The following is a 72089-nucleotide window of genomic DNA, read 5'->3' on the forward strand; positions in this document are numbered from 1 at the left end:
TTTTGAGAGAACATGCAATCTGAGGATGGGAAACTGTGGAAAGAAACAGTATTTGCATGTGAGATAGCATATTGTACTATAGAATTTGTTTAGCTCGTATTACCACTAAGTCAGACGCCCATGTACGTCTCCACATGGATAGCACTCTACTGAGAGATATGCAAAATTATGTAGACAAATGGCTACCTCTCAATGGAAACATACTTGCAAACTATCATGAAGCCCTTAGACGTGCGAGGGAAGGAACAAAATCACAAAGTATTAGTGAATAAATAAGATGTGGGATCAGATATTATCTGCCAGATGTCGTGAAGAAAAGGTACAAAAATAAGGTAGTTGTCATGGGTAAACGTTGTTTACAACACGGTGTTTACACCGCACGACCTTTACCACGCTGCCATTACAACGCAAGTCGTTACTACGACTTGCGATGGATGGCGCTGTTGGTTAAGGAATATTGTAATTTTATATTCCAACACCTTCCCTACTGTTACGTGGACTGGTGTTGGAATATAAAATTATAATATTCCTAAATCCGCGCCCTCCAACGCATGTCGTTGTAACAACTTGCGTTGTAAAATCCGATATGTCAGGTACCGCGATCAAAATGATCGCGTTGTACTGACATACATCGGTTGGCATGCATTTGAATAAACATCACCATGTTCAAATAAGGGGAACAGTGTTCTATCACACATCACAAATGAAGGACTCGTAGGATTTATCCATGTGCCCTGTGCCATGTACTGCTCGGTCACTGAAAAAGCACAGCCTTCCAAACAATACAGGCAAATGAAAATGTTTCCATCGTCATTACATAATGTAACAATGTTTCATATAGTGATTATACGGTTCAATATATAAAATATATCAGTTGTGTAGACTTATGGCCTGTAGCAAGCAAACACAAAGTCTCCATTCTGTGAACACTGCTCACAAAACAATGCTATTTGCTGTGTATTTGTCTGATCGTTGATGCGGGTTTCTGACATTCACCTACTTTTGCATTTCGATTGTGTGGGCCATTCCGTTAATTTGCATGCTATGCTAAATTGTGTCTTTTTAATTTATTTAGCTTTTATTTTGATTTTTAGGCCAATCCGTTCATTTGCATGCTATGCTAAATTGCAGTGGCAGGTGGCATGTACGAAGAGTGGTAGGGTGGGTGGGGCAAAACTAAAAGCAAAAAAATAAGTTACAAAAATAACTACACTTACCTTCCTGGGGTGATGTCCTCCACGCTTTGGCCTTCTCCAGGTAGGCAGGCTCCAACTTGGGACCAAGGAACCTGCACTAACCAATCCTGGCACTGCTCTCAAGCAGCATAAAAGAAGTGCCAGGATTGGAGGGAGCAACCTCCTTCGGGACTCCCGAGGACACTGGAGCCCTGTGCTGTTTCTAACCTAGCTGTTCTAGACAGCAGGGTTATAGAGGTTTAAAATGTGCTGTCGCAAGACAGATGGCCAAACAGACATGCACACTTTAAACTTAAAGTGGCCTTCCCATTACAGCTTTCTGCTGCTGCCTGACTGCAAAAGACACAAAAATGATGGACGGAATGTGGTGCAAATCAAACATTCTATCCCAGTCAAGAGATCTGGGTTAAATCCATCATTGTTTTGCTCACCATACCACCCCAGGTTAGACCTAACCATATGCAAATCAGTCTTGACCCTGCTCCTCATGGGAACAATCCAGTCTGAACTGCCAAGCTAGGACCTCACTGGGCCAGAAACAATCATCCTGGTAACGGTTTCGGGTTACACCCCTCATCAGCCTCGCTAGCTTGAATCCAGTGGCACAGTGAGCCTAGGGCCCATGTCTGGGTGTACCCAGCACAATTAGGACGAGAAAGCAAAAAACCCACAAATGTGATTTACATATGGCTGGATCTAAACTGGGGTGGCACGTTGAGCAAAATAACGATGGATTTACCCCTGATCGCTAGGCTGGGGGTAAATGTTTGATTTGTTTTGCATCCCGTCCATCATGTGTGTGTCTTTTGCTTTGAAATCAGAAAGCCCCGCCCCTCGTCCTGATGCTCGGCTTCGGGTTTTGAAAAATAAATTGGTAATAAATGAACTTGATTACCATTTTATTTTTCTATCTCTGGGGTCAATATAATTAGTGCAACAACGCTCCTCCTCCTTAACGGAGGAGCCGCCCCTGCTAAATAGTGTGTTTTTAGTTTAATTACTTTGTATTTCAATCGTCAGGCCAATATGTTAATTTGCATGCTTTGCTAAATTGTGTCTTTTGAATTTATTTACACACTTACTGGGAAGACACCGTACCAGACTAGTATTACTTGCACTTCTAAAGAAGCAAAGGAGCACAAAAGGTACTGGGATGATCCATGTCTCCACCCATCAAGCTCTTAATGTGAAGTCTGCATTCGATGTAAAAGTGGTGCAAAGCTTTCAGAAGTGCAGCACCATCTGGGATGCTCCTGGAAGCGCAGCGACACCGGCACACTACACTATTTGATATGTAGTGCTATGTAGAATCGTCATAAGAGTGCGGCTGTATGTGCAACTTTGCTAGAAGTGCAGTGCACTGCAGAAAGCTCTCACAAATGTAGTACTATGTGACACCCTCAGCCCAGAAAGACTTCAGGAAGCACAGAGTACCTCCTGGAAAACTGTTGACCAGGATACAGTATGGTGGCGGTTTGCTTCTGCCATCTTCTGGTGGCAGGTTATCGCCCAACCATGGTATTCCTAAACCCTGACAATTACCACGCATCAGAGGTTAGAGTAAAGCATTTAACTTAACATACCACATCACTACATGATCATATATTATCAGCTAAGTTCAGCTAATAGCGTATTCTCCTAATCAAAATGAGAAATCGTAGACTTTTCTCCACAATGTGATAATGAAATGTCACACATAAACACACTACAACCATGCAAATGTCACACATACACTAACTGAAAACATGGCAGCTATAACACTCCTGGGTTTGACCTCAGACAATGCATCAGTGTGACTTTCCCTCCACACCTGTGCCGAGGAGGCTATGTCTGGGTCTTCGCTGGTGCAGTAGCGTTGACCTCCACAGCCCAGTGTGGGTGGAGAAGGGTGTGCGGCTGCACCGCGTTGCCTTCACCAAGCCAAAATCCAGCTTGGCCACCAAGTCCTTACAAAAATGTCGCTAAAAAAGCATGACGTAAAAAATTAAATCAACATAAGCGGCAATGCATATTTTAAGTGTAGGCGTGATCTATTTGGCAGCGGGAAGTCGCATACACTAAAATGCACATAGTAAGAGCATATAGAAATGCATGAGGCTGCATGTCATGCACTGCTTGTCCACTTAAAGTCATACTTCCTCTTCAATGCAAAGGCAATAATAAGATTCTAACTCTGCTCTTCCTGTATGATTGAATTATAAAGAGTGTATGCAACATTATGCTCGCTGCAAGACTGTACACTTTTAACATTCTGCTGTGTCTTTGCTCTTGTAGTTCAGTTGCATCGCATATGTCATTCTTCGGGCTTGTGCACTTTAGTCAGTCTCCAGGTCTCTCCTTACTCTTGCAGTGTGGTTGCATTACATATACATGTTCATAATATTGTCCACTCTAGTCGGTCTTCGGCTTGCCCTTGGTTCTCACAATATGATTCTATTACATATATAGCGTGTCTATAAAAGTGTCCACAGTAGTCCGACTCTGCTCGGTTTTCAGTCACACAGTATGATTGAATATGTAATGTAGGGTGAGGTGTCTGTGGGATTTCTTCCGGTATTTGTATACACACATTCACACACACATGCACGGTAAAAAACACACACATGCACTCTTTCTCTCGTCTTTTTTTAAAGTCTTAAAAAATAATGCCTATTTTGCAAAATATTGTTTTAAACTCCTTAAAAATCTGCACTCCTCTCTCCTACCTCTTAAGCCCTCCCATGCCTTGCTTCTCATATACAGTGGCATAACGAAACTTGAGGGGGTCCCCCAGCAAACTACATGGAGGCGGCCCCCCTCCCATTCTCCGTGCCAGTCTAGAGCTCTCAGGCCAGCGACCCGCCCTACTGCAGGGGATGCAGGGCTATTGTTACGCCACTGTCACCAATCCAGCCGTTATAAATAACACTGGATGGTGGAGTTAAAGGTTGGGCTTAGTCTTCCAGCAGCCTATCATAGGTGGTGGTCCATTCATTACAGGGTCCCTGCCATCAGTAGGCCGGGGAAGTTTGTCCAATTTTAGGTGGGTCTCCTGACGCAGACGCCTGCCATGATATACAACATCTGGCCCACTTATCGTTCAGTTTTGACAAAAGTGCATCCACTGCTCCTTCTCGTTTCCGTTTTAAAACATTAGACAATGCGACAATGCTGTATTTCAAAAGCTGATGTAACTACAAAGAGCACATTTTGATAATACATTTTTATTAGTAGACAATAGCAAACTGAAGAGGCATTCCATAGCTTCATACACACTTTGACCCCAATTCCATCACAGTCTCTCTCTCTGTCATTCAGTCTCTCTCAGCTAGTCAGTCTCTCTCTATCTGCCAGTCTCTCTGTCTCTCTCTTTCTGTCAGTCTCTCTCTGTCAGTCAGTCAGTCGCTCTCTCAGTACGTCTCTCTGTTTTTCAGTCTCTCTGTCGGTCAGTCAGTCTCTCTCGGTCAGTCAGTCTCTCTCTCAGTCAGTCTCTCTCTGTCATTCTCTTTCTTTCTGTCAGTCAGTCTATCCCTTTCTGTCAGTCAGTCTCTGAGACAGTCTCTCTCTCTCTCTCTGTCAGTTTCTCTGTCAGTCGTCAGTCTCTCTCTCTGTTAGCCAGTCTCTCTCTCTCTGTCAATCTCTCTGCTATTCAGTCTCTCTTTCTCTCTTTGTCAGTCAGTCTCTCTCTGTCAGTCTCTCTCTCTCTTATTCTCTCACTCTTTCAGTCAGTCTCTCTCTGTCAGTGTCTCAGTCTCTCTCTCTCTGTCAGTCTCTCTCTGTCAGTCTCTCTCTCTCTCTTTCTTAGCCTCTCTCTCTCTCTGTCAGTCTCTCTCTGTGTCGGTTAGTCTCTCTCTCTCTGTCAGTGTCTCAGCCTCTCTCTATCTCTGTCTCTCTCTCTCTCTCTCTCTCTCTCTCTCAGTCTGTCTCTTAGTCAGTCAGTCCCTCTCTCTGTCAGTCCCTCTCTCTGTCAGTCCATCTCCCTGTCAGTCCCTCTCCCTGTCAGTCTCTCTCCCTGTCAGTCTCTCTCCCTGTCAGTCTCTCTCCCTGTCAGTCCTTCTCTCTGTCAGTCTCTCTCTGTCTCTCTCTCTGGCTCTCTCTCTCTCTCTCTGTCAGTCAGTCTTCCAGACAGTCTCTCTCTCTCTCCCTCTGTCAGTCTCTCTGTCAGTCATTCTCTCTTTCTCTGCCAGTCTCTCTCTCTCTGTCAGTCTCTCTCTCTCTGTCAGTCTCTCTCTCTGTCAGTCTCTCTCTCTCTGTCAGTCTCTCTCAGTCTCTCTCTCTGTCAGTCTCTCTCAGTCTCTCTCTCTGTCAGTCTCTCTCAGTCTCTCTCTCTGTCAGTCTCTCTCTCCGTTAGTCTCTCTCTCTCTCAGTCAGTCTCTCTCTGTCAGTCTCTCTCTCAGTGTCAAGACCTCCGTCTCCATTGTAAGCTCATTCAGAAAATCAAGCAAGAAGAATCGACTATTCAGAATCAAGTCCAAATATCCGCAGTGGCGGAGAACCCATCGAGTCACTTCGTTGTTTGTCAAAAGATGGATGACTGAGATGAGTGGTCTGACATTGAATAATGGCTGTCAAAGATGGACGCGGCTAGAAACGAAAAGCCGGTCTAGTCTTTTTGACCGCGTGCACAGTGGCCGTAACAAAGCACACGTTCAATTAACGAACTGCGCACTTCAACTGTCAAGTTCCAGCGAGCGCCACGTTTTTCCTGATGACTTCAGTCAAGCTGAAAATTCCTGTTCTAGACTCTTGCCGGTGAAGAATAAAAGCATGCGCAATGAGGGAGAAGCAAGCGAGGTATTCCGGTGTTCAGTTTAGCGGCTGCTAGACACACCGGTTGTGAATTTTGTGTGACTTTTCGGTGCGTCTCGCACTCCTTGTTCAGAGACTAATTTATTGTTCTTGGAGAATTCCGTAGTGTATGAACTATCCGTGTTCTTCCATGCCTCCTTATTTTACACATAGTTAGGTGTTCCAAAATCTGAAGTACAAGAGAATAAATTTTCCAACAGTTGAAATTCATTCCAGCTATCGCCAGTCAGTCAAAAGGTAACAAGATATACATAGAGTGCATTAGAGTCCATTATAAGCTGTTGGATAGTGTCTTAATGATACTGTGTTACACAGGTTCAGGTGAAATAATTTACAAGCAAAACTACGAGGGAGAAGCTTTAGCCCAGGTTCAGAGGGTAAGAGTTTTCTAAATTAAAGTCAAAGTAACAGAGCATTTAGTGGAACTGTGGTTACATGTTCTGTTTGTCTGCAGGTGTTTACTACTACGCCCGCAAGAACCAAGGTGACGACGACGAAGTCTACTGAAGGTTGTCACCCGCTGTCTAGAGCGGGCTCTCTCTCCCTTATCCACTTCCCCTCCCCTCCCTGCTTCAGGGGTTACCTTGAATATCTTTTGGGTGGCACTTGGGGTGGAGGGGCGTTGGGACCAGCGTCGACTCCTGTGGTCCCTGGCCTTCGTGACAGATTGAAGTGCCCTTAACCACCTGAGTCGATATTGCCGAGGGTATAGATCTCAAATCCTTAGCGGGAATCTTAGATGGGTTACAGAACCAACTCACACAAACAGCGGAGGAGAATAGAGTCCTTAGAGATCAGGTGAAAAAATCCCAGCAACAAACGCATCATTTGCAGCAAAAAATGGAACAAATTCTCGCAGGGACTACTCCTTTGCCAGCTCAGGATCTTACACATAGTTCAGCTACCGAGGTAGCAACTCAGGTAGTGCATTCGGTAGCTCCCATCATTCCCTTAGCCAATCCAGAGCGATTTAACGGGGATCCTCATAAGGCTCAAATTTTTATCGCCCAGTGTGCTTTACATTTTCTGTGTCGACCAGTGGTCTTTAAGAAGGACCAAGCCAAAGTCGCATTCATGCTGTCCTATTTGAGTGGTGATGCTGCCGCCTGGTCCATGCAATTAGTCTCCCGTAATGATGCTGCCTTGTACAATTTTGAACTTTTCAAGAAAGAGTTCTTAAGAATATTTGACCGAAGAACCGCTAATCAAGCCACCGATAACTAATTATTGGACCTCAAACAAGGGAATCGAGAATTAGTAGCCTACATTGCTCAATTCAATAAATTAATCGTAGAGACTGATTGGCCCGATAGTAAACGCTCTGCAATATTCTATCGGGGCCTAAAGGATGAATTAAAGGATACATTAGCGCAGATTCCTAAGCGACCGCAGGATATTTCAGAGTTAATAGATTTGGTTCTGCAGATCGAACATCGGCATTTCGAGAGGCGGTCAGAGAAGAAGAAGGAATACAGAACGTTTGTACCCCGTCTTGATGGAATCAAGCCTGAAGGAAGTAAAATGGAAGTTAGATCCTGAGACGAACCCATGCAAATTGGTTCTATTAGGGGCCCACTCTCTAAAGAAGAGAAAGCGAAGCGGAGGACCAACAATTTGTGTTTGTACTGTGGCGGTTCTGGTCACTTTGTAAGAGAATGTCCGAAAAAAACGAAGATGAATCGAGGGTTAAAAGACAAATCCCATCAGAGAACGGAGTTGCCCTGATGGGATGTTCTGAAGAGTCAACTCAAGGACAACAACAGTTGATCAACACACTACAGTCAGCAGCGCCTCATTTGACTTTTTCTTTCTCTGTAAGGTTCGGAATGCAAGAAATCAAGGAAGTCTCCGTCATGATTAACTCCGGCGCTACTGGTAATTTTTGCAACCTGAAGTACGCTCAAGAATTTGGAATCAAGGCCATTCGGAAGAAGCACATAGAGGTGGTGAAGGCTGTTGATGGCACCAATTTGACTTCTGGTCCTATAGTCGAGGAAACTGAAACCTTGGAACTGGAAGGTCTACAGGGTCATCGAGAATATATTCGATTTAATCTGATCGATGCACCACAATTCCAATTGATTTTGGGATTACCGTGGTTGACAGAACATAATCCTGTCATTGACTGGGAGAGAAGAACAGTTAAAATGACCTCAGAGTACTGTCGAAAGAATTGTTGTTCCCAGTTAAAACCAAAGTCTGAAGGGTCTCCAGCTACAGAATTGGCTCAGTTTCCAGTAAACATTTGCATTGTCGATTCGCAGGTAATTCCTGAGGAGTATTGGGACCTTGCGAGTGTGTTCGACAAGAAGAATGCGGAAAAGCCTCCGCCTCACAGAGAGTATGACTGTAAGATTGAGTTGGAGGCTGGAGCAGTCTTACCTTGTAGCCGCATATATGCGCTAACAGAGGCTGAGAACACATATTTGAAAGAATATTTGGATGAATACTCGAAGATTGGATTTATACGTCTGTCTCCGTCACCTGTGTCGTCGCCTCTATTACTCCGACCCAAGAAAGATGGAACCTTGTGCACATGCATTGATTACAGAGCATTAAACCAGGTCACTGTTAAGAACCGGTACCCATTGCCGCTTATCTCTCAACTGTTGGATCAGGTAAAAGGGGCCAAAATCTATACAAAGTTAGATTTACGCGGGGCGTACCATTTGGTAAGAGTTGCAGAGGGAGACGAGTGGAAAACAGCCTTCCGGACGAAGTACGGCTTATTTGAATATAAAGTAATGCCCTATTGTATTGTATTGTAATTGCATTTATATAGCGCTTACTACCCCTGACGAGGCGTCGAAGCGCTTTTTCGGCGGGTAGCACGCTACTCCGGGACCCACAGAGGATTAGTTTTGAATTAGTATAGTGAAACATGCAAGTACATTTTAAGTGGTGGATATGTTAGTCAGTTATTTGGATTTGGAATGATAGCAGAAGGATAGAGTAGGACAAAGGTTAGTATTTATTTATCGCTCGCTTGTTGACGCATGCTATTCAGGGAGCCTATAAAGGCTTAGTGGTGAATTAATATGGTGAAGTATGAGGTAATTTCAGTGGTGGATATTAGTGTGTTACTTGGTGTGAGAAGGATAGAGGATGGATAAAAAGGAAGAAAGATTTGCATTCATATAGCACTTGTTACCCCTGATGGGTGTTGAAGCGCTTTTTTGGCGAGTAGCACGCCACTCCGGAACCCATAAAGGATTAGTGTTGAAAATTAGTATAGTATGAATATGAAGTAATTTGAGTAGTAGATATGTTATTCAGTTATTTGGGCAGTATATTAGTATAGTTGAATATGGAACATGGAATTTGAGAAGTGAACATGTTAGTCTGTTAATTTTGATAGAAAAAGGATAGTGGAGGGATAAAAGAGTGAAGGATTTTTTTTAAGAGAAAAAGGGCAGCATTTTAGGCCCTAGTCCCGACCAGTCTCGAACAGGCCCAAACAGGCAACTACCCTTGTCCTCTCCACCCTTAACAGGCCCAAACAGGCAACTACCCTTGTCCTCTCCACCCTTAGCCTTGACGCCCGGGCTGAGACGCCCTAAGCCTGGCCCTTTTTATAGCCCTAATAATCAGGTGACCCCTTCAGCCAATGGGAACCCCAGCCCTAACACTATCCAATCACAACACTAGCCCTAACAGCCAATGGTACAAGTAGCCCTAGTCCCTACTTCCAATAGAAAGCCTAACCCTACTCTTAGTCCCACAACTGGTCCAAAAACCAATCACATCAGAAGCACTAAATCGCTACTTCCAATTAAAGGTCTAACCGTAGCCCTAGTCCCACCCTACTCCCAACAACCAATAACATAGGAAGCCCTAGTCCCTACTTCCTATAGAAATCCGAACCCTAGCCCTAGTCCTAACCCTGCAATGATTGAATCACAGACCGAGAAACCAATCAGAACCCTCAAATACCCAGCCAATGAGGACATTAACCCTAACCCAATAGAAACACCAGATACAACCACCAATCAGTGTACACATGTGCAAACTATCAGCACACTATATAAGGTCCCAGCAACCTCAGACAAGGTTTGCTGGTCAGGGAGTTGGAAGCTGCTTGCTCCTGTTCAGAATCTCCTAGGAGACAGACAGGCTCAATCCACAACTTTGGACTTCAGCAGGTAAAGGCTTCACTAACTCGAAATCTAACAATACTGTTTGAATAAAGCTTTACTCCCCCTGCTGGCCAAAGAACGAAGTGCACAGGCCCCAGTAAATACAGTTTCAACAGCTCACAGAAGCACCCTCTGATGTAGAAAATCCCTGTTGCTGGGGGTGGGGGGGGGGGCAGGGGGGCTGGCCTCACTGGCTTGTGAACACAAAATGGTGGCTGGGGCTGCACTGTTTCAGCACACAGGCCTAAGCACAGAGCAAAGGAGAAATTTGGAGGGAAAAACAGATTTGTCACCAAGGAATGAGAGGGACAAACTACAGAAATTGGACTGCAAATCCCACAATTCAACACACTAAATGAAGGCAATCATGGGCAGGGAAAACCACACATTTAAAACACAACACAGGTGATAAAATATGCAATTACAGGCAGGCTAAAACTACAATTTTTAACTGTAACAACCACAGACATAGACAGTAAACACAGAAAGTGAAAATCGATTTTTAAATAACTTTTTGTCTTGGGAAGAGACAGCACTAGTCTGTCTCCTTACCACTTCCTGGACTCTGCTCAAAGCAATCTGGGGCACATGTGGGCTGCAACTCACAAGATGGAGGAGACTGATTTGGGGTTCACCCAGCAAGGCCTTCAGGGGCCTAGGCAGGTGTGAGAGGAGGGCTCAGGCTTGCCTGGTAGCTGAATAGCCAATGGTCTGCTGGCCTGGGGGCGGGGTCTGGGCAGCTGCTTGCTCCTGTTCAGAATCTCCTAGGAGACAGACAGGCTCAATCCACAACTTTGGACTTCAGCAGGTAAAGGCTTCACTAACTCGAAATCTAACAATACTGTTTGAATAAAGCTTTACTCCCCCTGCTGGCCAAAGAACGAAGTGCACAGGCCCCAGTAAATACAGTTTCAACAGCTCACAGAAGCACCCTCTGATGTAGAAAATCCCTGTTGCTGGGGGTGGGGGGGGGGGGCAGGGGGGCTGGCCTCACTGGCTTGTGAACACAAAATGGTGGCTGGGGCTGCACTGTTTCAGCACACAGGCCTACGCACAGAGCAAAGGAGAAATTTGGAGGGAAAAACAGATTTGTCACCAAGGAATGAGAGGGACAAACTACAGAAATTGGACTGCAAATCCCACAATTCAACACACTAAATGAAGGCAATCATGGGCAGGGAAAACCACACATTTAAAACACAACACAGGTGATAAAATATGCAATTACAGGCAGGCTAAAACTACAATTTTTAACTGTAACAACCACAGACATAGACAGTAAACACAGAAAGTGAAAATCGATTTTTAAATAACTTTTTGTCTTGGGAAGAGACAGCACTAGTCTGTCTCCTTACCACTTCCTGGACTCTGCTCAAAGCAATCTGGGGCACATGTGGGCTGCAACTCACAAGATGGAGGAGACTGATTTGGGGTTCACCCAGCAAGGCCTTCAGGGGCCTAGGCAGGTGTGAGAGGAGGGCTCAGGCTTGCCTGGTAGCTGAATAGCCAATGGTCTGCTGGCCTGGGGGCGGGGTCTGGGCAGCTGCTTGCTCCTGTTCAGAATCTCCTAGGAGACAGACAGGCTCAATCCACAACTTTGGACTTCAGCAGGTAAAGGCTTCACTAACTCGAAATCTAACAATACTGTTTGAATAAAGCTTTACTCCCCCTGCTGGCCAAAGAACGAAGTGCACAGGCCCCAGTAAATACAGTTTCAACAGCTCACAGAAGCACCCTCTGATGTAGAAAATCCCTGTTGCTGGGGGTGGGGGGGGGGCAGGGGGGCTGGCCTCACTGGCTTGTGAACACAAAATGGTGGCTGGGGCTGCACTGTTTCAGCACACAGGCCTAAGCACAGAGCAAAGGAGAAATTTGGAGGGAAAAACAGATTTGTCACCAAGGAATGAGAGGGACAAACTACAGAAATTGGACTGCAAATCCCACAATTCAACACACTAAATGAAGGCAATCATGGGCAGGGAAAACCACACATTTAAAACACAACACAGGTGATAAAATATGCAATTACAGGCAGGCTAAAACTACAATTTTTAACTGTAACAACCACAGACATAGACAGTAAACACAGAAAGTGAAAATCGATTTTTAAATAACTTTTTGTCTTGGGAAGAGACAGCACTAGTCTGTCTCCTTACCACTTCCTGGACTCTGCTCAAAGCAATCTGGGGCACATGTGGGCTGCAACTCACAAGATGGAGGAGACTGATTTGGGGTTCACCCAGCAAGGCCTTCAGGGGCCTAGGCAGGTGTGAGAGGAGGGCTCAGGCTTGCCTGGTAGCTGAATAGCCAATGGTCTGCTGGCCTGGGGGCGGGGTCTGGGCAGCTGCTTGCTCCTGTTCAGAATCTCCTAGGAGACAGACAGGCTCAATCCACAACTTTGGACTTCAGCAGGTAAAGGCTTCACTAACTCGAAATCTAACAATACTGTTTGAATAAAGCTTTACTCCCCCTGCTGGCCAAAGAACGAAGTGCACAGGCCCCAGTAAATACAGTTTCAACAGCTCACAGAAGCACCCTCTGATGTAGAAAATCCCTGTTGCTGGGGGTGGGGGGCTGGCCTCACTGGCTTGTGAACACAAAATGGTGGCTGGGGCTGCACTGTTTCAGCACACAGGCCTAAGCACAGAGCAAAGGAGAAATTTGGAGGGAAAAACAGATTTGTCACCAAGGAATGAGAGGGACAAACTACAGAAATTGGACTGCAAATCCCACAATTCAACACACTAAATGAAGGCAATCATGGGCAGGGAAAACCACACATTTAAAACACAACACAGGTGATAAAATATGCAATTACAGGCAGGCTAAAACTACAATTTTTAACTGTAACAACCACAGACATAGACAGTAAACACAGAAAGTGAAAATCGATTTTTAAATAACTTTTTGTCTTGGGAAGAGACAGCACTAGTCTGTCTCCTTACCACTTCCTGGACTCTGCTCAAAGCAATCTGGGGCACATGTGGGCTGCAACTCACAAGATGGAGGAGACTGATTTGGGTTGAGCAACGCTCCAGCGGCGTTCCAGAATTTTGTCAATTATGTCCTTCCGGAGTTTCTGGACCGCATAGCCGTGGTGTATATCGATGACATGTTGATATATTCAGATTGTGTGGAAGATCCTGTCAAGCATGTGAGGGCCATTCTTCAGAGATTGCTGGAAAACCATCTTTTTTGTTAAGCTTGAGAAGTGTTCATTTCACGTGGAGAAGGTGGAGTTTCTGGGTTTCGTTCTGTATGCTGATGGAGTATCGATGGATAATTCAAAGGTTCAAGCCATACAGGATTGGCCGTCCCCTAAAAGTGTGAAGGAAATACAAAGTTTTATTGGCTTTGCCAATTTTTATCGAAGATTCATTCCTGACTTTTCCACCAAGGTTGCGCCTAGCACTCAGTTGTTAAAGAAAGGGAAAAAGTTTGAGTGGTCTCCAGAAGCAGAGTTGTCCTTTCAAACCTTGAAAAAGGCCTTCATCACTGCACCCATTCTAATGCACCCAGACCCAGATCAACCATTCTATGTGGAAACTGACGCATCAGATTTTGCGACTGGTGGAGTGTTATCCCAGCGAGACAAACAAACTGGCTAACTCCACCCAGTCGCATACCGGTCCAGGAAACTGTCGGACCCTGAATACAACTATTCCATTGCAGACAAAGAACTGTTAGCGGTCAAGGAAGCCTTTCAAGACTGGCGACATTATCTTCTTGGGGCGAAACATACAGTAACCATATTCACGGATCATCTCAACTTGCAATTTTTGAAATCTGCAAAAATCCTGACCCCACGACATCTGAGATGGTCGCTGTACTTTTCAGAGTTTGACTTTGTGATAACCTACAAACCTGGTGCGAAAAATGGCAAGGCCGATGCTCTGTCGCGAATGAACTCTTTTGATGAAGTACGTGTACCAGCCCCCGAGCCAATCGTGCCATTGGATAAAATTATAGGAACGATCCATTTGGAAGAATTTGCAAAAGAAATACAAAATACTTGTTCTTCGGATGAGTTAAAGGCGTGGACGGACTCAGGGAATGAAAAGACTCTTGTAAATGGCTTGCCTTACTACGAAGGGAAACTGTACCTGCCAACTAAAGCAATGCAAGAGAAGGCAATGAGAGGTTGTCATGACGACCGTTTGGCTGGTCATAAGGGAGTGAAGAAAACTACTGATTTAATCAAGAGGCATTGTTGTTGGCCTGGCATGGCAGCTCATATAGGGCAGTATGTATCGACATGCGAATTATGCATTAAGGGAAAACCTAGTCGTCAAGCCCCTCAAGGTTTGCTACAACCCATGCCAAACGCCCCTTATCCCTGGCACACAGTATCCTTAGATTTAATTGTCGACTTGCCATCCAGTCAGGGTAACACAGTGATTTTGGTACTGGTGAATTCATTTAAAAAATGGGCCATTTTATTCCTTTCAAATCAGTACCCACAGCCATGCAGCTAGTACAAGCATTCAACACATCATTCGGATTCATGGGATCCCTCAGGTAATCATATCTGACCGTGGTACCCAATTTATGTCAAAGTTTTGGAAAACTTTCATGCACAATTTAGGGGTCGATTCACGATACTCAACCAGTTATCATCCTGAGACCGATGGTCAGACAGAGAGGCTGAATCAAGAGTTGGAGCAATATTTGCGCCTCTATTTGTTGGAACAGGATGGTAACTGGTCTGACTTATTGTGGACCGCAGAATTTGCTTATAATAATGCGGTGCACAATTCCACTGGCTACACCCCTTTTTATCTGAATTCAGGCTGTCATCCAAAGATGATTATGGGTAGCCAGAATAACGATGTACCTGCTGTTACAAGCGAATTAAAAGAATTGAGAAAGTCTTATGAGAAGGCTTTAAAAAATCTAAGTAAAGCTAAGGCATCATACAAGGTCCAGGCAGACAAGAGAAGAAGAAAAGGGGTTGAGTATAAAGCAAGTGAGCAGGTGTGGTTGTCCACAAAACATTTACGGTTAAAAGGAAATGGGAAATTCCAACCTAGATTCATTGGCCCGTTTAAAATCTTGAAGATCATAAACCCTGTGGTAGTTAAAATCCACTTGCCAAACTCATTAAAAATCCATCCCACATTTCATGTGTCCCTACTAAAAAAGAATCCAGAGAATGTTAGATTCAAGCCAACCCCTCAACCAGTAATGGTAGAGTCAGGAGAGGAATTTGAGGTCAGTGGAATCTTAGATTCTAGAGTGACAAAAAGCAAACTGTTTTATTTGGTCGAGTGGAAGGGGTTTGGCCCAGAGGAAAGGTCTTGGGAGCCTTCCTCTCATGTTCATGCCCCAAGATTGGTTCAGAATTTTCATAAAGCACATCCGAAGAAGCCCAAGTTGGGAGGAACCCCTTTGGAGGGAGGTACTGTCAAGACCTCCGTCTCCATTGTAAGCTCATTCAGAAAATCAAGGAAGAAGAATCGACTATTCAGAATCAAGTCCAAATATCCGCAGTGGCTGAGAACCCATTGAGTCACTTCGTTGTTTGTCAAAAGATGTATGACTGAGATGAGTGGTGTGACATTGAATAATGGCTGTCAAAGATGGACGCGGCTAGAAATGAAAAGCCGGTCTAGTCTTTTTGACCACACGCACAGTGGCCGTACCAAAGCACACGTTCAATTAAAGAACTGCGCACTTCAACTGTCAAGTTCCAGCGAGCGCCACGTTTTTCCTGACGACTTCAGTGAAGCTGAAAATTGCTGTTCTAGACTCTTGCCGGTGAAGAATAAACGCATGCGCAACGAGGGACAAGCAAGCGAGGTATTCCGGTGTTCAGTTTAGCGGCTGCTAGACACACCGGTTGTGAATTTTGTGTGACTTTTCGGTGCGTCTCGCACTCCTTGTTCAGAGACTAATTTATTGTTCTTGGAGAATTCAGTAGTGTATGAACTATCCGTGTTCTTCCAAGCCTCCTTAGTTTACACATAGTTAGGTGTTCCGAAATCTGAAGTACAAGAGAATTAATTTTCCAACAGTTGAAATTCATTCCAGCTATCGCCAGTCAGTGAAAAGGTAACAAGAGATACATAGAGTGCATTAGAGTCCATTATAAGCTGTTCTGTTGGATAGTGTCTTAATGATACTGTGTTACACAGGTTCAGGCGAAATAATTTACAAGCAAAACTACGAGGGAGAAGCTTTAGCCCAGGTTCAGAGGGTAAGAGTTTTCTAAATTAAAGTCAAAGTAACAGAGCATTTAGTGGAACTGTGGTTACATGTTCTGTTTGTCTGCAGGTGTTTACTACTACGCCCGCAAGAATCAAGGTGACGACGACGAAGTCTACTGAAGGTTGTCACCCGCTGTCTAGAGCGGGCTCTCTCTCTCTTATCCACTTCCCCTCCCTGCTTCAGGGGTTACCTTGAATATCTTTTGGGTGGCACTTGGGGTGGAGGGGCGTTGGGACCAGCGTCGACTCCTGTGGTCCCTGGCCTTCGTGACAGATTGAAGTGCCCTTAACCACCTGAGTCGATATTGCCGAGGGTATAGATCTCAAATCCTTAGCGGGAATCTTAGATGGGTTACAGAACCAACTCACACAAACAGCGGAGGAGAATAGAGTCCTTAGAGATCAGGTGAAAAAATCCCAGCAACAAACGCATCATTTGCAGCAAAAAATGGAACAAATTCTCGCAGGGACTACTCCTTTGCCAGCTCAGGATCTTACACATAGTTCAGCTACCGAGGTAGCAACTCAGGTAGTGCATTCGGTAGCTCCCATCATTCCCTTAGCCAATCCAGAGCGATTTAACGGGGATCCTCATAAGGCTCAAATTTTTATCGCCCAGTGTGCTTTACATTTTCTGTGTCGACCAGTGGTCTTTAAGAAGGACCAAGCCAAAGTCGCATTCATGCTGTCCTATTTGAGTGGTGATGCTGCCGCCTGGTCCATGCAATTAGTCTCCCGTAATGATGCTCCCTTGTACAATTTTGAACTTTTCAAGAAAGAGTTCTTAAGAATATTTGACCGAAGAACCGCTAATCAAGCCACCGATAACTAATTATTGGACCTCAAACAAGGGAATCGAGAATTAGTAGCCTACATTGCTCAATTCAATAAATTAATCGTAGAGACTGATTGGCCCGATAGTAAACGCTCTGCAATATTCTATCGGGGCCTAAAGGATGAATTAAAGGATACATTAGCGCAGATTCCTAAGCGACCGCAGGATATTTCAGAGTTAATAGATTTGGTTCTGCAGATCGAACATCGGCATTTCGAGAGGCGGTCAGAGAAGAAGAAGGAATACAGAACGTTTGTACCCCGTCTTGATGGAATCAAGCCTGAAGGAAGTAAAATGGAAGTTAGATCCTGAGACGAACCCATGCAAATTGGTTCTATTAGGGGCCCACTCTCTAAAGAAGAGAAAGCGAAGCGGAGGACCAACAATTTGTGTTTGTACTGTGGCGGTCCTGGTCACTTTGTAAGAGAATGTCCGAAAAAAACGAAGATGAATCGAGGGTTAAAAGACAAATCCCATCAGTGAAAGGAGTTGCCCTGATGGGATGTTCTGAAGAGTCAACTCAAGGACAACAACAGTTGATCAACACACTACAGTCAGCAGCGCCTCATTTGACTTTTTCTTTCTCTGTAAGGTTTGGAATGCAAGAAATCAAGGAAGTCTCCGTCATGATTAACTCCGGCGCTACTGGTAATTTTTGCAACATGAAGTACGCTCAAGAATTTGGAATCAAGGCCATTCGGAAGAAGCACATAGAGGTGGTGAAGGCTGTTGATGGCACCAATTTGACTTCTGGTCCTATAGTCGAGGAAATTGAAACCTTGGAACTGGAAGGTCTACAGGGTCATCGAGAATATATTCGATTTAATCTGATCGATGCACCACAATTCCAATTGATTTTGGGATTACCGTGGTTGACAGAACATAATCCTGTCATTGACTGGGAGAGAAGAACAGTTAAAATGACCTCAGAGTTCTGTCGAAAGAATTGTTTTTCCCAGTTAAAACCAAAGTCTGAAGGGTCTCCAGCTACAGAATTGGCTCAGTTTCCAGTAAACATTTGCATTGTCGATTCGCAGGTAATTCCTGAGGAGTATCGGGACCTTGCGAGTGTGTTCGACGAGAAGAATGCGGAAAAGCCTCCGCCTCACAGAGAGTATGACTGTAAGATTGAGTTGGAGGCTGGAGCAGTCTTACCTTGTAGCCGCATATATGCGCTAACAGAGGCTGAGAACACATATTTGAAAGAATATTTGGATGAATACTCGAAGATTGGATTTATACGTCCGTCTCCGTCACCTGTGTCGTCGCCTCTATTACTCCGACCCAAGAAAGATGGAACCTTGTGCACATGCATTGATTACAGAGCATTAAACCAGGTCACTGTCAAGAACCGGTACCCATTGCCGCTTATCTCTCAACTGTTGGATCAGGTAAAAGGGGCCAAAATCCATACAAAGTTAGATTTACGCGGGGCGTACCATTTGGTAAGAGTTGCAGAGGGAGACGAGTGGAAAACAGCCTTCCGGACGAAGTACGGCTTATTTGAATATCAAGTAATGCCCTATGGGTTGAGCAACGCTCCAGCGGCGTTCCAGAATTTTGTCAATGATGTCCTTCCGGAGTTTCTGGACCGCATAGCCGTGGTGTATATCGATGACATGTTGATATATTCAGATTGTGTGGAAGATCCTGTCAAGCATGTGAGGGCCATTCTACAGAGATTGCTGGAAAACCATATTTTTTGTTAAGCTTGAGAAGTGTTCATTTCACGTGGAGAAGGTGGAGTTTCTGGGTTTCGTTCTGTATGCTGATGGAGTATCGATGGATAATTCAAAGGTTCAAGCCATACAGGATTGGCCGTCCCCTAAAAGTGTGAAGGAAATACAAAGTTTTATTGGCTTCGCCAATTTTTATCGAAGATTCATTCCTGACTTTTCCACCAAGGTTGCGCCCAGCACTCAGTTGTTAAAGAAAGGGAAAACGTTTGAGTGGTCTCCAGAAGCAGAGTTGTCCTTTCAAACCTTGAAAAAGGCCTTCATCACTGCACCCATTCTAATGCACCCAGACCCAGATCAACCATTCTATGTGGAAACTGACGCATCAGATTTTGCGACTGGTGGAGTGTTATCCCAGCGAGACAAACAAACTGGCTAACTCCACCCAGTCGCATACCGGTCCAGGAAACTGTCGGACCCTGAATACAACTATTCCATTGCAGACAAAGAACTGTTAGCGGTCAAGGAAGCCTTTCAAGACTGGCGACATTATCTTCTTGGGGCGAAACATACAGTAACCATATTCACTGATCATCTCAACTTGCAATTTTTGAAATCTGCAAAAATCCTGATCCCACGACATCTGAGATGGTCGCTGTACTTTTCAGAGTTTGACTTTGTGATAACCTACAAACCTGGTGCGAAAAATGGCAAGGCCGATGCTCTGTCGCGAATGAACTCTTTTGATGAAGTCCGTGTACCAGCCCCCGAGCCAATCGTGCCATTGGATAAAATTATAGGAACGATCCATTTGGAAGAATTTGCAAAAGAAATACAAAATACTTGTTCTTCGGATGACTTAAAGGCGTGGACGGACTCAGGGAATGAAAAGACTCTTGTTAATGGCTTGCCTTACTACGAAGGGAAACTGTACCTGCCAACTAAAGCAATGCAAGAGAAGGCAATGAGAGGTTGTCATGATGACCGTTTGGCTGGTCATAAGGGAGTGAAGAAAACTACTGATTTAATCAAGAGGCATTGTTGTTGGCCTGGCATGGCAGCTCATATAGGGCAGTATGTATCGACGTGCGAATTATGCATTAAGGGAAAACCTAGTCGTCAAGCCCCTCAAGGTTTGCTACAACCCATGCCAAACGCCCCTTATCCCTGGCACACAGTATCCTTAGATTTAATTGCCGACTTGCCATCCAGTCAGGGTAACACAGTGATTTTGGTACTGGTGGATTCATTTTAAAAAATGGGCCATTTTATTCCTTTCAAATCAGTACCCACAGCCATGCAGCTAGTACAAGCATTCAACACATCATTCGGATTCATGGGATCCCTCAGGTAATCATATCTGACCGTGGTACCCAATTTATGTCAAAGTTTTGGAAAACTTTCATGCACAATTTAGGGGTCGATTCACGATACTCAACCAGTTATCATCCTGAGACCGATGGTCAGACAGAGAGGCTGAATCAAGAGTTGGAGCAATATTTGCGCCTCTATTTGTTGGAACAGGATGGTAACTGGTCTGACTTATTGTGGACCACAGAATTTGCTTATAATAATGCGGTGCACAATTCCACTGGCTACACCCCTTTTTATCTGAATTCAGGCCGTCATCCAAAGATGATTATGGGTAGCCAGAATAACGATGTACCTGCTGTTACAAGCGAATTAAAAGAATTGAGAAAGTCTTATGAGAAGGCTTTAAAAAATCTAAGTAAAGCTAAGGCATCATACAAGGTCCAGGCAGACAAGAGAAGAAGAAAAGGGGTTGAGTATAAAGTAAGTGAGCAGGTGTGGTTGTCCACAAAACATTTACGGTTAAAAGGAAATAGGAAATTCCAACCTAGATTCATTGGCCCGTTTAAAATCTTGAAGATCATAAACCCTGTGGTAGTTAAAATCCACTTTTTCATGTGTCCCTACTAAAAAAGAATCCAGAGAATGTTAGATTCAAGCCAACCCCTCAACCAGTAATGGTAGAGTCAGGAGAGGAATTTGAGGTCAGTGGAATCTTAGATTCTAGAGTGACAAAAAACAAACTGTTTTATTTGGTCGAGTGGAAGGGGTTTGGCCCAGAGGAAAGGTCTTGGGAGCCTTCCTCTCATGTTCATGCCCCAAGATTGGTTCAGAATTTTCATAAAGCACATCCGAAGAAGCCCAAGTTGGGAGGAACCCCTTTGGAGGGAGGTACTGTCAAGACCTCCGTCTCCATTGTAAGCTCATTCAGAAAATCAAGCAAGAAGAATCGACTATTCAGAATCAAGTCCAAATATCCGCAGTGGCTGAGAACCCATCGAGTCACTTCGTTGTTTGTCAAAAGATGTATGACTGAGATGAGTGGTGTGACATTGAATAATGGCTGTCAAAGATGGACGCGGCTAGAAACGAAAAGCCGGTCTAGTCTTTTTGACCGCATGCAGAGTGGCCGTACCAAAGCACACGTTCAATTAAAGAACTGCGCACTTCAACTGTCAAGTTCCAGCGAGCGCCACGTTTTTCCTGACGACTTCAGTCAAGCTGAAAATTGCTGTTCTAGACTCTTGCCGGTGAAGAATAAACGCATGCGCAACGAGGGACAAGCAAGCGAGGTATTCCGGTGTTCAGTTTAGCGGCTGCTAGACACACCGGTTGTGAATTTTGTGTGACTTTTCGGTGCGTCTCGCACTCCTTGTTCAGAGACTAATTTATTGTTCTTGGAGAATTCAGTAGTGTATGAACTATCCGTGTTCTTCCAAGCCTCCTTAGTTTACACATAGTTAGGTGTTCTGAAATCTGAAGTACAAGAGAATTAATTTTCCAACAGTTGAAATTCATTCCAGCTGTCGCCTGTTAGTCAAAAGGTAACAAGAGATGCATAGAGTGCATTAGAGTCCATTATAAGCTGTTGGATAGTGTCTTAATGATACTGTGTTATACAGGTTCAGGCGAATTAATTTACAAGCAAAACTACGAGAGAGAAGCTTTAGCCCAGGTTCAGAGGGTAAGAGTTTTCTAAATTAAAGTCAAAGTAACAGAGCATTTAGTGGAACTGTGGTTACATGTTCTGTTTGTCTGCAGGTGTTTACTACTACGCCCGCAAGAACCAAGGTGACGACGACGACGAAGTCTACTGAAGGTTGTCACCCGCAGTCTAGAGCGGGCTCTCTCTCTCTTATCCACTTCCCCTTTCCCCCCTGCTTCAGGGGTTACCTTGAATATCTTTCGGGTGGCCCTTGGGGTGGAGGGGCGTTGGGACCAGCGTCGACTCCTGTGGTTCTTGGCCTTCGTGACACTCAGTCACTCTCTCTCTCTGCCAGTCAGTCTCGCAGTCTCTCTCTCTCTTAGTCAGTCAGTCTCTCTCTCCCAGTCAGTCAGTCTCTCTCAGTCAGTCATTCTCTCTCTACCTCAGTCAGTCAGTCTCTCTCTGTCTGTCAGTCTCTGTCAGTCACTCAGCCTCTCTCAGTCTGTCAGTCTCTCTCTTTCTCTGTCAGTCTCTCTCTGTCAGTCACTCTCTCTTGCAGTCATTCAGTCTCTCTCTCTGTCAGTCAGTCTCTCTCTCTCAGTCAGTCAGTATCTCTACCTCAATGAGTCAGTCAGTCTCTGCAAGTCAGTCAGTCTCTCTCTGTCAGTCAGTCTCACCCTCTCTCAGTCAGCCAGTCTCTCTCTCTCTCTCAGTCAGTCTCTCAGCCAGTCAGTCTCTCGGTCAGTCAGTATTCAGTCTCGGAGTCAGTCAGTCAGTCTCTACTCTCTCTCCACTCTCTCTCCACTCTCTCTCCACTCTCTCTCTCTCTCTACTCTCTCTCTACTCTCTCCACTCTCTCACTTTCTTTCCATTCCCTCTCCACCCTCTCTCCATTCTCTGCTCTCTGCTCTCTCTTCTCTCTCTCTCTACTCTCTTGCCACTCTCTCTCTCCACTGTCTTACCACTCTCTCTCAACTCTCTCTCTCTCCACTCTCTCTCTCTCCACTCTCTCTCTCCACTGTCTCTCTCCACTCTCTCTCCACTGTCTCTCTCTCCACTCTCTCTCTCTACTCTCTCTCCCTCTCTACTCTCTCTCCACTCTCTCTCTCTCTCTCTCTCTCTCTCTTTATCCCAGTCTCTCTCTCTCTGTCAGTATCTCTCTCTGTTAGTGTCTTTCTGTCAGTCTCTCTCTGAGTCAGTCCCTCTGTCAGTCTCTCTCTCTCGGTCTGTCTCTCTCTCTCTGTCAGGCAGTCTTCCAGACAGTCTCTCTCTCTCCCTCTGTCAGTTTCTCTTAGTCAGTCAGTCACTCTCTCTGCCAGTCACTCTCTCTGTCAGTCACTCTCTCTGTCAGTCACTCTCTCGATCAGTCACTCTCTCGATCAGTCACTCTCTCTGTCAGTCGCTCTCTCTGTCAGTCGCTCTCTCTGTCAGTCGCTCTCTTTGTCAGTCGCTCTCTTTGTCAGTCGCTTGTTCTGTCAGTCGCTCTCTCTGTCAGTCGCTCTCTCTGTCAGTCAGTCGCTCTCTCTGTCAGTTGCTCTCTCTGTCAGTCAGTCGCTCTCTCTGTCAGTCAGTCTCTCTCTCTCTCTGTCAGTCAGTCTCTCACAGTCAGTCTCTCTCTCTCTCAGTCTCTGTCAGTCAGTCTCTCTCTCTGTTGGTCAGTCTCTCTTTCTCTGCCAGTCTCTCAGTCTCTCTCTCTCTCTGTCAGTCTCTCTGTCAGTCAGTATCTCTCCCTCTGTCAGTCTCTCTCTCTTAGTCTCTGTCTCTCTGTCAGTCTCCTTCAGTCAGTCATTCTCTCTCTACCTCAGTCAGTCAGTCTCTCTCTCTCTCAGTCTCTGTCAGTCAGTCTCTCTCTGTCAGTCTCTCTCTCAGTCAGTCTCTCTCTCTCTCGCTGTCAATCAGTCTCTCTTTCTCAGTCAGTCTCTGCCTCTCTCTATCAGTCTCTCTCAGCCAGTCTCTCTCAATCTCAGTCTCTCTCTCTGTCAGTCAGTCTCACTCTCTCTCCGTCAGCCAATCTCTCTCTCAGTCAGTCTCTCAGCCAGTCAGTCTCCTAGTCAGTTAGTATTCAGTCTCTGAGTCAGTCAGGCAGTCTCTCTACTCTCTCTCCCCTCTCTCTCCACTCTCTCTCTACTCTGTCCACTCTATCTCGACTGTCTCCCTCTCTCCACTGCCTCTCTCTCTCCACTCTCTCGCCACTGTCTCTCTCTCTCCACTCTCTCTCTCCAAACTCTCCACTCTTTCTAAACTGTCTCTCTCTCTCCACTCTTTCTCCACTCTCTCTCTCCACTCTCTCTATCTCCACTCTCTCTCTCTACTCTCTCTCCACTCTCTCTCCACTCGCTCTCTCTCCACTGTGTCTCTCTCTCCACTGTGTTTCTCTCTCTCCACTGTCACTCTCCACTCTCTACTCTCTCTCCACTCTCTCTCCACTCTCTCTACTCTCTCTCCACTCTCTATGCTCACTCTCCATGCTCTCTCTCTACTCTCTCCCTCCACTCTCTCTCCACTCTCTCTCCACTCTCTCTCTCCACTCTCTCTCTCCACTCTCTCTCTCCACTCTCTCTCTCCACTCTCTCTCTCTCCACTCTCTCTCTCCACTCTCTCTCTCCACTCTCACTCTAATGTCTCCACTCTCTCTCTCCAATCTCTCTCCACTCTCTCTCTACACTGTCTCTACACTCTCTCTCTACACTCTCTCTCTACACTCTCTCTCTCCACTCTCTCTCTCCACTGTCTCTCTCCAATCTCTGTCCCGCTCTCTCACACAAAGTAGTGTGCGTTCTAAGAGTGCTTACCTGATAGCACCATCTTGCTGCCTTGTCCCTTCTCATATTAGCATTGCCCTGGAGAATGCTGTCTCCGGGGCCCCCATCCCATCTAGAGCCCTGTGTGGAATGCTCTCTCTGGGGCCCCCACCCCATCCTTGTCCTCATGTCTCAGAGGCTGTGCCCTGTGGGGAATGCTGTCTCTGGGGCCCCCATCCCCATCCTTGTCCTCTCCCGTCTCAGAGGCTGTGCCCTGTGGGGAATTCACTCTCTGGGGGCTCCCACTCCCATCCCGTGCCCTGTCAGCTCTCCTCTGTGCTGCCTCCTGCTCTCTCCCACCCCATCCTTTCCCCTGGCATCTCACCTCTGTGCTGCCTCCTGCTCTCTCGGGGGCCTCCACCCCCATCCTGTGCCCTGTTATCTCTCCTCTGTGCTGCCTTCAGCTCTCTCTGGGGGCCCCCACGCCCATCCTGTGCCCTGTCAGCTCTCCTATGTGCTGCATCCTGCTCTCCCTGGGGCCCCCACCCCCATCCTCTTTCCGGGCTTGTGACTCTGAATGAAGAGAAACAATGTAATTTGTTACATTGTTTCTCTTCAGTCCTGGGTCAGTGAGGAGCTCAGAGCAGGCTGCCTGCGCTCTGTCACAGCTCTCTGCAGATGAGATGAGGGGGCTTCATGTACTGGAAACTGGGGGCCCGCCCGCATCGCGGGGCTGCAGGGGTGTGTTACGCCTCTGCACGATTGTTGGAAAATCTGACACTTACAACCCCCCCCCCCCAATCCTTCTGACTAAGCTACGCCCGTCACTGTATCCTGTACCGAGTCATGAGTTCTCTTCTCTGCAATTTAGGCTCCATCATTTCAAGCATAAGCAACAATACACCTTTCCTAATAGTCAGTGCTTTAAAAGGGCAGGCAATATCCGGTACAGAGTACCTGCACTTTTTTAATTTGAAAGGGAGAGTATCTGCACTTCTCAGCACTGTTGAAATATATTTTACGGCAGAGTATGGGACATCTCAGGAGAAAATCGGTACTCTGAACACAGAGCACCAGCACTACTGTGTTTCCATTTAAAGCACTGCAGTTAGAAATGGTGGTCTCGGGTTGGCAGTGGTTTGCACACTGTCAAAGCAGGGAACCTCACTCTAGTCAAGGTAAATCAGTTACTTCCTCAGAATAACCCAAGTTCACCCCTTTGGTAGCTTGGCTAGAGCGGTCAGGCTTATCTCAGAGGCAGTGTGTAAAGTATTTGTACACACACACACACAGTAACACTGTAAAAACACCACAAAAGTACTTCACACCAGTTTAGAAAAATAGCCAATATTTGTCTGAGTAAAACAAGACCAAAACAACAAAAATCCAACATAAAAACCTAGATGCAAATTTCCCAATATTAAATGCAAGTAAAATGTTTAGAAACACATTAGCTTTGGCTGGGGCTGTATGGAGTGCTTGACGAAGTCGAATCCAACAGTTAGGTGCCGATCACGGAGTAGCGCAGGCTGGCTGTGGAGTCGTACGGACTCTAGTTACAGTACCTTGAAAAGCGCTGGGGAAAAAAGATGTTGCATGGCACCTTGAAAGTGAGGAGTTGCTGAAGCCGGTGCGACGTTGGTTCCTTACTGCTACATGAGAGGTGAGGCGTTGGTTCCTTACTGCTAGGCTGAGGTGGTGACGTGTCGGTTCCTTACTGTTGCAGGGGAGGTGATGCAGCGTTGGTGGCAAGGTTTTGATTCCTTAAGATGGTGTGGAGTCGATGAAGTTCTGACAGTCAAGCCATGTTGCATTGACTTGGCGGTTTCAGTGTCACACCACAGGCCACAGGTGCTGCAGTGGAGTTGGATGTCACAGATGTCCATGACACGGCACTTGGGACTGACGCTGTGGCGGGACTTCAGAGGCATCATCTGGGTCCTGATTGTTGCACTCCGCAGGGCATATGGTTCCCGTGCAGGCAGTGGCACTGTGTCGAAGAACGATGCCAGCTCTGAAGTCACACTCGAAGTTGATGTATTTTCTTCTTGATGAACACAGCAAACTCACTTCCACGGGCCAAGGACCTCGATTTGGCACCACTTGGCAAGTTAGGACTCCGAGCAGAGGAGCCCAAGTGCTGCAGGTGGAGTCTTAGCTGGTCCTGAGACTTCCAACAGAAGGCAAGCTAAGTTCAAGCCCTTGGGGAACCTTGAAAAGCAGGATGTAGAAAGCAAAGTCCAGTCCATACACTCCCGGGACAGAAGCAGCAAGAAGCAGGCCATCACAGCAAAGCAAACAGCGAAGTGACAGTCCCTCCTGACAGCTAGCCAGTTCTTCTTCCTGGCAGAATGTCCTTAACCCAGAAGTATTCTGAGTATATGGTGTCAATGGTCCAGTACATATACCCATTTCAGGTAAAATTCTAAGGAAAGTCTTTGTAGTGCACAACACCCTGCAGTTTGTTAGTACTGCCGGTGTCTGGGAGGCCACGGAATAAATGTGCAGTTATCAGCAGTGCGAATGTCTGGGTCTTAGGCAACCCTCTGGCCATTTTCAGAGTCTGCGATGAGCCAAATTGGGGTAAATTTAAAAAGCTTGCAGATATCTCGTATTGACTTCAATAGTTCGTGTTTGGTGGATCTTTTCAGGTCAAAGGAAATGTGATTTCAGTGGATCCTTCTGGCGACGGTAGAGGGCGCTGTGCTCTCATAAATGAATTGCTGATCGAAATAAATATATGAATTATGGAGATAGAGTGGGGGGTGGTTTGGTAAAACCCATTGCTCAAGGCAAAGGTGTTTCTTTGCCTGAATGCTTACCATTTCCAGGAGGTTTTTTAAGGAATGATTTTGAGCGGCTTTTCTATAAACAAAACGAAGTTTGGACATGTAAACATTTCCTCTCCCCCAGAGCAATCTCTGTTAGCGGTTCTTTTCCACTTTACTTCGCCTCTTTTCTTTTCAATTGCTTCCCATTGGTAAGGGACACATAAAATGGACGAAAAGGCAATTATCTCTATCGTATGCACTTTAGAACACTCATCACCGTTCTCATTAGCTGATCAAGTAATGTCGCATCACCTGTTACGAAGTCCTGTGTCCCTGTGTGACGTAACTGGTGCTCATGTACAGCGCTCCAATACCTGTGGTCGAGTTCGCGCTATATAAATCTGGACAAAAAAAAAAAACAAAAAAAAAGCACGCAGGTCTTTCCTGGCAGTTAGTGCCCTCTTTCTGAGAAGCCGATTCTTCAACACAGCCTTGTTCACCAAAACATGTTTTCACAGATTTAAGTATGACATGTTTATTGTATTAAAATTGTTTGCATGACTCCTGTACCTTTGTGTTGCAGCTCAGATTATTATAATGAAATAATTTACTCTGGATATTTTTATGTTTATGCCTGGTGTTGGCTAAAAATCAGCGAGAGATCAGTAACTATCAGTCTCTGCAAAATTTGATTTGAAAAAAAAAATTATCTGTCCGAAATAATCTCTTAAATTCAAGGAAACCCAGGCTGCTTGTTAAAATAAACGTACGCAAATATCACCAGCTTGTTAAAAAAGAACTCACAGGTGCTCTAAACTCCACCTACACGATTGGGTATGCAATCTGATAACACAAAAGGTAATATATGCATTTATATACATATTGCTCTGAGTTCCAGAGTACACAAGTTCTAATAAAACAAGCATTTGCAATGCAATAGGTCTCGCTTTTGCTAAATTTTGACCTATTGGCATTGTAAATGACAATGCCAGTTATTTATGTGTTTAAAAAACACAGGCATAAATAAAATGCATTGTCATTTACAATACAAATAGGTCAAAGTTTCTAAAATACGAGACCTATTGCATTGCAAATGCTTGTTTCTTTTCATTCTAAAACGTTTTGACCGACAGTGCAGATTGAAACGATGCTACAGACATCTTTAAAAAAAATCTATTTTTGAACACTTTGGCTTTCTGTTTTTGAATACCATTAGAACAGTTATAGGTGTTTTTTCTGGAACCAGGCATTCTATATATTGTGGGGAAAAGTATGACCAGCAAATCAAAAGAAAAAACAATGTTATTTGTCTTTTCCCATGTACACAAGTTATGCATGCACCACATGCTGATTGTAGTAAGGTAGACCTTTAGAGCCTTCAGCTGTATGGAAGCAAATAAAGAAAAAATGACATTTTATATATTATTGTTAACCTAGTAGGTCGAATTTATCTCTGGATGCAGTTTATAATAAACACGAACGTGTGGACATGTCTTAAGCGTCTGTCGAGTGTAGAGATGCCACAATAATTAAAGGGTCATTTTTTTGTTGGAAGAAAGTGTAATAGTAATTTATTTAACTCGGTGCAGTTAGACCTGCCAAGCAGGGTGCAAAGATACACCAGCTAATAGCATTCAGGAACTGTTACATCAACTGATGGTGCCGTTTCAGTTATTAGACGAGGATTAGCAGCTCCGGCACCTTCAAAATCTACATTAAAAAAAAAACTGAAGTTTGCTGTCCCACCTGGTTCTTCCATCAGACCCCATATTTTTAATGTTTACATTAAGGTGCTCACAAAATGTATTTTCTTTTTTGACACACCTTAACAGCAGAGAGGCGAGCCTCGCTCGCGAAAGTGACTCCCCGGACCCAGTGAGGAGGCGAGGAGCGCGTGCTGCATCTCAGCGGCTCTGTAGAAGAGGCCATAGGAGCAGGCTGTGCTGAGCGCTGGCAGGGGTGACACGCCTTAATAGCAGAGAGGCGAGCCTCGCTCGCAAAAGTGAAAGCGTGGGGTAGCGCGCAAAAGTGCTGAGCTCGCCAGAGAAGAGAAGAAACGCTGCGGGTGCACATCGCTGTCTGAAAGAGACGCAGTGAGCATGCACGTGGGCTGTCCGGGGGCCATGTGCACACGCAGTGCACATGTCCTGTCCTGCCACTTCAGCTAACGCCGCCGTACGAGTTCACAGCTGATGTCTTTCAAGCGCGTGCACCTATCCTGTCCCGCATCGCAAAGCAAGTCGGCGACAATAGATCTCGCTAGCGAGCAGCTTCTCTGCGTCGCTAGGCGAGACGTAAAAAAAAGACTGTCTGAAAGGAACGAATCTCCGATACAGTTTAAGAACTAACATTCCAGGCCAAAGTCCTTGAAATCTGCATGTAAAACCAGCTCAGACTCTTTTAAGGCAAATATATTGTCTGGACCCCAGAATGTGCGCTTCAAAGCAGCGTTTTTTGCATGTTTCTTGGCATGTTCCACAAACAAGCTTCCCTGTTGGAAAAGTTGCCTTGAAGAGGACTCTTCAGGGACATGCCAAATGCGAGTCGGTGAATGCAACCATTCAGCTGGTGTAATTGATAGATTTACTTGGATGTGGAATTATGTGGTGAGGATTGTCGGCAGTGTCGATTTTTAGAGTGTGCATTTTCCACGGGTGCTGGCTAACTTGTTTCATTGTCAAAAAGAAAGAACCGGCTTTCCGAGGCACCACAACTAATTTGTGACAGTGTATGGAGAAACACAGTTGAATTAGAGACAAAGCATGGTTTCTACAAGGGTAAATCCAGGCGAATGAACCTGATTTACATGCACCTTTTTAACTATTTTTGAAGATACTTTTTTTTAAAGAATTATTTTATTGAAACAACACGCCATCTGTTTTACAGGATACATGTCATAATAGCCTGACACTTCTCAAACAGACTGGCAACTTAATAACAGTCAGCTAATGATGATTGACAACTTTCCGGTTCTCTCCCCCCACCCCGGTCACTTTTCCCTCCCAGTTAAATATTGTAAGATACTTAACCATCCAAGACTAAAAGCACTCTGTCCTCCTCCCTACCACACAATCTTTCAGAAGAAGTGATATTTTAGAACTGTGACAGGTTTATGCCTTAAGTATATGTCTACGTTCCTGGGAAAAATCCAAATACCAATGCCCAGTGTCGTGTTTTCAATATAATATTTCTGTATTTATTCGTTGTCATAAATACAGGTGAGCGAAAGAACAGCCGACACATGTTTCGCCCATGTGGCCCGTAAACCACAGGCTTTCTCAAGGCAATTTTCTTAGTACGGTACTATCAGTGAGTCTTGTAATATTGAATGAGCATCGAGAGAGGTACGGGTGATGAAAAATAGTGGCTGTGGTCAGGCGCCTGACCGCAGAGACTATTTCTCATCACCTGTACCTCAGTATGGACGCAACTCTTATTGATTAATATTCAATATAACAAGACAGTGTGGGGGTGAGTGCAAGAGTGCAGCAGGTCCCAGACACACCCGTAACCCCCATGGAAATGAACCCAAAGACAGACCCTATGTTTGCTGGGTCTAGAAAAAGAGGACTTCTCTAGGACTTTACTTGAGTTTGCAAGCACCCCAAAGACAGGAAGCGTTGGCTAAACAGCTGAGAGTGCAGGGCCCTATAGGGGCTGATTATATGTCTGCAGGTTAAGTGGCCTGCAAGTTGTTAAGGGTAGACACCTGTATATTTGATTAATGTCTTTTTAAAATTGTTTTCCCAATGGTTTGAGCTATGCTTTATTTAAAAGTATTATTTACAATATTCTAAGCAAGGCTTCACAAAGGGGTGATTTATAGTGCTTGTTTTAAAGGTGTTATTAATTATTATTAAAAATAATTTAAAAAATTTATAGAGCGCGTAGTCACCCGGAGGTATCCCAGCGCTAAGAACCCTACCTCTACAGGTCATTGGGCCAGGAAAGGAAGGGGGGGGAAAGGGAGGGAAGGGGGGAACTGGAGTTCGGGGTTCCGGACAAGCAAGTTCTTTTAGGGAAAAAGGTGGGTTTTCAGCCGCTTCCTGAAGCGTAGATAATGTGGTTCGATTCTCAGGTCGCGGGGGAGTGCATTCCAGAGGCGTGCGGTGTGAATTGAGAAACGTCTTCCGCCTGAACGTGCCTTCTTAAATCTGGGAGTGATGATGAGATTCTCCTTGTCCGAACGGAGGGATCTAGAGGATTTATAGGGTTTGATAAATTTTCTGAGAATGGGGGGGCCTTGATTTTGTAGCAGTTTGTGGGCTAGGCACAGGGCCTTAAATTTGACCCGCTCCCTTATTGGGAGCCAGTGAAGGAGTTTTAGTGCGGGTTTGGCCGAGGCTCTGGCAGGAGTATTAGTGAGAATCCGGGCGGCAACGTTCTGAATTCTCTGAAGCTTGTTCATCGTTGCTTCGGGGGCACCCAGGTAGATCACATTGCTATAATCAAGCCTAGAGAGTATCAGGCCTTGAATTAGCAGTTTTTGCGAGTTGGGGGGCAAGAGGGGCAGGATCTTCCTCAATAATTTCAAGAGCCCGAAGCACGTCCCGGCCACTTTTTTAGCTTGCGTGGTGAACGAAAGGTCTGTATCGAGCCACACGCCCAAGCTTTTTACTTCTTGTTTTGGGTCAGGGAGGGGACCTAGACATCCTGGCCAGATGTTCGGGGAGAGAGTGAGTCCTTTCTGGCCAAGGAGGAGAACGTCGGTCTTAGCTCCGTTCAGTTTTAAGGCTGAACTGTTCATCCAGCTTTGGACCTGCGTAAGGCAGTTAAATAAATCTGCTGGTTGTTGGCTGGGATGGGAGGTTGACACAACTAATTGTGTGTCGTCAGCATAGCTGACGACGCTCACTCCGAACGGGGTGATAACATCCTCCAATAAGGACATGTAGATATTAAATAATGTGGGGCTCAGGGAGGAGCCCTGAGGCACGACACATTGGAGGGGAGTTTCGGAGGAGCAGGTGTTGTTTTCCCAGATCTGAAAGGTACGCTGGGCCAGAAAGGATGAGAGCCAGGATAGGGCGGAGCCTTCCACGCCGACTCTCTTGAGCCGTTTAATGAGAAGTTGGTGGTTGACGGTATCGAAGGCCGCACTCAGGTCGAGGAGGATCACTGCCACTGATCCTCCTTCGTCTAAGAGTGCTCTGGCCTCCTCTACCGCTGCCAGGAGGGCGATGTCCGTGCCCTGCCCTGGACGAAAACCTGTCTGTGAGCTTTTTAGTCTGTTGTTGTCCTCCAGGAACTGTGAAAGTTTCTTGTTAGCCAGTTTTTCAGCAATCTTGCTGATCCCTGGGAGAAGAGAAATTGGCCTAAAATTGGCCAGGTTTTCGGGATCAAGGGAAGGTTTCTTCAGTAGTGCCTTAACAACTGCCGCCTTCCAGCTTGGGGGCACGACTCCCTGTTGGAATGAGGCGTTGACCAGGTGGGTAAGGGGGGGAACAATGATGGAAGCTACTTCCTTAAGGGTCCGAAGCGGGGCGGGGTCCCTGGGAGATCCGCTTTTAATGGAGTTTAGAGTATTTCCCACTTCTTCGATAGTTACCTGGCCCCAAGAGGGGAGGCAAATGGATGTCCGAGTGTTCGGGGGGTCGTTTTCCTCGCACGGACTAGCAGGGGGGATTGAGTCAAGGATTTTTAGTATCTTTTCTTGAAAGAAGTTGAAAGAAGTTAGCCAACTGATGGCATTTTTCCTGATCAGCCTTGGGGTCTGGGGGGTTTCTCGGTCCAGGATCTGGGGTCTTCAGAAGTTCTTTTAAAATGACGAAGGATTCTTTACTCGAGCATACTGCTTTTTCTATTCTCTTTTCTATTTTCTAATGCTGATAGTAAAGCATATTCCTGAAAGGCTGCAATGCTATAATAATGATGATGTGAGCACATGATTACTATGCTTGATTATTCATAATAATTGCAGAGGAATGATGGTTACTGAAGTCAGTGATAGAATGAAGAAATATTATGATGGAATACATGTCTTTAGGTGGTAACTTGGACCTGATCGAAAGTGACACAGCCCTATATATTTTAAGTGCTATTTAGAGGGGAGTACTGTGATTTTCGAGGTCACGACTCTTAAGGGGTCAAATGTATTAAGATAACATAAGACAAATATATTGCAAAGTTCTCTCTCCCATGTTATTATTACGAGCCAGCGAATTACTATTCTACATAACCTCCCTTCAGTAGGCCTTGGACTGCTCTGCTTCGCTACCCTGAGAGAGTCCAGCGCTACAATGGTGTTTATGGATCCCAGTTAAGGGGTGAATGTGGACTCATTACATGTTCAGGTCCCACTTCCAATGGCCTGTTTCCTCACAATAAATAAGTACATATACAATTTTAAGCAAGCAGAGTGCTTGTGGAGGGCGTACTTTGAACCTCTCTTAACAGTCGCAAAGGGCAGTAAAAATGGGGAAATGGCCATCAAGTAGTTAAGAAGTAATTACTATTACTAGTATTACCTAGTTTGCCTGTCCCACTTATCGCAGTTAGCAACAGTGCTTATCCCACATGCAACATGTTTTCTCAGGAATTCTGTGATCGACTCCCTAACTTTTTTTAATAGAAATTGAGTAAGTAAGATTGTCTTTTAATCTGGCTTCGGTATCTGCTAACATTCATTTTCCTAGTTCATCTTTCTCCTGCTTCTGCCAGCACTTTTATTTTGTCTATCTTATCATGTACACTATGGTGGTTATTCTAAAAGGGTGCATCAAATTGTGATTTTCTTTCAATCAAGTAAAATTAAGAACCTTTATTTGACATCGGATAGTATTAGCTGAACTTATCAACTATTCCTTCCGGAGCAGTCCAGTCCCAGTCCCAGTCCTTTCAAATGTAAAATGCTCTACTGGATCTTTCATTAAACAAGCATTACGGGCATTGTATTAAATAAAATAGCCAGGTATTGCGGAACTCAGCCGAGCTCGAACAGGAAGCCAGGCAACCTGTGTTGGGACGGGGGCGGGGCCGCAAAAAAGGCAAGAAACAGACGGGAGCCTACCCCGTGCTCCTGTGAAGCCAGCCGGAAGTGGGCGTGTGAGCTAGCGGGGCCCCCGTGCTCGTGGAGAGGCCCACCTCCTGCTGAGCCTGACCCGCTGCCGAGGGAGAAAGGAACACAAGGAAAGAGCCCGGTGAGTGGGGGAGGGTGGGTGGTGGGAGAGGGGATGTGTGCGGGGACCTGGGCATTTCTATAATCACACACATTCTCTTTGGCGACCCTGGTAATACTATAGTCACACACCATCTCTGTGGGGACTTGGACATTCCTGTATTTACACACAAGCTCTGTTTTGGCTAGAGCATCATCAGCTTTGCATTTTCTGTATGGGGCTGTGTGAATACTGAAAAGTAGTAAAGTTAGACTTATGGTCTAAGTTTACATTGTTGAAACTGAAAAGTAGAAACGTTTGATATTTAGTCTAAGTTTACCATTGTGAATGGGGCCCTATTTTAATGAGGACCGAAACACAATCTTATTCATGCACTATCTCTGTGGAGACTTAAACATCATTATAATAACACACTATCTTTGTGGGGGCTTAAAAACAACTATAATAAAACACTGTCTTTGTGGGGACTTGAACATCATGATAAAACATGCAATCTCTGTGGTGACTTGAGCATTCCTGTAATTAAACGCAAGCTCTGTTTCGACAGGAAGCACCAGTGAGTGCCATGAGGCACAGGGTCCATACATATTTGCATATAGCTGGGTCTTATCTGGGGTGGCAAAGTGAGCTAAAGAACGATGATGGATTCAACCCAGATCTTTGACTGGGGGTGAGTGACTGAAAAGTTTCAGCACTCGGTCCATCATCTCCTTGTGTTTGCTTTGTTCACCTTAAGTAGGCAGGGTTTGCCCAGACGTGGGTCCCTTGCTCACTTTACCACTGGATTCTAGCTAGCCTGGCTGATGAGGGCTGTTAGTAAAGTTAGACTTTTGGTCTCCATTTACCTTTGTGAATACTGAAAAGTAGTAAAGTTAGACCTTTTGTCTAAGTTTGTCTAAGTTTACCTTTGTGAATAGGGACCTATTTTAATGAGGACTTAAACACAATCACCTTCATACACTATCTCTGTGGGGACTTAAACATCGCTATAATAGCACACTATCTTTGTGGGGACTTGAAAAATTCAGTAATAACACACCATATCTGTGGGGACTTGAACATCACTATGATAACACACTATCTCTGTGGGGACTTGAACATCTCTATGATAACACACTATCTCTGTGGGGACTTATACATCACTATAATAACACATTATCTCTGTGGGGACTTAAACATCACTATAATAACACACTATCTCTGTGGGGTCTTAAGCATCACTATAAAAACACACTATCTTTGTGGGGACTTAAACATCGCTATAATAACATGCCATCTCTGTGTGGACTTGTCCATCAATAGCTTCACAGTCTTTATAATGGGCTTTAAGCTTTGAACGTACACACTATTTCTATGGAGACTTCAACACAATGATCTTCACTCACTATCTCTGTGGGGACTTAAACATCTATTGTGGCAAAAATGTAAGCAGCTAATCAAGCTCTAGGTTCCACTTGCCCATATTCCTTGATTCCATATGTTAATTTCTTTATGTGTTAGTTCCCTAATCTCCTAAGATTTTAAGCACTAATACATTGGTTAAATTCAGCTTTAAGTGTCTTTCTTTAAGCATGATATTATATTTTCTGGCACATTAACATAATCTGTCCTTAATGCATACCCCTAGTATATAAGCATCAGTTCATATACGAATAGATTATAATGTTGTATTTGTATATTGTTGATAAAAAATAAAAACATTTAGCCATGTGCCTTTGACTGTATTCAATTACAAATAGTGTTACGGACTAGGTCCCCACAAGGATGGTAGCACGTGTTCAAGTCCCCACAAGGATGGTGCTGTGCGCAAACCCACGACAATAGATCTTTCGCTGGAGCAGCGCTATGCCCTGCTAACACCAGCGAGACCTAAAAATGACAGCTCTGATATTGAATGTAGGCTGCCATGGGCATGGCAAGAAAATAAATATGATCCAATAACCCGTTATTTAGAGAAATCATGCTAACAAACACACATTCACACATCTATTATGTCAGTACAGAGGTCGTATTGCAGTATATTACTGTGGTTAAGTTAAGTAAAGTTACCCTGAGAAACCGTTGTTTGCTGCATCACACCTTGTATATTAGATTCACTTTACAAATGGAAACAGTTCTCCTAATTGTCACTAGAACAACAAACATGAACAAACGTCATGGCATAAACCATATACGTAGATGTGCACAATGTAAGATGATATTTATTGCAATTGTTGAGGGAAGGAAGGGTCTAGATATATATATATATATATATATATATATATATATATATATATATATATATATATATATATATATATATATATATATATATTTATATATAGTCATATTACCTACTGGCGATAGCCAGTAGGTATATATAGTTAGGATTATTTCTCTATGGAACTTTTGAAAATTCTATGTCTAATAACTTTGGCGTTTGTGGACGGAATCGGCTGAAATTTTCAGGAAAATGGCACATTTTGTTTCTGAGCAGCCCCTGAAAATTTTGGGGGGGGGGTTCGTCAAGGGGGGGCCGAGAAAAAAGGGGGGTCCCAAAACGCGTTTTTCCCATGTTAATTTCCATAGGGCGTTTGGCCTCACTTTTAGCTCGAACGGCTGAATGGATTTGTACGAAACTTGGCAAAATTGTAGGGACTGTTAGCCCGATGTGCCTTTGCTGGGTCTCAATATATGTGCTCCAGTGGATTTTGAGAAATTAACGTTTAAAAAAATGTATATATCTGTGACAGCGTCCCAGATAGCACTCCAGATCGCGTACTTTTCATGTCACGGAGCTTTGCGAAGCGATGCTGATTGGCTCTCCGGTGTCTGTCAACATTCTAAACAGTCCGGTGCGGCCGCCATCTTGTCTCTCGGTAGGATCGAGAGACAAGAAGAGGTGAAAAACGAAGGGGGAATTTAATGAAAGGGGGCAAGGTAGACCCCTTTTGACCCCCTAGGAATGATGTTGGGGTTATTAAAGGGTCCCGTGGGGAAAATAAAAAAAATTTGATTTTTCACGGTAGAAGCGGTTCTCGAACCGGGTCGCAAACTAATGGCTGAATGGATTTGCACGAAACTTGGCAAAATTATAGGGACTGTTAGTCCGATGTGCCTTTGCTGGGTCTCAATATATGTGCTCCAGTGGATTTTGAGAAATTAACGTTTAAAAAACAGATATATCTGTGACAGCGTCCCAGATAGCGCTCCAGATCGCGTACTTTTCGCGTAACGGAGCTTTGCGTAGCGAAGCTGATTGGCTGTCCGGTGTCTGTCAACATTCTAAACAGTCCGGTGCGGCCGCCATCTTGTCTGTCGGTAGGATCGAGAGACAAGAGGAGGAGAAAAACGAAGGGGGAATTTAATGAAAGGGGGCTAGGTAGACCCCTCTTGACCCCCTAGGAATGATGTTGGGGTTATTAAAGGGTCCCTTGGGGCAAATAAAAAAAAATTGATTTTTCGCGGTAGAAGCGCTTCTCGGTTCGCAAACTGGTAGCGAAACGTGAATTCGCCATTTTGTGTTTCGATTTCATTAAATTACTAGGTATAAGGGGGTACGGGAGACGTATCCTGACCCCTTTTGTTTTCTGAGGGTGGCTGAGGAGGCTCATATATGTTGATACATGTCTTCCAGCGGCTGTGCGTGAGCGTTTTTTTTTTTTTTGCTGCGTGACGTCTGTTAACGTTCGATTAGATGGAAATCAGGAAGTGTTGACCGCCATTTTGTCACTGCGAGTAAATATTTTATTTGTTATAAATAAATCATTATTGATAAACATTGTCTGCGCCATCTTGCCTTTTTTGCAATGCCACACTTTTGTCGAGCACAGCAGCCATTTTAGATGCCTTGACCAGACCCACTGTCTGCACCCTCGCAAACATCTCCCCCACGCACTGGTCACTCCCGCTCTCTTTCTCATGTATGGGCTAGAAACCTCCTCCCATCTGCGCTGTTCTTCTCTGAGAATCACACCCTGTGCCCGCCCGACACCTGCCTTTCACCCTATTCACTACCGCACCCTCTGACACTCCTCTTCCTCTGTGTCCGATTGTCCAGGCCCGTCCCAGGCTATCCCCTAGCCCTGCAGATGTAGTTTATGGCCTCAACTGTAAAGAATCACCCCTCTTCAAAGAAGTTATAGTAGATCAAGGCCCCCACCCGATGAGATCCGTCACACTACACGCGTTCCTGCAATCTGATAACCATCCTGTATTGTCATTGGAGAGGGGATTCTCACTGTGAGGGTGTGTGGGACCGAGCCTGAAGCGGAAGATTCCAGGGATGCCTTTTTGTACATCAAAGTCTTCACAATTATGTGTCACATTAAAAATAAATAGCACTCACAAAAAAGTAGAAGGAAAATAACACTTTAACAACTTATAAATATATACATCGCAACAAAAACAGTAAACACCTTAAAACATTTTTTAATAAAACAGAAGCAACAATGGTCAGTAGCGGTCTGTTGTGCGAATAGTCCCAAGGCAGCATATTTACCTAGAGTGGTGCTGTGTAGGACATTCTGAATGGAAATTAACCAGAACTATAACCATCTACTTCCAATAATATAACTTTTATGCCCAAATTACGCAAAGATTTAGCTAATCTGCTAAAGGGGGGAGTCGCCATTTCTTTACAATAATCAATAATGAAAAATCAACATCAATAGGGTTGTCTGTATTCCCGATGCAGCACTATAGTGCAACATACACAGCACCTGGGGTGTCAAGAGTGAACAGGTCCTAGCTGCTTAACCAATGACTGACAAATGCTATATTAAACACTTACTATGTATAATACTTGCGTTCACAATAGTTTTACTTTACAAAACAGAACAAAAGATGTCCCCTGTAAGTAAACCCATATTAGCTGTTTCAGTTATTGAACATCCTAAGGTTTTATGACATGGGGAACAGTAGTGATATCCTGGGCGGGTGATGGAACTGGGTTTGTTAATGGAAAAACATCTATAGAGAAAACTATTGGTAAATTATACTTCTCGGGAAATTTAAAACTCACAAATGTTTCATTTGTGTAATCGTTTTATGAACATGTACATTAAAAAACTAAAAGAAATGCCAAGAACGTCCCATGTGAAAGTGAATTTTATCTGGCAATTTTTTTCTTTTCCTTCTCATGAAAAGAAAGTTAAAGCCAGGTTCGTTACCTGCCTCATCTGCAAAAAATAAACTCTTGAGAGGGACCGAAAAAAAATATTGCTATGGTAATCATACCATGCATCGGCACATGGAGAGGTGGCACCCTTTTAATTATTCTAAAGCACAACTTCGAGATTTGGGGGATAACCCCCGACCGGCAAAAACATCCACCAATGACTTAGCAATAAGTGAGTCAGAGGCAAGGGAAACGGTCCCAAATCTGCAAAAGAACTTTGGGCAGATGAGATTGACTTGTGTAGCATGTGGAAAATTAATTTCATGCGGAGAGATCAGTATTACTTCAATAAATACAGTAATCAATGATGCATTAGAACTTAATATCAATTCATTTTCCGAACGTGTAATCAGTACCTGTCCCATGTCAATTCATTGTTCGAACGTATAATCAATACCCATCCCGGATCAATTCATTGTCCGAACATATAATCAGTAAAAAGTGCGACAAGTGCGACAAAATCATATCGATAATTCATTGTGAGCAAGTACCAAAAGTGTCGACAATTCTAACCTTCAATAAATACAGTAATCAATGATGCATTAGAACTTAATATCAATTCATTGTCCGAATGAGTAATCAGTACAAGTCCCATGTCAATTTATTGTTCGAACGTATAATCAATACCCATCACGGATCAATTCATTGTCCGAACATATAATCAGTCTTATCCCATATCAATTCATGTGCTAAAAACTGCATACATATCTCATGATATCAAGGCTGAGCAATCGGGGCACAATAGTTTCATTTGTACCGGCGCCATTTTGGGTGAGGTCAGGAAGGTCCAAGTATAGTCAAAATGTCTTCACCAACTCGTGGTTGGACCGGGACCTCTTTCGGCAGTCTAAAAGTTTTCGTTGAAGGGTAGTAGAGGGGACTGGCGACATGAACCATCAGTCAAAGAGGGGTGGGAGGCAAAAATCTCACCTACCGGGTCATACTGGTGTCCCACCGGAACTGATCAAGTTGGTAGTCTTGCAGGATTTTGGTGATTTCAAGACTGAGGCCGGCGCCGGCATGAGCGCGCCGACGTCCCGCGGCTACGTCGTGGTCGTTCCGTGGGTGATCATGGCAGTCATTCCCCATCGGGGGTCGGGGGCCCCCGTGGCTCTTATAGAATCTTCAAAGTTGAGGAGAACGTTTCTGGATGCAGGACTCATTTTCTAGTTGTGTGGTAAATATTTGATTTACCGTCCTAATTTCTATGCAGGTAAGTACTTAAACAAAAATAACTCAATCGGAAAGAAAGACGCAGAGTCCGTGGTGTTAGAGTTCTTAGGGGTTTTATTCCTTAAAAAGGAATGGTTCTGGTACCGGATATCGGGTTCCTGACACCACTGGGGTGCAGGAAGGGATAGAGCATACTTTATTGACATTACATTACTTTTATACTTAATATACACCATAGAAGTCAATGCAGAAGGCGTAACAGCTGAGAGAAACAAGATAAGAATACACACGTGTTAGCAATACGTAATCAGAAGGCGTGAACTAGGACGTGCACAGAGGTGTGTTCTAGAAACGTCACATGTAAGTGTCAGAAGTGGGTGGCTCTATGACAGAATAGTGCAGAGTCAGCAGGAATCGGTAGCTAGGATGCGCGCGCAGCTGCATGACGTGTGATTGACGTGAAACTGGAGGGTGCAGGGGACTTGACATTTACACTAGAGGAAAGAGACAGAAGTCTGGCATGTCAGATCAACTCGTTCCTGTATCATATCTGATATCTGATGTTTGGGAACCATATTATCTAGAAGGAAAAGGTCTCTCGGACAGAGGCTATTCTATACTGACTGTGAGTGCGTGTATAAGCGTCTAGGTGTCTGCATGAGATGCAAGGGGGCATGGGCCTACCATGGTAACAGAAACTATGAATTACTTGGACGGAGACAGTGAGGCCGGGCCCTTTGCTCTGCAGCTGGAAGGATGTTTACTTAAACTAGTAGGCAGGAATGTATTTTTGAGGAGCAGAACAGATAATTCGAAGGTTGAATACAGTCTTGGCAGGCAACAGGCTGGGCTAAGCGCCGTGAGCCGTGCAGGGAGTAAGGCAGAGGTCACGGGTACAGAGGCCGGCCCAGGCTGAGGCATTTCAGAGTCTGAAGGCAGGAAAAGGCTCGATGGCAGAATTCAGGGCCTACTTCGCCGGGGCTGGAAAACGTGTAAAGTACACCACAAAAAGACGTTGGCAAGACATACTTAGAAACGGAATATTCAACCCATTCAGGGTGGGTCTGAAAGAGGACATGTTAACGTTGGACGCAAATGTAATTGCGTCTTCATAGCTGGCACAGGAGGGAAGTTACATGCACTTTAAGCTGGTACATGGAGACGGTGGGGTACACGTTAGGGAACATTTCTTGACCATAAAATTTATATTTCCTCATTCCCTCCTTGTTCCCTACGGACCCTTCATGATATATCGATCCTCATGAATCGATCAGTCTGTTCACGTAACATCATTTGCTCTTCTTTCTGCTTTTCGTGTTTTGAATGAAAACTGGAATGCGGAATACATGACGTGGCGCACAGACCACAAATCGCTGGCCCACACTGTAGGCACAGGCAGCAACTGAATACTATGACAAGGGCAATGCCTAGGAAGGATAGGATCTTCCATCCCCAAGCAGTCAACGTTGTCCAGAACCAACCGGACCAAGTCCAGGTGCCTGGATTCTGATGTATCAAACTTGCAATTTTATGAAGACGTGTGATAGCTTTATATACAGTTGGCGCGTTTTCTGGAATGAAAACACAGCAACTTGACCCGATGACCTTACAAGCTCCGCCTCAATCTGCCAAGATGACGTCAATAACAAGACGATTCTGAAGAACAACAACCCGCATGGCGGACTGCTCCTCTGTTAAGTTGCCTAGAGCGGAAGTAGTTTCATTCACTACTGCTTCGAGGGTTCTAGTTAATTTACGTATCAGTTTACTATTAAAAACAGCACCTAAGTAGGGGAAGAAACCTTTATTAAAGTCTGTATATTGCTCCCATGCCGTTTCAGTATAGTCGACAATCGGGAGATCTCTTCTGAGTCTACTGTTTACTAGATTTGTATTTCTGTGATAATCAGGAGGGGCTAGAAAAACAGGGGGCAGAAGGAAGGCAATGTAACAGGTCCCATCCCAATCAGGAGGTAAGCGTATGTATGCGGTATGGCCACAAACAAAGTAGGAATGACGAGTAGCTCTAAATGTAGACCTGCCCTGATCACTGAATTCGACCACAGTAGTACATTTACTATGACCTAAGTGTACTGAACCCTTCTTTCTGAGACATAAATCAACAGTAACTGGTAAAACTGACATAGCAGGGAGAACTGGTGTAGCTTCGGATTCAACAGTAAGAATCATGAGGTTAATTGTGTAATTGCCTAATCCATATACTTCATTTTCTAGATCAGTTCCTGTTCTAGTGGGAAGTCCCTTCTTGTCAGGGTAGCAGGTGTTAAGCAGAACTAAGTTCAGGTTTCCCCAAACCCAATTTCCTTCGAAAATAGCAATATCAGAATCTAAAGAATTAATTAATCTAAACCACGCACCACATGAGCCATTGTGAGTGAACGGGTACGGAAAAAGAGGCAGAACTCCCTTGTATTTCTGGTAGGGGGGGAGTCGGCCACATATCCAACAGTTGGTAGCATTGTTAGTCTGATGGGAGTGATGTAACATACTAATGAATGTATTGTTGCACAGCGCAAGTCTGTAAGATAGCTCGTGTAGGGGTAATTCACTAAAAGAATGTTTGGCAGAGACATTGTAAGCAGATTGTGTATGCTTGAAGATAGGGTAATATACATGCAGCAATATACTAGCAGCAATAATCAGAAGGCTTAGAAAAAACAAAACCAATAATGTCACTATACAGTGACTACCGAGTGATTTACAATATGCACGTTTCTTGAGTTGTCTCTCTCTCTCTCTATCTCGATCTAGGGGATACATGTCAGAAACTAATTTAACCGATTCACCTAGGGGAGGACTTAAACAATTAAACTGTCTGACTTTCTAGATCGTAATTTCGTTCTATACTCCTCTTGCGGAGTTTTCTCTCTCTTGGGAACTTTAAAGTCACTAGATTCGGGGCAGTCCTTTGAGGGGGTGGAGGAGTCAGTTTCTGGCAACAGTTCATTACATTTCTTTATATGACTCGTATGGATCCACCCCTTTCGGCCCTCAACCTTGATGGCGGTCCTCGTGGTCAGAAGGACGAGCTTCGGCTCCTGCCAACGGGGCTCCAGCGGACTCCTCCTATCGAAGTTGCGGATCAGCACAGTGTCACCTGGACGGACATCGTGTGGTTTTACATCAGTGTTGTCGGGAAAGGCTGCGGCTACCTGTGAACGACATGATTGGAGTGCAGACATCAAGGAGGCAAGGTAATCTGTCAGCATATTACAATCAACATCAGTTATTTTCTTAGGCATGGGCGTCCCCCACATATTTGGTGGTCTGCCAAAGACCACCTCATACGGGGATAGTCCTGATCTCGAATGGGGGACCATTCTCATATAGAACAGTGCCACTGGCAGGGCGACTATCCAGTCGACCCCTTTCTCTTTACATATTTTCGCAAGGCGTGTTTTCAGTGTCTGGTTATGTCTTTCTACAAGGCCAGCTGCCTCGGGATGTCGGACGCAATGGAATTTCCACTGGTATCCTAACAGGAGTGAGACCTGCTTCATGAGCTCGGACGAGAATGGCTGTCCGTTATCTGAGTACACGATACGAGGCAAGCCGTACCGTGGGAAGAATTCTCGAACCAGCTGCCTGGCAGTGGTCGGAGCAGTGTAATCTGGGACTGGATATGCTTCTGTCCAACGGGAAAGTGCACAAACAACTACGAGGACGTACTTGAATCCTCGACAACGTTCCATCTGGATATAATCCATCTGGAGGACTTCAAAAGGGTGATCGGGAGGATGAAATCCACCTTGCTCTACAGGGACGCTTTTACCTGGATTGAACTGACAACAGATCATGCAAGTACGCACTTTCTGTTTTGCTGCTGCTCGTAAATGTTTGTTGTACCAGAGATTCTGTAAACTGTCTAACATGGCTTTTTCTCCCAGATGTGCTGGACTGTGTGCTGTATTTATTATGACTTGAACCATAGAGTCGGGGAGAAACCATGTAGATTTTCCCTTCGTCATCCATCCCTGATCTGTCTGGACCCCTCCTAGTTCGGACCATTTCTTGATTTCGTCTGGAGTAGCATGTGTCTGAATATCGATTACATCTAGTGTGGGATCCTTAACAGTCATACAATGTGTCGGCACTATAATCTTTGTTACATCAGTTGTCTGGGTGTGAGTCAATGCTGTATGTTTTGCTGTTTGGTCTGCCAGGTCGTTACCCTGGGAAACAGAGTCTGTAACTTTAGTATGTGCTTTACACTTCATGATGGATATGCCCGAAGGCAGATGTATTGCTTCTAACAGTGCTTGAATGAGCGGACCGTGTTGAATCTTGGCACCATGAGAGGTCAAGAAACCTCGTTCTTGCCATAACACCCCGAAGTCGTGTACGACTCCGAAAGCATAACGGGAATCAGTGTATATGTTAACATTTCTGTTCTTGGCTAGTATACAGGCTCGGGTCAGAGCGATGAGCTCTGCTGCTTGAGCGGACAGTGTGTCAATACGATGTGTTTCTTTGACTTCGGTTTCAGTGGTTACTGCGTACGCGGCCACTAACTCTCCTGTACTTGTTCTCATACATGAACCGTCCACGTAAAGTGTCAGGTCTGAGTTGGTCAGTGGAACATCTGCTAAGTCTCGTCGGGGCTTTGTTACTGCATTAATGATCTCTATACAATCATGCGGAGCTGGATCTGTTATAATTGAGGGTAACAATGTTGCGGGATTTAGGATGCTACAGCGTCTGATTTCTATGTGGGGCTGGAATAGCGTCAATTCATAACCTGTCAGTCGTGCTATAGTCAAGTGTTGAGTCTGGGTTCGGTTTAGAAGGACCTCTACAGAATGTGGAACTTGTACTGTCAATGGATGTCCTAATACAATTGAGTCGCTCTGTCTGATTGCTAGGGCTGTCGCTGCAACTGACTTTAAGCACGCCGGGAGTGCCTGGGCTACTGAATCCAATGTACTCGAAAAATAAGCGCAAGGCTTATGTGAACCTGCTTGGTCTTGAGTGAGGACAGACAACGCTGTACCATCACGTTCTGTAACAAAAAGTGTAAAAGGTTTGCTGTAACATGGTGTCGCTAGAACTGGTGCTTGACATAAAGCTTTCTTTAATTCCTCAAAAGCCTGTGTATGTTCCTGAGTCCAAGGAAGGGCAGTCGAAGTCGCTGCCTCCTGTGTTGTCAACTGAATGAGTGGTTTAGCTAGAAATGCATCCTGGGGAATCCATTGTCTGCAGTACGAGGTGAGGCCTATAAAGGCCCGCACTTCCTTTTGTGTCTGGGGTTGTGGCATATTTATAATTAACTGGATGCGGTCAGGAGTGAGCTGTCTCCCCACTTTGGACAGCAAGTGACCCAGGTACACAACTTGCTGAACACAGAATTGTAGCTTCGAGGGAGACACCTTGTGTCCCTTGTCAGCCAGAAAGTGTAGAACTATCAGTGATGCTTGTTCACATTCGGGTTCACTTCGTGCGGTGATCAGCAGATCATCGACGTACTGGAGTAAGGCAGTGTTAACTGGCATTTGGATACAGTCAAGTTGTCTTTTCAGTGCTTGGCTATAGATGCTGGGGCTTTCTGTGAATCCTTGAGGTGCGCGTGAAAATTTGAAACTTCGTCCATTTAAACTGAATCCGAAGAGATATTGGCTCTCTGGATCAATGGGCACACTGAAGAAGGCGTTCTTGAGGTCAATTACAGTAAAGAACGTCGCTTCTGAATCAATAGCAGTCAATAAGGATGAGATGTCGGGAACCACAGGGTACTGTGGAACAATGCATTTATTCAGTTCTCGTAAATCAATCACCAGCCGATATACTGGCGGTGCCTTGGGATCAGTACGTTTAAGAATCGGAATGATAGGGGAATTACAGACATTGGAGTCGGTTTCTACGACCACTCCTTGGGCAATGAGCTCTTCAATGATTTCCAGTAAAGCCACGACAGCATCGGGTGGTAACTTGTATTGTCTGATTCGGGGTAAAACAACTCCTGGTTTGAGTGTAACACGGTATGGTGTAATGTGCATGCAACCTACATCGGTTGGGCCTTGTGCCCACAGGTGTTCCGGTACATTTTTCAATCTGACATCAAATTCTCGTAATACATAGTGACCCTTGAAGTCACGCAGAAAAAGTCTAACTCCTTCCGGAGAACAACATATCACAGCTCCTAGAGCCTTCAGCGTCTTTATTCCTAACAAGTTTTCTGGACATGATTTCGTGAGTAACAAGTCTGTAACACGTGATAGTGGACCTACTGCTAGGGGGACGGGTTCTGACACTTCATTTACAATAGGCTGTCCTGAAAAACCAAGGGAAACATTCTGTGAGCCTGAGAGGGGTGCCCCTGGGACTTCATTATGGCTGATTGTTGTGCGGCTTGCCCCTGTGTCAATTAAAAACTTTCTGTCTTTTCCCAATACTCGACTATGTACATAAGGACCCTCTTGATCTACAGGAATCTCAATAAGAGGCAAGCCAACCTCCCTCTCTAGGCTGTTTCATGTGTATCGCTGATAATCGGGATAATCAGATTGGGCATACTGGTACATTTGCTGTGAAACTTGCTGAGTCGCGGCAATGGGCTGTGGCTGTGATACCGCTACGGTCTGTGCTGTATGTGGGGAAGCATGCATAGGCTGTATATTCTGTGAAGTCTGTTGCTGGACCTGGTCTTGTCTAGGCTGACGTGGTCTTTCTTTAGTTTTACCTGTCGCTATATTGTGTTTCAGGACTGGACATTCGTTTACGTAGTGGCCTGGCTGCTTGCAATAGTTGCATGTCCCTTTAACAGGAGCTGCTGAATTATTTGTCTGCGTCCCACCCTTTTTCTGACCGTCAGCTGGGACTGACTGGGCAACTAGTATTTTCATTTTCGTGTCTTTCATACGTCTATGTTCATGTTCTTGCTCTTCTCTAATTCTGTTCTGGTGATATTGTAACATTTGCAACATCTGTGATGGCGTATTTGCCTGCCATGTACTTTCGACTTTATATACACGATTCTTAACCTGTGTTAGGGAATTCTCTACTAATTTACTTACAAAAAGGTGTGGGTATGACTCGCTGCTTGGTTTCAGGCCACTATTAATAATGAAACATTTCTCGAATCTTGAATAGAAGTCACTAGTATCTTCATCGTGTTTCTGTTTACAGGCTGAGATTGCGTCCCAGTCTTCCTTTTTAGTTGTCAATAATCTTGGCAAAACCTGTACTATCAAACCTGGTAATGCTTTAGCTTTCTCCCCAAGGCCTAGCCCTGGAGTACGAATTTTTTCCTCGTCTTCTATTTCAGTCCATATAATCTTTTTATCTCCCACCTCCCATTCTTTTTCTTTGAGTTTCTCATAGATGCCAGTAGGCAACATTACTTTTAACAATTTCATAATATCCGTATATGTGTAATCTCCCATGAGTAACATATCCTTAAGTTCTCGGTGAAAACCTGCAGGGTCTTTATCGTGACAGGGTACTAGTTTCTTCATCTCTAACAATTCTAACTTTGTCAAAGGTGTGTACACGTACACACGTTTCAGGGTATTATCGGCACCCATAACTGGGTGTACTTCTCGTAAAGGATTCTGCCTGTCAAAACGCTCCAAATGAAACATTTTTCTTTCTGGGGGCGGAGCTGAAACATGTTGAGGGCCTAAGAAAGCGTTATATCTGTGCCGTTGCTCTAGAATTATTTGAATCAACTTGGTACTTAAGCCTCTCCATCTATTCATAAGTAGTGCTTCTAATGTATCAGGTAAGGGACCTGGGTCCGAATGTAGCTTTCTGTATAACGTGAGAAGATGCTGAATCATGTATACACCAGCTAATTTCTGCTCGTCTGGGGAAAGGTTCAGAAATGTCTGTGCTACTGTATCATCATTGTATATGCTAGGATTGTCAGCCCATAGTACTGCTGACCGGGCTAGTTCTTGTTCGTCCATAGAATTTAGTACGTGGTACCCCATTCGTTCTTGAAGCATTTTATCGGTATCTTGAAACAGATATTCAGAAGAATTCGGTTTTGCTATGCCGGAAAGAAAAACTCTCTTGCTTTCTCGGCGAATACCTTTCCTAAGGTAATTTCCCTTACCCACATACGCTATCATTTCTTTAGTCGTTTCTGGTTCTTCAGGTGCGTCCTCCTCAGAGGAGTCATTCCTGTCATTTTCTTTTTCTTTTTCGTGTATTTCTATTACTGCTCTTCTGATTTTCTTGTACATGCTCGCTATACAATTTTGTTTATCATGGTTTCCTTCGGCTATATTTTGACCCCACCTGTTTAGTGCTTCCATCTCTTCTTTGTCTGCTCCAGGCCTGTCTCGGTCTCTTATTAAGCAATTTATGAAGAAACGTAATACATAACCTTGAGTGTCAACTTTCTGGTGAGCCAGGGCCTCTTTAATACTCTCAGGATCTTCCCCAGTCTGGACAAAATGATATATTCTATCTAGATGATCAGCCATCCCTGGGAATAGCACTAAGTAATCTGTAGCTTGTCGTATGCGTAGTGATGCTAACAACATTCTATCGTCTTTACCGGGTACTGGATCGTATCTGCAAACTGGAAGGGGTTCTTTAAGTACGTTAAAGCCTGGTGATTGGGGTGCACGTTGCTTCATTAAGTCCCTAACGTTTAATCGGCGTGTTGATGGCGGGGTTTGGTGACCTCCTGTCGCACCTCCAGAGGCGGAGGCTTGAGCATGACTTGTCTGTGGGGTCTGTGTAAGTAACTGAACTTGTCTCCTATTGGGATCAGGTGCAAACGGATTTAGTACATTAATCTTAGATGTGGGAAGTGGTGGAGGAACAGGTGGAACTGGATTTCGGGCAGGTGAACTTTGTTGTGGTAAGGGCTGGGCATTGTCTCGGGGTGGGTTGCCACCACCGTCACTGTCAGTAGGTGGTACATTAGTACGTGAATTTGCGTAAGCGGGAGCTACATCGTCTAGATAGGAGGCAAGGAATATGTCTTTTGTGGTTCTGTGGCTTACTTTAGTCGGAATCAATGGTGGCGGCAGATCCTTCGGTATTTCTGAAGTGTCCTTAGGTGAACCCTCGGTCACTAAGTACATGCCATTTACAAGATTGTTTCGCATGCGGTCTACTTGTTCTGCTTTTACTCGGATCCCTTCATTAACTAATTCGTTTTCTCGGACTTTATCCGACTCTTCTCTATGTCTGTCTTCTTTTCGGAGGGCTTTTTCGGCACGTTTATGTGATTCTTTACGCCAAAATTCTATGGCGTCCTTCTGAGATTGTCTGGCTTTCTTTTTCCATAGCGCTTCTTCTACTTTCATGATGCACTCGGCATCCCATGTTCCTGTAGCAGGCCACCTGTGTCTCTCTTCTAGGTGCTTGGTATAATCGGCCCATAAATCTAGATACAGTATGGCATCTATGCCATGCTTATGGTACATAAAATTTCCAGGAGTATCCCTAGGGGGAATAGGAATTTCTTCCTCTAGTATCCCTTTCCTAGTTCCTATCTGTCTTAATTTATTGAAAAACTGCATTTTGTTACGTAGTGCTGGTCACTTGATACTTGTTACTTACTCTGAACACAGCTAGTTACACAAAAACACAGTAATGTACACAAAACAGTCCACTCATACCACGACATTAATCACATGAAACATTTTGAACACGTATGACTACCCTTGATACTAGATGTACTGCTAAACAGCACAGATACACTGTCGAGAACAGTGCAAGAACTTGAATACTTGATGTACTGCTAAACAGCACAGATACACTGTCTAAAACAGTGCAGACCGTGTTTGTGTACCCAAACCCATCTTTACCGGATACATAATAATGCACCCGTCTAGATGCGTCCCCAGCAATGGTACTCACCGGGAAGCACGGAACAGAAGGCCTCGGAAAACTCGACTGGACTGGACCGGACTGGACTCGACTCAACTCGATACGTGAATACTTCGGAACTGGTGGGCCTCTTGACACCTCGGACCTTGCTTCTTTCGGCTAGGCTCTGGTCGGGATCCTCCGCACTCCTCACCGCCTCGTCTGGGTGCTGATCGCAGTCTCCGTCACCTCCGTAGGCCTGAGGGAGATACAGGAAATCCTGCGGGTACGCGTAGTGTCCGTCTCGACTGTGGCAGGGGGCCAAGGCTGCAACGCACCAACCGGCGCGTGGGGTGGGGGAGGGGTCCCTATTCGGGCGCCAAAATAATGTGGTAAATATTTGATTTACCGTCCTAATTTCTATGCAGGTAAGTACTTAAACAAAAATAACTCAATCGGAAAGAAAGACGCAGAGTCCGTGGTGTTAGAGTTCTTAGGGGTTTTATTCCTTAAAAAGGAATGGTTCTGGTACCGGATATCGGGTTCCTGACACCACTGGGGTGCAGGAAGGGATAGAGCATACTTTATTGACATTACATTACTTTTATACTTAATATACACCATAGAAGTCAATGCAGAAGGCGTAACAGCTGAGAGAAACAAGATAAGAATACACACGTGTTAGCAATACGTAATCAGAAGGCGTGAACTAGGACGTGCACAGAGGTGTGTTCTAGAAACGTCACATGTAAGTGTCAGAAGTGGGTGGCTCTATGACAGAATAGTGCAGAGTCAGCAGGAATCGGTAGCTAGGATGCGCGCGCAGCTGCATGACGTGTGATTGACGTGAAACTGGAGGGTGCAGGGGACTTGACATTTACACTAGAGGAAAGATACAGAAGTCTGGCATGTCAGATCAACTCGTTCCTATATCATATCTGATATCTGATGTTTGGGAACCATATTATCTAGAAGGAAAAGGTCTCTCGGACAGAGGCTATTCTATACTGACTGTGAGTGCGTGTATAAGCGTCCAGGTGTCTGCATGAGATGCAAGGGGGCATGGGCCTACCATGGTAACAGAAACTATGAATTACTTGGACGGAGACAGTGAGGCCGGGCCCTTTGCTCTGCAGCTGGAAGGATGTTTACTTAAACTAGTAGGCAGGAATGTATTTTTGAGGAGCAGAACAGATAATTCGAAGGTTGAATACAGTCTTGGCAGGCAACAGGCTGGGCTAAGCGCCATGAGCCGTGCAGGGAGTAAGGCAGAGGTCACGGGTACAGAGGCCGGCCCAGGCTGAGGCATTTCAGAGTCTGAAGGCAGGAAAAGGCTCGATGGCAGAATTCAGGGCCTACTTCGCCTGGGCTGGAAAACGTGTAAAGTACACCACAAAAAGACGTTGGCAAGGCATACTTAGAAACGGAATATTCAACCCATTCAGGGTGGGTCTGAAAGAGGACATGTTAACGTTGGACGCAAATGTAATTGCGTCTTCATAGCTGGGACAGGAGGGAAGTTACATGCACTTTAAGCTGGTACATGGAGACGGTGGGGTACACGTTAGGGAACATTTCTTGACCATAAAATTTATATTTCCTCAGTTGAACTCAGAAGCGCCGTTGCACCGCAACAGTGGACGAGACCCCCGCTGGGTGAGCGGAGCATCATTGCCTCGCAATAGTGGACGAGACCTTTTGTCGGGTGAGTGCAGCGTCGCTGCATCGCAAGAGTGGAGGAACCCTTTTGTTGGGTGAGTGGAGCGTCGCTGCATCGCAAGAGTGGACGAACCCTTTTGTTGGGCGAGTGGAGCGTCGCTGTATCGCAAGAGTGGACGAACCCTTTTGTTGGGTGAGTGGAGCGTTGGGGGTGCAGCTGAGGGGCCCCCACCTGGGGGGGGGTGGGAGAGGCTCGTTCGCGCCGCCTCTCCCTCCCAGCGCACCCCACGCCGACACCTGGCGTTGATATCCGTGATGTCTGGACCAGGCGATAAGAGGGGGGGGGGTCGGAGGCAGAGGCAAGACATCCCCCCCGTGGCCTGCAGGGCGCCGCTTCAGGCCCGAACGGGGAGCTCATATCAAGCCGGGGCCAGACCAGGAGATACAAGGGGGGGGGTCGGTGGCATATGCAAGACATCCCCCCCGTTGTCGCAGTCATTATCTAAGAAAGAAGAAGAATCCCGTCGGCCTCGGCTCCTCTCCTGGCCCACCTTATGGGATGACCTCCTCGGCCGACGGCTGCCAGCAGGACTCGCCCTACACGTGCCGAAGGCCTCGTCTTCCGGATGGGCGTAGCCGCGAACCTGTTGTACTTCGGGAGTTTCCGGAATGGGGGTAGGTATCTGCTGATTTGTATTTATTTCATGTTACCGTTATTGGGCGTGGCGGGCGGTGGGACAGACATGCTTGGAGCAGTGGGGGGGTGGCGGAGCCTAGCTACCTTGTGGCTGCCGTAACGTCAAGCTTGGCTTCTTTCACCATTTTCATGTTTCTTATTTCTAGCGAAGTCAAAAACTCATCAGAGGCCTACTGATTTTGTTCGATTTCTTTCCTTTCCTTTTCAAGTGTGTTTCATGCTAAAGTTTCTGTTTAACAGGCTACAGGGATTACTTCGTATTTTACATATGTCTTCTTTATTAGGGGTTCTCTCCGGTTGAGTCAGATGATGTACCTCTAATAAATGGTCCGGGTGGAAGTAGTTTCTCAATCAGTGGGGAGTGACAGATTACAACGGGGGACAAAGGTCCGCATTACCCACCCTTCACTACTTGCAAAGACTAGACAGAATATTTCTATTCCACGTTATTTGCAAACAGAGAGTACCTCGAAAGAACTATTCCTTGAACAATAAATTTCCAGCCAATCAATCAATCAGGCATGACGGATTACAATGGGGGACAAAAGTCCGCATTACCTATCCTTCACTATCTGCAAAGGGAGACAGAATATTTCTATTCTTCTCTGTTTGTAGACAGGGAATATCTCAAACAGCAATAATCGATAAAAAAAATAGTAGGATTATAACACTTTAATAACTTATAAATATATACATCGCAACAAAAACAGTAAACACCTTAAAACATTTTTTATTAAAACAGAAGCAACAATGACAACTAACAGTAGTGATATCCTGGGCGGGTGATGGAACTGGGATTGTTAATGGAAAAAGATCTACAGAGAAAACTATTGGTGAATTATACTTCTCCGGAAATTTAAAACTCACAAATGTTTTATTTGTGTAATCGTTTCAGGTCAAACGGATTGTGGGACAATGTTCACAATGGAAGAGTCACCAAAAGGCATTTGGATCGATGTTGCAGCAGGCTGCCAAGTATATAGTTATTTAATAAAACGTTTTACCCTGTTACTTTGCTGGTGTGTTGTATATATTTATAATATTTGCCTAGGGTTTGTCGTTATTTTGGGTGGGGTGGGGTGGGCGGCGGAGTCGAGCTGTCTTGCAGCCATCATGATGTGGAGCTAAGTTCATCTTACTAGTTTCGTATTTCTCATGAGGGGTTGTTCTTAATGTTTCTATTTTAGCGAGGTCAAAAACAGATCCCATTACTGGCCTACTGATTTTGCTCGATTCCTTTTGTTTTTTTAAACTATTTTTCACTATCTGCAAAGACTAAACAGAGTATTGCGACTCTGTGCTTGTTTGTAAATACAGAATGAACCAAAGAGAACCAATTCTAAAACAGTAAATGCTTGGATAGCAATCAATCAAATAGAGAGAGAAGCAGGCACGACGGATTACAACGGGGGCAAAGGCCTGCGTTAACTACCCTTCACTATCTGCAAAGAGAGAGTACTGCTAAGAGAAAAGAGGGGGGGGGGGACAGCGTTCAAAGCACATCAGCGTGCATAAACACGAAAATGTTTTTACCTATCATGTACTTGACATTTGACAGCATTTGATATTTGGTATTAAAAAACCATTGAAATTCACAGAAAAAAACATAGGTTTTAGGCCATATATAGTTAGGGATTTGAATTTACAAAACCTTATTTTACTCGCATAAAACCATTGAAATTCGCATATATAGTTAGATGCGCTAACTATATATTGCGCACCCACAATCCACTGCTGATGATGTCACATATTACATCCTTCATGGCATGGTCAGTGACATCACTGATGACATCACTGATGACAACTCAAATGACATCACTGATGACAACTCAAATGACATCACTGACAACATCACTGATGACATCAATCATGTGATAATACGATCAACCTCTTCAGACTCTAATATAACCTTAGATACACTCAGAGTAAACAGACACTCACAGACTGTCACTCATCCATGGAGTTACTCACACACCAAGTCAGTCATGCACTGAATCAATCACGCCTCCATATCCTCAACTATACAGTTATACACACCTTACTTATTCAAACATATACTAACACATATTTACTCTTTTATACAATCCCTGATACAAGTTCACAATGATCCATACAGCCACTCACACATTCACTGGCTCTTATACACAGTAATTTATATATGTGAACTTTCACATGTACTGTGTTTTACATATGTACTTACTTTGACATGTAGCACTGAGATATCCATTCATTCACCAATACACTCGTACACAGTCAACCACCCATACAGCTGTTTCCACATGCAGTTTTGAACCCATAGATCTAGTGAATAAACTGTTCACACATGTATGCACAGAGTCACACACCTCCCAGCCACCCCCACACACACACTCACTCTCCCATACAAATACTTGGGCAACCAATCAATAACCCATACAGTTACTCATATAGCTACTGATCAACACATGCAGCAGTTCATAGAACAACAGATATAATGATGCACAAATTAAGATAGTTTAGTCACTAACCCATGCACTCAGTGAGACACATTTAATCACTCTCTCATACAGTCAGTCATGCACCTACTAAATCCTTCATCCAGATACTTATACATCCACTCATTCTTCAATATGTAAGACATATTTTAACTTTACAGAAACAGACAGCCACTGGATGATGTCATCAGTGATGTCACTGACCATGTCATGAATGATGTAATATGTGACATCATCAGCAGTGGATTGCGGGTGCGCGATATATAGTTAGCGCATCTAACTATATATGCGAATTTCAATGGTTTTATGCGAGTAAAATAAGGTTTTGTAAATGCAAATCCCTAACTATATATGGCCTAAAACCTATGTTTTTTTCTGTGAATATATATATATATAGTCGTCCAAACTCAGCCGAGCAGAAAGACCCAATTCTTAGGTGAAGTTATTTTATTGCCCAACACCATGGCTTGTTCGGCTACCAAAAGCCTTGATCACATGACACAGTCATGGGGGCTGGCCACCCATTTTTAAAGTGCAAGAGTAACTGTTGCGTGATAAACATAGTAGAAATACTACGAAAATCATTGCATAAATGCATGTAGCGTAATGTGCAAATGGCAATACAAGTTTGTTTTAAAGTATTTGTAACTGTATAATACATTAATAACACCTCATTACGCTAAAATCAGAGTAAAAATATCGCACAATGGAGAATTAAAGACGATATTAGTAATACAGAATAAACACGATAAACCATAAATAGTAAAACTGTTTTAAAACTTATAAATATTACTAATGTCTTAATAGATACTTGGATATCACAGTATAACTTAATGCTAAAAAGCTCACTGTCTGCTGTGATTTAGCTACAGGGGCTTTAGTTCAAAACATGCCATATGAATAATGCATTCCATGGTTATGAACCGTGCAAGAAATCTTACCCATGTGGGTTACTCCTATTACTTGTGCAAACTCTGCTATATGTGCAAAATACGCAACAGTAAAATCAATGTGCTACCTATGTAAACAAAAATGTGTGAATCAACGTAAAAGAAATAGATAACATATCTCATGTTTCAAAAAGGATTTTGTACAGAATGTGAAGGACAAGGGTAGTTCTGTAGTTATTTCGAATACAGCTTCTGATCTATGGGCTAATATAAATATTAATTCGATAATGATGACAAATTGTGCTGATTACACGTAAGTGTAACAGTCCTTGCTGTTGTTCAGCCCATTAGGCATCTTTGTATCTAACATGATAATGTATCTGGTTTCAAGTTTACGTAGTAGAGTTTCTCTGTCGCCACCCCTTCTCTGAGGGGACACACATCTATTACGAAATAAACTAGCCCAGTTGGATTTTTCCCATGTACTTTTTCAAAGTGCCTGGCTACAGGATAAGTAGGGTCTGCATTGCTAATTGCTCTTAAATGCTGCAGAATTCTTTTATGCACTTGTGCTCCCTACGTACCTTAGACCGCAAGGGCATTCTAAAACGTACACTGCATATTCTGACCTGCAATTTAATTTCTCTCTGATTTTCATAGGTTTGGGGGAAAGTGGTGTTTTGTATTCTGTTCTACTAACACCATTTTTACAAGCTTTGCAGGAAGCACACCTCAAAAAGCCTTTACTCCCTCCTAGCCACGAGCCCATGACTATTTCGGGGCTGCTTGAGACCAAACTGTCCTGCATTGACCTAGCTTTCCTGTATGTTATGCTGGGTACTTTGGTAACCATGTTACCTACTATCGGGTCGCTGGTAATTAATGACCAATTTTCTTTAACTATCATGCGGATTGATTTGTGTTGATTACTATAACCAATGATTAGGCATATTTCATTGGCAGCTGTAGCTTTGGAAATTCTAACACAATCATCCGCTGGGCACAGGAGCTTCATTCTTTCCTGCCTATTGGCTCTATTGATGGCCTCGTCAATAGTAGCCCTGTTGTAACCTCTGGCTAGGAATCTGATCTTGCTCTCATTCTGGGCCTGAAGACACCCGTTTCATTGCTGCAGATTCTCCTGATGCAGAGCATTTCCCCGTAGGGAATCCACTGTATTAGATGGGCTGGATGGTGGCTGGTGGCGTGCAACACCGTGTTACCAGCCGTAGGCTTTCTATAGAGCCTTGTCTGTAGTTTGTTATTTTCAACTACTATTTCCACATCTAAAAACACCACTGACTGCGCACTGATAGTACTGGTGAATTGGAGATTTAAGTCATTAATATTCAGTTGTTCAATAAACATGGTCACTTCACTTGTAGAACCATCCCATATGAAAAACAGGTCATCAATATACCTGAGCCAACATTTAACCTGTGAGTTCATGACAGCATTGTGGTTAGGCTTAAGGACCTGCTCCTCCCAATAGCCCATGTGTAAACAGGCATAACTGGGAGAGAAGCAGGCCCCCATAGCCACACCTCTAGTCTGCATGAACATCTGGTTTGAGAATAAAAACACATTGTTTTCCAAACACATAGAGATCATGGCAATAATCATCTCGGAATGTTCATATATATATATATATCCACCATAAGTCGGCGAAGAAGCTAGGATGGCCGCTGACAGCGGCGGGCCGGGACGGGACCGCCACTCCCCCGTATTCCACAACAGTCGTTCCCCTCGGTTTCACAAGAACGATGTCCAGGCCAACTGTTCAGTTCAAAAATTTTGTTTATTCACAAAGCACTCGACGCGTTTCGGAAACTGAATTCCCTTGTTCACGAGTGTTGGTGCTTGTTTACAATACAGTTTATATGCATAACATGTGACTTCTGTTTAGTGGACACAGAAAGCAGACTACCAGTATCACATATTGTCTGGAGCTATGAGAACAGACTCACAGACTATCACAGCAAGCTGGAGCATAGCAAAGCCGCTTCTTTAAATCATAATAATTCACATTTCATTTATATAATAAATAAACAAATTGTCGCTTCCTGCAAGACCAAATGGAACAATTAAATGTAAAATGCAAAAATGAAATGCAAAACTTAGTTGGAGTAATGGGGGCAAAAGCCGTGATTCGAACTTGCAACCTCAAAAGTACAGGCATCATTTTGCCTAGTGCATTAGCTTCACGTTCCACTCGTGCACTTGTTACTATTCAGCCCCAGTGGGCTGTCTCAAACTGAAACACCAGTGTACACATCGCCAGGGCTACTGCATATATGCCATCGCTTTGTTTCCAGCCACAGTGGGCTTAACTATCATAATTGTGCACAGTAAAGTACTTTATCTCCGTTTATCCAGGCAGTGCAATGCGCTTAAGCGGTATACTTAGTCCATATGCTGGTCCAACTGCCTTACTTCAAGCAGTGCCTTGCATTTTATCAATTCAATGACTCCAACCATCTACTTGATTTTAAATAAAGTTCGCTCCAGCATCTCTGTGTTTCATGTGCTGTGTCTCACATTTCCCAAAATTAATAAAACCGGTACCTGCAGTGAAAATAAAATACAGATGTGAAGACATCTAACATTCAACCATGATTTGTGCATATTCATACATCTAAAACGTTCAGGTTACTAAGGCAGGTATCATTTGACGGGCAAAACAAATTACATTTGCATTTTATCCAAGGTGCACCCCTAGTGCCTCATCACAGTTATGACCTAGGGGTTGCATGGTATGATACTTAATAATAAACCTTGATTCCAGGCGTCTCAGTTCTTGTAGTCTATTACCTCCTCTCTCTCTTACTGGAACCTGGTCCAGTACTATGAAGGATAACAGAATGCTGTTGCTCTGGTGGTGGGTTGCAAAGTGCCTTGCCACTGGGTATTGTGTGTCCAGGTTTTTTATCGCCCTGAGGTGTTGCAGGACCCTCTCTTTCGCCGGTTTGATGGTACTACCCACATAGAATTTGTTGCATGGCACTTCAGTGCATAGACGGCAAAATCGGTATGACAGGAGACATGTTTCATGATTTTAAAGGGGGGCACAGTGTTCAGACAGCTTAACTTCTTTTGTGTTATGGCTGTACTTGCATGCTTTACAGCGACCACAGACATAGAATCCCTGGACAGGATTGATTCTCTTTTTGTTAGCGACCAATGTCTGACATACTTTGTCTTTAAGTGACATGGGTCTTCTGTAAGTTATCTGTGGATACTCTTGGTATATTGTGGACTTTGAATGTTTAACTCCTATGGGTCTTAATACTACTGAAGAATTATCAATTCATTTATATGAATGAAAAAAAGACTGATTTCAATTCCCGCGGTTTGCTTGATTTTAATGTAATTCATTTTATTTTTAGATTTCACTCATCACTTGGTGGCGGAAGGAAGGGGATTTGTAAATAATGTCAAGGAGGCCGCAAGTCGTTTGCCACAATGGACAATCTCTTGTTGATCTAAGAAATCTATCTGAATAACTATGACTGTATGCCCACTGGGGCTGTACTGAGTTATATATGTATAAGATATGAGACAATGCTATACTTTGCTGCATCATTATCCAATTACTAACCCACTGGGGTATGATACTTTGGCTCAGATATAATTGATTTGATGGAATGAGCGATATTTGCCCACTAGGGCTTAACTTTGCAAATTATTGAGATCGTCTCATAAATCGTTTATGGGAATCCTTTCAAAACATGAATTGTTGTCATGGTTACAGCGTATGATTGAAAGACATTCAGGCGACAACCAATCATATACGATCTGAATGGAAACCAACCAATGAGAATCACTCGTATACTGATAACTTGCGTGCTATTCAGCCCTTGGTATCGCATGGTGTAATGAAACTGTAGGCAGCGAAAATACCATTGTGAATTATTGGAAATGCTTGCAGTATTTTACTGTCATTTTTATACGAGGTATAATGATTTCCATTATTATGAAAAAACGTACGCAAATACGGGTGAATGATTTGTTTTATGTTTAATTAACAAAGAACGCAATTCCCTGCATAATAGCTGCTGCAATGAAATTGTTACTACATTATGCCGTTTAACAAACCATGAATTAATATGTTACAAGATGGCCGCCACCGACTATGTGATGAACAGTCAATGTGCACTGTGGTGTTGTGTTTAAAAAATGGCAACTAACAACACGAGATGAGCGTGACCAAGCCGTAATGGCGAAACACGTTGTGAAGTTTGTCATCTGCCAAATAAATCTTCAGAATCGCAGCTCTGGGAGTCCTGTTTTCATCAACATTTTGGTGTCTTTTGGAGTGAATATTGACAGCCGGCTGGTGGCTGCAACAAGAGCGCCCGCGACAGCTCGCACTCCGTAACCAGCGATGGTGGAAGCGTTACGATTGTAAGGAGTGCGCTGACCCACTGGAAAGTGAACGCCGTTCAGGGGTAACGAAATCTAGATCCCGACCATCTTTACCAGATACTTCAATGTGCATTTGCACAAACCTGGATTAACGGCGATTTCACGAACAAACAAAAGAAACTGAATTGCTGATAAATTCCCAAGAAGTAAGCACCTCCTGGAAAAGGATCTCGACACTCCATCGGGAGCGATGTTGTGAACATTTCCGGACTACGGGAGAGAATCTGCCCTGGGTAAAGAGAGCAACACGGAACACATTAGGAATTTCCAGTGGATGGGAGCAGATTACCGACTTTATTGGAACAAACAAATAGTCGGAAAGTGTGCACAGAGCTGCAACAAGGAGATTTGAACTATCAACATGGCAGGTGAGCTAGATGCTCGTCGCAAGCAAACCGCGGACAAACTTTTCCTCACAGATCCAAACATCACTGTCAAAATGACACCAACATCAGCAAGCACTGGGACAGAATCGAACCTACAGGCAAAATTGATGGCCTTAGAGAGACTATATAAAAAGGAACTTGGATAATGGTGGGAAGCCGAATCGCTTCAGAGGTACATAGAAGTCAAACGAGTACCTAGGGGACTCCGCATCTTTACAGTTCCCACTTATGAGGACCCAGACGTAGACATGCTGCAGGAATGGATGGATAATTCAGCAGCATGCTCCATCACGATGATACGTATCTTAGTTAAATACGCCTTGAAGGATAGATCAAGACTCCTGGTGGAAATCGAACAATTAACCCAAGAAATAAGCCAACTAATGACTAAAGAAGCGTTGGAAGAATTTCTTAAGAAAATGACAACTAAAATGGAAAAATTAGAAGAAGAAATCAAAGCTAAGAAACAACGCAAATTCATCCAGGACTACAAAGACTATCAATCTGGACGTACCCTTACATTTCAAAGAAAATATGATCACTTATTTGACAAAAAAACTGGAGCAGCTATAGTTCAGAGAACCTCAGCGAGTACCACACATGAGGTTACGGAAAGCGATATATCGATGATAATATCTCGGATGCTTCTACCATAGATGTCAATCAAGATGCAACTACAGATTCATCAAAAAACCCCAATTTTTTACTCCAATTCCAAATGATAAGCAAAAGCCGAACAGAAATGTACCAATCAGGGGGCACACCAAGAGGCAGAGGACGAGGCAACAGAGGCGGAATCACCGCAACAAACAAGCCAAAAAGAGGCGGCGCAAACGACAACAAAGCTCCGATGGGAATGGCAACAAGGAGCAGGAACCAGAAATAAATATGACAGTTGTCAATTTATCAACAAGAATACTGTCCAAGGAAGAAGAAAGCACATTAGCCCTTGTATTATCATTTTGCCCATCCAACAATATGAATTTTGCTGATACTCGAATTGACTTGTTCCTATTTGCAAGGAAGTTGAAGTTAAAAAAATGGTTCGTTACGAAACAGAAAACTGGGGAAAGCGTGAGTACCTCCTCTAATATTTGCAATCTTGACACCAATGATATTGAACTAATGCATATAATTGACTCTGATCCGGCTAATATTAGTATAGCGGATGTGGACATGATTGATACCAATGTGGCAATGAACCCAAGAACCTCTTTTAAGCCTAAATCCGTTTTTTTACCTGCCATTCAATGTGATGCAATAGATGTATTTGAAAGGGGTGTTGTCAAAGACCTCACCAAAATACGCTATCAGAAAGTACCACGGACCAAGAAGAATTTGACTAATGATCAAATTATAGCCATGGACAATTTAAAAATGGATCATAACATTGTCATCAGAGAAAGTGACAAGGGTGGCAATGTGGTGATATTAGACAAGGTCAACTACTTAAAAGAGGGTCTACGACAACTTAATGATAAAGACTGTTACTGTAGAACTAATTGTGATGAGATACTAGGGTCCAATAGGGATCTTCTACTAGAATGGAAAGACAAAGGTTTACTAGAGCATGAGGAATATCTATACCTCTACTGCGCACATCCCAGAATACCAGTGCTATACCTACTCCCTAAGCTGCACAAAGACCCTTTGAATCCTCCGGGACGTCCCATAGTCTCGTCGATTGGCTCATTGCTAGAACATACATCGAAATACATAGATCACTATTTAAGGCCCTATGTAATTTCCCTTCCTTCTTACATCAAGGATACAACACATGTCTTAACAGTCATCAATGGTATCCATTGGGAGGACGAGTACATACTAGCTACATTAGATGTTAGTAGCTTGTATACCAGCATACAACACCATCAGGGCATTCAGGCAGTAAAACACTTTCTGAAAACAAGATCTGTCTCCTACTTACAACACTCTCAAATGCTTACAGACATGATTGATTTTTGTCTGAAAAACAATTTTTTTTATTTTGACAACATCTTGTATCGACAGTCACAGGGCACAGCCATGGGGACCTGCTTCACCCCCAGCTACGCAAATTTATTCATGGGCTGGTGGGAGGAGCAGGTCGTCAGGGAAATGGCGGAATTTGATCAAGTTGCCCTGTGGCTTAGATACATAGATGATACTTTTTTTCATTTGGTGTGGAGACGAATCATCACTGCAAGGGTTCATTGGCAAATTAAATTTGAACCATCTGAATCTCACACTGTCAGGACACAATAGTAAGTGCAGGGTGGAATTCCTCGATGTAATGGTGGAAGTTGTTAACAATCAATTAAATACCAAATTGTTTCGCAAAAAAACAGCGGGCAATAGCATTTTGAATGCCACCAGCTGTCACCCCCGGAGTTTGGTTGGCAGCATACCATATGGAGAATTACTGCGTGCCAAACGTAACTGCAGTACTAATGATGCATATCTGGAAGAAGAAAAAATCATGTGTGACAGGTTCCACAAAAGAGGGTACAGCCAAAAAATGATACAAACTGCTAAGGAACGAGTGACTCTTAAAAATCGAGAAGAACTACTCAATCCTCGAATTATGATAGAGGAGGATGACAAGATAAGGTTTATAACTACCTTTTCCGAACAAGCTCATGAGGTTCGTAAGATTTTTAAGAAACACTGGCACGTCCTGCAAACTGACAGCCATTTGAAACGATATTTAAGTGACAATCCCCAACTCACATTCAGAAAAGGAAGATCACTTAAGGATGATCTCAGCCACAACCATGTAACCACTAAGACCAACTCCATTAGTGATAATGATAGGGGGTTCAAATGTTGCCGCAAATGCAAGGCTTGTAGATCGAGTAAAGATTGTAAATCTTTGCAGGTTCCCAACACTAAAAGAACTTTTACCATCAGAAAGTGGCTGACATGTAACACTACCTATAGCATTTATATACTGATATGTCCTTGTAACAAGTGGTACGTGGGTAGCACCAAACACACAGCAAAGAAAAGGGTGCTGGAACACCTAAGGGCTATTCACAATAACAACAGACAATACCCTGTTGCGAGACATTTCTCTGCTATGCATATGCAAAATGAAAATCTGGTACAGTTGGTGGTAATTGACAGTGTGGACCTTGCAATAAGAGGGGGAAATAGGGAACTGTCCCTCAGAAAACTAGAATCTAAGTATATTGTGGACTTTGAATGTTTAACTCCTATGGGTCTTAATACTACTGAAGAATTATCAATTCATTTATATGAATGAAAAAAAGACTGATTTCAATTCCTGCGGTTTGCTTGATTTTAATGTAATTCATTTTATTTTTAGATTTCACTCATCACTTGGTGGCGGAAGGAAGGGGATTTGTAAATAATGTCAAGGAGGCCGCAAGTCGTTTGCCACAATGGACAATCTCTTGAAGATCTAAGAAATCTATCTGAATAACTATGACTGTATGCCCACTGGGGCTGTACTAAGTTATATATGTATAAGATATGAGACAATGCTGTACTTTGCTCCATCATTATCCAATTACTAACCCACAGGGGTATGATACTTTGGCTCAGATATAATTGATTTGATGGAATGAGCGATATTTGCCCACTAGGGCTTAACTTTGCAAATTATTGAGATCGTCTCAAAAATTGTTTATGGGAATCCTTTCAAAACATGAATTGTTGTCATGGTTACAGCGTATGATTGAAAGACATTCAGGCGACAACCAATCATATACGATCTGAATGGAAACCAACCAATGAGAATCACTCGTATACTGATAACTTGCGTGCTATTCAGCCCTTGGTATCGCATGGTGTAATGAAACTGTAGGCAGCGAAAATACCATTGTGAATTATTGGAAATGCTTGAAAGTATTTTACTGTCATTTTTATACGAGGTATAATGATTTCCATTATTATGAAAAAACGTACGCAAATATGGGTGAATGATTTGTTTTTATGTTTAATTAACAAAGAATGATGCCGTTTACCAAACCATGAATTAATATGTTACAAGATGGCCGTCACCGACTATGTGATGAACACTCAATGTGCACTGTGGTGTTGTGTTTTAAAAAATGGCAACTAACAACACGAGACGAGCGTGACCAAGCCGTAATGGCGAAACGCGTCGTGAAGTTTATGTCATCTGCCAAATAAATCTTCAGAATCGCAGCTCTGGGAGTCCTGTTTTCATCAACATTTTGGTGTCTTTTGGAGTGAATATTGACAGCCGGCTGGTGGCTGCAACAAGACCGCCCGCGACAGCTCGCACTCCGTAACCAGCGATGGTGAAAGCATATATATACATATATATATATATATGTCGCTGAAAAAGAACAAAGTTTAAAGTGACATTCTAATTTGGTGTTGTAATAAGACTAGATCTATCAAGATTCAAGATTCAAAGATAACTTTATTCGGTATTTGGCAAACACCATAAAAGCAAACAATACAAGGTACATTCAAAAACACAACATTAAAAACTTGATAATTAAAACGAAATCACTGCAACAAATACACTTTGGTACATTTATCAATCAATTAATCTAATCTTACAAGCCATAAAATCTTTTCATAAAAATACGTTTGGTAGGAAGATAAGTTCATTGGGTTGGTAGAACGGTTGAGGTAAATATAGCATATTTATGTATTATATGGTGTTATTAGGCACAGAATAATACTCATACAAACCCTCAGCCTTCTAATCACTTCTCATGGTTCCTCTACATTTTATAATGAACGACAGAAATTTTATCACCACTACAATAGTAAGCTCATCTTGGAGCAAATACAATCTATGGAGGGCAGTTTTACAACTTCTCAGGCCCCACAGCTTTAATAGTGGTAGCAGGTGTTTTTTCCTCCCCCACTGGTAATACTGGCAGAAAAGAATGCAATGTATATTGGACTGGGTGGCTACTCCATCACACGGGCATTTTATCAAATTCCCAGACCAGTCATTTGGAGCAGGGAACGTTATTAGCCTGAAAAAAGAATCCGTCCTCAATCGTGCTAAAAGCATTCTATGATAACATGAAAAATTTGGCGCCAGATAGGGATGAAGGCCATGATCATGGAGGATCTGGCGATGGGCTACAATGGTAGACTTATTCCCATCTAGATAATATCTCCTCTCCTCCAGTAGACCAAGGCATGTCTCTTTTAATACTTTTTTTGACATTTGGGCACATGAGGTTGGGTTTGAAAAAAATTCTGGTTGGCCGATGGAATTCAAGAATTTTTTAACATAGGCCAGCCATGGCTGCTTAGAGCCCTTGGCTTGCTGCAGGCAATCATGAATTACTTCCCTATTGAAGGTCGTGTCCTCGCATGTCCAAATCTTGTACCACAGCATGACTGGCGCTATCTTTATCAGATCACTAATATGGGATCTGTCAAGTTCATTCTGGCATATGGTAGTAGATGTGGAACGCGGGACTCCTAAAAGATACCTCAGGAAAGCATTTTCCACCCTTTGGATTTGAGAACTATCTGCAAGTCCCCAGATCCCCGCCCCATACACAGCTGTAGACACGCATTTTGCTGCATAAATCCTAAGTAGTGTGTCTACCGGTTTCCCGCCGAGTCTTTTAGCAAATTGCTTGACCGCCCCTATTGAGCGGGCAAAGGCCAGGTTCCGGGAGGTGATCGCTGCGGACCATGTCCCCCTATTGTAAAAAATAATGCCCAGGTAAGAAAACGTTTTAGACATAGCTATCTTTGAATCATTAACAAAGGTTTTGCAATCAGGAACTTTTTTACTGGTGGTGCATGACATCGTGAAAGTTTTCCCCACGTTTATTTTTAGGCCTCTAGAGCTCATGAAGGTTGCAAAGCCCATTAGTGCCTTTTGGAGTCCCCGCTGTGTGCGGGCCATGATCACCGCATCATCGGCGTATAACAATAGTGGGACTGCGAGACCATTTATCTTGGGGTAGTCCACCTCCAGATCATTCAAAGAAGCTGCTACCTCGTTGATGTATAGGTTGAATAGAAATGGCGCAAGTATGCAGCCCTGGCGAACACCCTTTGCTATGGGAAATTTTCTAGTTTGCTCGCCATTTTTGCCAAATCTCACCGTGGCGCCTGCATCTCTATACAACTCCTGGATAAAACTTAAGATATTTTTATCTATCCCCATTGTGGTCAGGGTTTTCCACAGCATTCCATGATCCAAACAATCAAACGCCGAAGTTAAATTAACGAATGTTAAGAACAGATTCCCTTTTTTTGTTCCAATATATTTGTTCATTATGAGGGACAGGTTTAGACCCTGCTCTATGATTCCCAAACCCGACTTAAAACCATATTGGAATTTTGAGAGTATCCCATTGCTCTTAGACCAGGTTTGTAATTTGGTTAACAGCACCCTGCCTGCTACTTTCATTAGGTTATCTAACAGGGAGATGGGGCGGTAACATTTTGGGTCTTGTCTGTCCCCTTTTTTAAATATTGGGATAACTATTGCTTCATTCCATGTGTTGGGAAAGCCTAGTTTAGTGTAAGCATTCAATACATTTGCTAGTAAGGGGGCCCAAAGATCTACGTTCCCTTTAAACAAATCAATGGGGACTCCATCAGGTCCAGGGGCCTTTAAACTAGCGCTCTGGCAAATAGCTTGTTCCACGTCTGCAGGGGTAAACATTACTTTTAGTGGGAAATTTTCCTGAAGCGGTGAAAGAACCCCTCGCCCCGCATCCATCTCATCTTGTGGGATCGAAGCAAGTGATTCTTTCTTGTAGAGGGAGGTAAAATAATTAACCCAAACATCTTCTGGTATGCCTATTTCCATGGTGTCTACCTTCCTATCCAAAAAGAAGGGGGCATTAATTTCTTTCCAGAACGACGTGTTGTCCCTTAGAGCGCTTGCCTTTATCAGGGCTTCCCAGGCTGCGTTTTTGAGTTCTTTCTGTCTAGTTCGAAGGGTCTGCTTATAAGCCTGTCTCGCCTCCTTAACCAGGCCGCTATCCCTAGGGACGGTCTTTAAGGCCTGTAAGAGGGCTTTGTGTGCTTTAGTACAGGCTCGATTGAACCAGCCATGTAATCTTGTGTCTTCCCCTAACTTTAATTTTTTAGTTAACTTGGCGTTTATTGTGGCTTTAATCCCTTCATACGCCTGTATTATTAGCTCGGGGTTGGTACTTGGTTCCAAACAGGTGGCAAATTGTCTAGATTCTTTCCGTACCAGGTCTTTTAGAAAGTTTGTAGGTTCAATTTTTGCCCATTTAATGGCGTAGCCATTTTTTCTGGCCAGCGCCACTGAATGACCATGAAGTATATTCATAGTACTTGTTTTTTGGGTCCCCGATTTCCCTAGACTAAGGGAGGTGCTGATAGGAAAATGGTCGCTTATTGCTAGATCCTCCGTATCAAAACCCCCACCCAGCCTTGATTCCTGTTAGAGACTAAAATAAAGTCAATTACAGTGCCTGCCCCATGGCCAAAAAAAGTTGTCTGGAACGCTACAGGTGGCTGACAGAGTTCATTTACGAAGGCCAAATCCCACTCATGCACGAGTTGATTTAACAGGTTGCCCCCTGTAGAGTGTTCAAAGTGCGTAGTAGGATCCCCTTTTAAGTCAAAGATGCCACAATTTTTAGTTTGACTATAGGGGCATAAGTGGCAATTAAAATCCCCTGCTATGAGTAAGCAGTCTGCCGCCTGCCCACCTTTCTTTAACAGTGAGTCCAACTCCGCTATTAGGGTTTTAACCTCAACTTTTGGCGCGTTGTTAGAGAGGTTGATCAGGAAAAAGGAGCGCCCGTTCGATTTAATAAACAGGCCTTGTAATAAGCTCCCTGCGCCTACTTTCGGTCCGCTTGCCTCATACATGCTCTGTTCTATATTACAGAGGTTAGAAGTGAAAATACACAGTCCCCCAGAGCCTCTGCCTCGGTTGCCCTGAATCGAGGGAACATAGAAAGTGCTAAAACCCTCGATGTGGGTCTCATCTAGGTCCCAGCACTCCTGTAGGCAGATTATGTCCTGCCTTTCCATAAAAGTTAGGAATAACTGGTCCCGCATTTTTTTTGCCAGCCCAGCAATATTCCAAGATGTTATTTTTAATGAACATTTCCCCTCATTGGGTGGACTGGGTTCTTCCTGACTAGTTAGTGGGACAATGCCCACGGGCAGGGCTCCAATCTCATTATGGATTTGACTCTTAATCTTATCTACTGTGCTCAGATGTGAATGCATACAGGTGGTTTCGGTTATGGACTCAGGTCCGTTCTCCTTCAGTGGCTTGCTAGATTTATCTGTTAGATGCTGGCCTGACAATTTTACACCACCCGTGTCATGATCTGATGTAGTCTCTGTCATCACGGGATTAGTGCTTTCTACCTGGGAAAGGACATCATGGATCTTAAAAGATCTATCTATTACTACTCACTTTACCCATCTTCTCAGTAGCTTAGCAGCTAATAGTGACATTTTGGTACACAACCTTTATGAGCAGTGAGGATGGCCACTCCTGCATGGTTGGGCCAATTTAGAATATGATTTTAAAAAAATGGATGCTGTCCTTAAGCAGATGTCTCTCTCTTTAACTATTTTTAGCCCCTTTAAAATACATTATGCCCCAAATTACTAAAAACCCACACCTCTCCTCACATTATTGGTCGGCCCCCAGAGGGCCGACCAAACAGTCAGGGCACTCAGAGTGGCCAAGCCACTCCTCCCCAATCAGCCCACCTGCCCGCCCCAACCAGGCATACCCTCCCGCCCGCCCCAACCAAGCATACCCTCCCGCCCGACCCAACCAGGAATACCCTGCCTTCTGCTTTCTCACAGCGCGAGAAGCAGAAACATAAAATGGTATTTAAAGTATAATTTTATGTTTCTGCTTCTCGCACTGCGAGGAAGCACTGAGGCGACACTCCTCCACCCTAATGGAGGGGCCGCCCCTGCTTGAGTCCCTTCCTGAAGTGGGACACCGAGGATGCGAATCGGAGGTGAAGGGGGAGGGTGCTCCAGGCTTTGATGGTGAGACAGAAGAAAGAGCATCTTTTGGAGTGGCAGCGGCAGATATGTGGTGTCTGTGCAAGGGCGAGGTGAGGGGAGGGGAGCAGATATTCCTGGTTGGTTGGTGGAAGTGCAGATCGTGTGCTTCGGTTGCAAGGTGAACGGAGGGAGGCGTATCTCTGGGTGCGTCCTGTGAGAACGGATGCAATCATCTGAGCGCAGCATCTGTGATTCCAATCTGGCATCGTCGATCAATGAATGTGTGGTGGGAGACGGTGTTGAAAGCTGCGGAGTGGTCCAGGATGATAAGGGTGGCTGATTCTCTTCTGTCCAGTATGGTGTGGATGTAGTATGTTGTGGCGATGAGGGCTGTGTCAGTGCTGTGGTTGGCTCTAAAACCTGATTGGGGCGAGTCCATCAAGTTTTCTCTCCAAGTGTTGGGTGAGTCGAAGGTTGATGGCCTTCTCCAGGACTTTGGTGGGAGCAGGGAGATGGGATGGTAGTTTTGGAGCTCGCTGGGGTCTGCCAAAGGTTCTAGAGGAGGGGGTCTAACCTCGGTGTGTTTCCTTGTGTCGGGAAAGATAGCTGTGGTTATGGAGGCATTGAGGTTGGTGGTTAGCTTGTGGCTGATCTTATCTCATCCGAGGTTGAAAAGTTGATGGGGGCATGGGTCGGTGGGTGCTTCTGAGTAGATGGAGTTCATAAGAGTGGTTGTGATCGGTTTGCTGAGTTGTTCCCATTCAGTGAGCAGGTGGTTGGTGGTTGTGGCCGATGGGTTGGAGAAAGGATGGCAAGTTGGGGCTTGAAGTTTCTACACATGGTTGCCATCTTGTTGTTGAAGAGGTTGGCGAGGGCGTTGCAGAGTTTCTGTGAAGAGGGGATCGAGTTTTCTGTGACTGATGGCCAGGTAGGTGAACTCTGGCGATGGTGAAGAGTTTTTCAGTTTGGTTGGTGCTTGTCTCTATCTGGTGGCTCAGGGCCTCTTTTTTTGTGGCTTTGAGCTGGCGGTGTTAGTTGTTGAGGGCTGATTTATAGGTGTCTCGGTCGGGGTGGTTCCTGCTGGTTCCTGCTGGTGTTTAATCAACAATATAGGAGTGGCTAACGGCGCAAATCAAAAGAAGAGGGCTAATGATTGCAAACCAAAAAAGGAAAGTATGTGATATTGTGGACAACACAAATTGTGTTTAAAAGAACCCTCACTCACCACCCTGGTTGGTGACATGCTTCATCATAGGGTTCCCACCGGGAAGACCGAATGTCTCCCCGGTGTGCTACGACACCTGTAATTACAGTGGAGCTGGTTTTTCGAAGTGATGTAGTGATTGTGAAAGTGAGATTAAAAGAAAGCAAAATAGATCCCAAAATTAAATTTAATGCGGGAACTATAAGCAAACATTAAAATCAGGTGAAACGGATGGGAAGCATCCTTTACAACGCAACTTTTACCACGCAGTGCCTTTACGACGCAACTTTTACAACGCAAACATGTTGACGCACACATGAGGTGATGTACATTATATTACAAAACAACCTCACAATACACCATTTTAATAGTACCAACCCGGGGGTCCATTAATTTCTTTTTGGAGTCACCCCACGAGCCAGGCACCTATTAACCATCACTTTAAACACTCCAAACCCCACTACTCACACAATATCACACCCTCACACACACCACACATAGTCTGTGTGAATAGTGCTCCCACGTAGTCATAGTTCGTAGCACGCCACATCCCGTAGAGGGGTGCGAAGACCCCAATGATGAAGCATGACACCAAGGGGCCTGTTGGTGTGTGAGGGGTATTTAAAGAACACTACGTGCTCCCCACCATTGTAGGGACCACCCACACCCACCAGCTGCTAGGGAATGGCAGCAGGGGGGTGAGGGTAGAAAAAAAATCAAAAAAAAAGAAACAACATCTTACCCGCTAGTTGCCAGACATTGGCCGCTGGCCTCTGCCTCTCCTCCGTCCTCCCTCTTTTCCTGGCTCCCGGCAGTACCCAGGCACCAAGACTCCTCTAAGGCCAATCACGATGCTTCTGTCACCAGCATAACAGCAGAGTCCTGATTGGTC

The sequence above is a fragment of the Lissotriton vulgaris genome, chromosome 1_1, assembly GCF_964263255.1.
Source record: "Lissotriton vulgaris chromosome 1_1, aLisVul1.2, whole genome shotgun sequence".
In the NCBI taxonomy this organism is placed as follows: domain Eukaryota; kingdom Metazoa; phylum Chordata; class Amphibia; order Caudata; family Salamandridae; genus Lissotriton; species Lissotriton vulgaris.